The sequence below is a fragment of the Euleptes europaea genome, chromosome 4 (genome assembly GCF_029931775.1).
Source record: "Euleptes europaea isolate rEulEur1 chromosome 4, rEulEur1.hap1, whole genome shotgun sequence".
Taxonomy (NCBI): domain Eukaryota; kingdom Metazoa; phylum Chordata; class Lepidosauria; order Squamata; family Sphaerodactylidae; genus Euleptes; species Euleptes europaea.
Window position 1 is genome coordinate 23,011,120 of NC_079315.1, and position 72,089 is coordinate 23,083,208.

General features: G+C 44.7%; 1 protein-coding gene across 1 annotated transcript; it reads right to left on the minus strand.

Moving 5' to 3' along the window:
• Positions 1-5,971: 5,971 nt before the first annotated feature.
• Positions 5,972-35,909, minus strand: LPL (lipoprotein lipase). Its single transcript, XM_056848950.1, has 10 exons — positions 35,612-35,909; positions 22,867-23,042; positions 20,954-21,133; positions 20,012-20,123; positions 17,752-17,994; positions 15,292-15,534; positions 13,102-13,222; positions 10,742-10,945; positions 7,224-7,328; positions 5,972-6,038 (listed from the first exon to the last, which is right to left on the minus strand). The coding sequence occupies exons 1-10, from the start codon at positions 35,907-35,909 to the stop codon at positions 5,972-5,974; spliced, it is 1,749 nt and encodes a 582-aa protein (XP_056704928.1).
• Between the last annotated feature and the right edge of the window lie 36,180 nt (positions 35,910-72,089).

Consider the following 72,089-nt stretch of genomic DNA (forward strand, 5'->3'; position numbering starts at 1 on the left):
ATAGAAGAAGAAGAGTTGGTTTTTATATGCTGACTTTTCTCTACCACTTAAGCGAGACTCAAACCGGCTTACAATCACCTTCCCTTCCCCTCCACACAACAGACACCCTGTGAGGTAGGTGAGGCTGAGAGAATATGACTTGCCCAAGGTCACCCAGCTGGCTTTGTGTGTAGGAATGGGGAAATAAATCCAGTTCACCAGATTAGCCTCCTCCGCTCATGTGGAGAGTGGGGAATCAAACCTGATTCTCCAGATCAGAGTCCACCGCTGCAAACCACCACTCTTAACCACTACACCACGCTGGCTCTCTAGCTATGCATATTTGGTAGCAAGTGTTTTCATAGGTTACTGCTATCAACATGATAGGATTTTTTCCATCCTGGGATAAATGGCCCATGAAATGAAGCTAAGAATCTCCCTCAAAAGGGCAAAAGAACCACTGGTTGTTGAGTAAGTCACCTTTAATTTAAAATGGCCTAAAAAGTGAGGCTTTCTGCAACCTTATATTTTAAGGATTTCCACACAGAACGCTGCCAGTTTTGAATTTAGTTCCTGCCTTCTGGATAGGTCACTAAAGTCTCATGAAAAGAGTTGAAACGGTTTAATATAGATTCTTCTCCAAGGAGAACTGGAGTTTCATGATGTGGGAATAAGGATCCTTGGAATACACCTCACTGCCTTATACTGACTCAGACCGTTGGTCCATCTAGATCAGACTGGCAGCCGCTCTCCAGGATCTCAGGCAGAGGTCCTTCACATGGTCTATTGCACGGTCCCTCTAACGGTCCCATTATTGAACCAGGGACCATCCGCATGTCAAGCAGATGCTTTACCAACTGAGCCACAGCCATTCCATTTTAGGCAATGCACCAGTGGTTGATATTAATAACTTTGTTAGTATGGGACAGCTAACCTGTTGCCATTTTGAATGGACAGCTTGAAACATCTTAAGGGGGAAGGGGCTTTCCCAGTGTTCTGTTGTAGCTGACAGGTGACTAGTCCCTTTCAGAGATTTCTTCCAATATTTTCACTAGAATTTCATTTATGTGAATGAGCTGGCAGCCCAAACCACAAAATTTAACCGGCATGTTTATGGTGATATTATGTTGCTTGCTCGATGAAAGGGAAGCTCAACTTTAACACCAGACCCTGAGTTTTTCTCCGGCACCATTTGTCTTTCTAGTTCAACCAAAAATAATTACAGTGCTCTTATGCTACATTATTGTACTGGCTTTATTAAATTGGCGGATTTCAAAATCGTATAAAACAGAAGTGTCTTCAGGGAAAAACGATTATACTATTGCAGCAGATTTAATAGAATATGTAAATCATTGATAATTTCTTACTTTAAAGCTATTTACAAAAATTGTGCCACATAACTGTATAAATGTATATAACTGATAACTTTAGCAATATATAACTGATAACTTTAGCAATATATACAAACTAAGCTTTACACATATACAAAAATGTATTTTACAAGTAATAAATAGTAGTATTCAAAACCAGTTACATGTTCTCACATATTTAAAAAAAATCCATCACCATTTGGTGATCAAGTGCTGTTTATATTTGTCTCTAATAAAAATGTACCCTTTATAACACATCTTATTTTAAAATGAAAACCTCAGAAAATATAGTTCATTCTTTCAAGTGCACAGTGATCAAAGTTTAAACTAATCCCCACTTCAAAACACGGTTGGGAAAAATTTTTTAATCATTCTTAATCACTGTCCATTATTGCCACTTGAAGGATGCCCCATCCCTCGTGGTACACCGATTGTAATGTTTTGTAATTTTTGTTTTTGCATACACAATTTATTTGCAATTACTTTTTGCTAAAGCAACAAATATTGACAGACTTCAAAACAAATTAACTAAATCATTTATCAAACAGTCTAATATAATTGAAATGGATCATGGTGTGCTTGTTTTATAATCTGGATACTTTCACACAAATATACATTCCAGTCCTCATTTATGTATGTCGCTTCTATTGCGACTCGGCAACTGCAAGTTTGATTTTAATGAAGACTAGAGAATCATATTCAGAATACTAATAAGCTCTTCTAGCAAGACCAGTTTAATGCCTCTTGCTTGTGTTCATAGCTTTCTAATTCAATGGTATTATGTTTGCATATATTCTGAATACACATACTGCTAAAGGATTCTACTAACGCTTGCATTACTACAGACAATGTGATTTTGGGTTCTGCCATCTTTCTCACTGCTGGCCAATAACTATGAATTATTCTTAAAATTAGGAATGAGGGCATCAATGAGGAGCACTTCTCAATGGCAGCAGGATACAAGGAATAGCTCAGAGACTGTGTGGTATTTTTGTAACAGTTCCCACTATTTGAAACTGGTAATGGACATAGGCATTTTATGCAGGGATGTTTCCCCACGATCATCCCCGCCAACTGCTTCAGAGCTTCCTTTTGATCATGCATGTCTTTTCCGCCCGTCAGAGGTCGCCTCGCTCTCTTCGCACATTTTCCCTGTGTTTTCCAGATGCTGTTTTAGCCAGAATCTGGAAAATGTGGGCAAAATACTTGGGGAGAGTGAAGCGACCTCTGACTGGCGGAAAAGGCATGCATGATCACAAGGAAGCCCCAAAGCAGTCGGCGGGGCCGACCGTGGGGAAACGTCCCTGAATAAAAGGCCATAGTGTTCCTGTAGCCTTTACAGACTGTGACTTACTCCTTTTTAGCTGATAAAACATTGCAGTGATTGCATGTGCTGTATATATAAATGAAATATGAGTTAATAATTTATTACCGTACAAAGAGTTCAAATTTATAAGTGATGGGAGGTGTTGACCGAATTTAACCTGGAACCTTTCAGAGTTCACAAACATTCTCCCTCCATTTATGCACTTCTATTTAGATTTTTGGCAGCAGCCTCGTGCTACAGAAGCAGGATGATGACGTAGTTAGATTTCTCCATTCCTTTAATCAATTTAACAGAAGCCGTTGAACTTCAAACATCAAAGGATTTAAAAACTCAAAATCAGCAGAACAGGATGTTCCTCAACAACAGTATTGTCCAATGGTAGACTGTTTTAGAACTCTAGCCAGATTAAACACAGTCCAGACAGATGCCCAAATATGTAATTTTTAAACAAATTCTATGAGTTTTTACACACTTTATAAAAATCAAGGAACTTTTACCACCAGATAGCATTAGAAGTACAATTAATTGCCTATACCACATCTGTCTTTGTTTGGGAGAGGCCTGTTTAGTTTATAACCTTGGCCAATGAGCTCTTTTGTGTGCTGCCAAGTATACAAAAACAACCAGCACCAGATAAGGAAATCCACCTGGGTGCAGACATCAGCATGGATTTCCATTGCTGGATCAAGAAGACATCAGCTGCTCATCTGAACATGGATGTTGTCCAGCCATGCTGCAATACTTCCAATCGCATATCCAGACGGACGTGTATTGCTGTGTAACCATTCTGTGGGGTAACCAGTCATGTGAGACTTGAGTGGAAGGATGAGAGTCTCCAAGAGTAACTCGGAATGCTGAAGGTATCATACAGACTGCTGATGAATGTTTCAATACATTCTGTGTTTAACCACCACCGTGCTGAGGAGGGGGTCCCTCCCCTCCGGAAACTGATCTTCTTCATTCACTTTTTATTCTCCAGAGAACGCAAGCGCTGATTTTTCTTTCATAATATGACTGCCCTCTAGAAAGAAAAAAAACCAAACGCACACATTTAGAATCCCAGTAGCTAACAGTGCTTTGTGTAAGCTATTAGAACGATGTGACTGGCCGGTCTATGAGGAACTGCTGTTCCATGAGTGAGTTAGGTATACAGGTAGTCCCCTGTGCAAGCACCGGGTCATTACTGACCCATGGGGTGATGTCACATCCCGACGTTTACTAGGCAGACTACGTTTACGGGGTGGTTTGCCAGTGCCTTCCCCAGTCATCTACACTTTACCCCAAGCAAGCTGGGTACTCATTTTACCGACCTCGGAAGGAGCAGAGCTTTTGACTGCAGCACTGCAGCTTACCAATCTGTGCCACGAGGCTTTCTATGAGGGGGTTAGTTTTCACTGTCTTCAAAATACTACAGATCCCAACCATCTTTGGGGAAAGCACAACAGCTAGAGTGATACCATTTTGTATTATAGATCTGTTCCTAGTGTTCAGTTATCAGAGCACATATGATAAAATATAACAGCCCCCCCCCAACGCTGCCGTAAGGAATACTTTCCCTTGATTTGTTGATCTTTGTGAGCATAATGTCTGCAAGAGAAGCAAAGAATTCTGGGGACAATCAATTCCTAACTGACCTGGTGTGTGTGCGCTTTGATTCTGTGGCACAAACATAACAGCTGTACAGGCAGAATGCAAAGTACTGAAAGTGTCAGGGCAGAGCAACACGTCACACTGGCAAATGTGTGTTTGTCAGTTAATGCAAATGAGGAGGCATAGGGAGAGCATCTGTAGGGGACAGTCAGGCCATTTATGCATGGGAGGTTTTGCCTTGGATTTGCCACTCTCTAGACGCGCATTTTCCCCATCCGAATTCTCAAAACTCTGCATGGGGGCTTATTTTTGAGTTTTGAGAATACGAATAGGAAAAATGTGCATCTAGAGATCAGCAAATCCAAGGCAAAATCTCCCATGCATCAATGGCCTCCGATGGAAGGGACACTTAGGCATTCCCATGCCTACCAATTCTGTCCCACACGAACAGCAGATGTCCTCTGAAACTAAGGCATCTTTTGTCTTGGGATTTAGATTAAGTGGTTAAAAACTGGTCTACAGCTGTGGTTCTCAACTCTCCTTCCCTTCCCCCCCTTCCCTCCCCTTTCCCCTTCCCATTTTTGGGGCTGATGATCCTGTTCTAAACCTTTCCTCCCCCCATATGTCCAGGTCCATTGCCCCCCTCCCTGAGATTTGTAACATGGGCATGGCACTGTAACAAATAGCCCAACCATACCATCATCATTCCCTGCATAGGAAACTGGGCGCCAAAGTTAGATTCTTAGAATTACAGAGTGCTAAGGTTTTATTGTGTTTTTAAATAAGTGTCATTGTTTTATTGATATTTTAAGGAAATGTTATATGTATTTAACTGTGTTGGTAGCTGCCCTGAGCCCGGTTTGGCCAGGGGAGGATGGAGATAATCCAGATGGGAGACAGGGTTCTCATAGGAGTTACTAAGAATTCCCTCTCCCTCCATCCCCTCATCCACCTGCAAATGTGATGTGCCTTCTCTTGCAGCCCATACCTGCCTCAGATCATCCATGCTAGTAGAAACCTTGGACACTCGGTGTTGCTCCTAATCCCCCACCCCCCTGCCCACCAGTAGGTGTCTTCAATACACCACTTCCTGCCAGGGGTTATCCACTGAGCTTCTGAAATTTTTGATTCCCATAAAACCTATCATAAACGATAAATCTAACAACAGAATGTCTGTTAAGTCCTTCTTGGGAAACACGGAATTTTTTATTTCTGTCACAGTGGGACACAGGTTTTTTGGTGGTACATACAATTTCAAAAGCTGAAAACCACTGGTCTAGAGATAGATCACGATTGGTAATCATATTAGTCTGTCTGTAGCAGTGGGACAGAGCAAGAGTCCAGTAGCACCTTAAAGACTAACAAAATTTATGGCAGGGTATGAGCTTTCGTGAGCAGTAGCTCACTTCTTGTAAACTGTGGACTCTTGGCTCTTTTCTACCACTGCTCTAGAGGAGGGTCTGCAGGGGAGAACCGGCAAGCCCATTTATCCATCTCCCCCGCCAAAGCATCTACCACATCTGTCCATTATTAGGGAAACACAGGGTTGGGAATCAGATGCTTCCTTCCTACCATGTGACTCAGTCCTCAAATACATAATTTTAAGTGCGCAACCTCACTCTTCAAAAAAAATCCATTGACGTCAATGGGATTAGAAGAGGGTAAGTCTGTTCAGGACTGTGCTGTGAATAAGGACAGGCCAGTCTCAAATGACGGAGATGCTGGATTTTAGGGCTTCTTTTAGGTTAAGCATCTGCAGTGTTTCCTGTGGCCTTTGGAATGGACCCATAAGGACAGGGGGTATGTGGGACCAGTGTTCCCTCAGAAATATTCCTTGCCTCCTCTTTGTTGAAGATGTAGCTTTTTTTTTAAGTAAGCCTCTGACACTAAGCAAGGTATAATGCCATAGATTCCACCTTCCAAAGCAGCCATTCTCTCTAGGGGGACTAATCCCTGGAGCCTGGAGACCAGTTGGAATTCTGGGAGGTCTCCAGGCCCCATCTGGAGGTTGGCAACCCTACCTCCTGCTCCCCCCCCCAGTCCTGCAGGCAAGCTTAAACTCCAGAATCTCTTCCTACAGATAAAGAAGAACTGCATTGTACAAACTCAAAGGCCTGAAGAGACAGAAAAACCAGACAGTCTTAAAAAAGAAAAGAAAAAAGAAACACCTCACTGCGCATACAAAACTAGCTTATCAGAGAGAAGGCCAATTTCCTCTCAGGCCTTAGGGTTTTTTTTTTGCATATGTATAACTTTTTGTGAAACATCCAAGCATGTTGATTCTTGTGTCCACAGTCAGAAGAGGTACAGTCCAGCAAAAGGTACATCAAGAGATTCTACAGATCATGGAGGCTGGCCCTTAATCACTATCTGAAAACAGCAGGATTAAACCAAAGGCCTAACTACATGGTACACTGCGCCCAGGTTCCTCCCTGCTTCAAGTCAACAGATGTGGTCTGAGATTTCCATAGTTCCCAGGTACACAGGAGCCCCGATTCAGATTGGGATCACTGTACGCAGGGACAGAAGGTAGGGTTGCCAGCTCCGGGTTGGGAAATACCTGGAGATTTTTGGAACGGAGCCTGAGGAGGGTGGGGCTTGGGGAAGGGAGGGACTTCAGTGCCATAGCGTTCAATGGCCAAAGCGGCCATTTTCTCCAGGTGAACTGATCTCTGTTGGCTGGAGATCAGTTGTAATACCAGGACATCTCCAGCTAGTACCTGGAGACTGGCAACCTTAACAGAAGACTTAAAACTTAAGCCTAGCCAAGACAATAACACAAGGGGAGACATAAGCTCTCCCTCCCTGCACACCATGGTCCCAATCCAAAACAGGCCTCTGCACACCTAGGAATTAGTTGTGACCATGTCTACCAACCTGAATGAGGGAACAGAAGTTTGCATAGTTAGGCCCTCATTTCTCAGTTCCAATGTATGTGGCAGATACAAAATTCTCACCATGAATTTTCTTTGGTGGCATTTTTCCCAAGGCACCTCACAAATTCTGCCGCTCCTTGCCCTTTCCTCAGATAAGAGATTCCATCTCGGGAGCAGAAGACCAACCTACACAATACAGAAAGAATTATTATGCTGAGCTGGAAAAGTTATTAATACACAACTATAAGCATTGTGCTTTATCTCTCATTATTTACCCTCTTGAAAAGTGACATTTTAAGAATGATTCCTTGTACCAAGGCACAGCTGCATATGTAAAGTTTATTTACAGACCAGATGTTCGTTTAGTAAGTGCATTCAGGAGCCTAAGACCAAAACTTGTCCAAGTTGTCTACGGTGATAACTTTGTACAGCTCATCTTTAAATTAGCTCTCCTTTTATTCTGCTAGGATTCCTTATAATTCCAAAGTGTGCAGTCTTTTTCACCAAAAGAAGTACAACCTATAATATGTAAAAGCTCTCTATCAAACTAGCACCCAAAAAAAATGATTCAAAGCTTGGGCTATGCGAATGCAATAAAGTTCTATTAAAAATAGAGAGTAATTAAAGTGCTGAAATTTAATAAAACTATTCACAGGGACATTTCAATAACTCCAGGACATTTCCTTGCAGCCTCAATTATTTGGTGGCATCAAAAATTATCCTGGGTTATTAAGTTTTCCCAAAAAATTATAGTAAACCATTCCCTGCAATAATAAAGTTGTTTGAATCCGTGTCAGTGATGAGAGATCGATCCACATACATGGGAAGTTTTTGCATACATGGGAAATTCCCAGACATGCAGAAAAATGCGGCTTTCTTCCTTCATACCCCCAAAAGGTTTGAAAACCTAAAATACAGGCAAAATAAGGCCTGCAGGTGATCTGACCCTTCACAGGTTTACGGAGAAAGGAGCAGGTTGGTCCTTACTATCAATCAGCCTAGAAGAAGAGTTGGTTTTTATATGCCAACTTTCTCTACTACTTAAGGAAGAATCAAACCAGTTTACAATCACCTTCCCATCCCCTCCCCACAACAGACACCCTGTGAGGTAGGTGGGGCTGAGAGAGCTGTGACTAGCCCAAGGTCACCCAGCTGGCTTCATGTATAAGAGTGGGGAAACAAATCCAGGTCACCAGATTAGCTTCCGCCGCTCATGTGGACGAGTGGGGAATCAAACCCAGTTCTCCAGATCAGAGTCAACCACTCCAAACCACCGCTTTTAACCACTACACCATGCTGACTCTCCTTTTTAAAATTTAAAACTTTCAGCACAATCCTCCCTTGTCCCATTTCCAGAATCTCTGAGCATACGTAGGGCACAGGTGCTGTATTTGACGCATGACAATTGCATCCAGCTGGGCTATGACTTCACTCAGAAATTGTATGGGGTCCTTGTATCCTGATGCAATGCTTACAATTTTTTTCACAACAACATTCTGAAACTAATAGTTAGAAGGAAAATATCCCCTAAACACTGGTGAAGGTAGGTGGGTGGGAGCAAGCTACTTACCTCCTGCCATCCTCACCCAAAAGAGCTAACTACCTCATAGCTCTACAAGTAGGGTTGACAACCGCCATGTGGGGCCTGGAGATCTGGAATCACAGCTGATCTCCACGCTACCCAGATCAGTTCCCACACAGAGGAAATGGCAGCTTTGAAAGGTGGTCTATATGGCATTATACCCTGCTAAAGTCCCTTCCCACACCAAACCCCGCCCTCTCCAGGCTCTACTCCCATATCTCCAGGAATTTCCCAACCTGGTGTCGGCAGCCCTACCAGCTAAACCCAGGGCTGTGTCTTTTAGAGTCCCTGGGACCTGCATCTGAGCTTTGCATGGTTACAGGCCAGTGCTGTGCTGTGTGGGAGGGGAAAGCAGGTGAAGAACAAACTGCTTACCTCCCACCTCACCTCCCATCATTTGTAGTAGCTGCAAGTTTCCTAACAGACTTGCAAAACCCACACATGGAAGGCTCAACGCATAAAGCCTAGATCATAATGAGTAGCCGTGTTAGTCTGTCAATAGCAGTAGAAAAGAGCAAGAGTCCAGCAGCACCTTAAAGACTGACAAAATTTCTGGCAGGGTATGAGCTGCCTGAAGAAGTGAGCTGTGGCTCACGAAAGCTTATACCCTGCCAGAAATTTTGCTAGTCTTTAACGCATAAAGCCTAGGTTTTGCTACACTGTGGGGTCATTGCCCATCAAGAATGCTGGGAGTGGGCAAGAGAAGGGGGGCATCTGCTGCCACCCCATCAAGAGAGCTTGCCCACAGCCTTGAGAAGCTGCCTCCCCTCCCAGCTGTTTCCTGGCTTCCTCACTCTTAAAGCCGCAAGGCTGAGAAGTTCAGCCCTGTGGCGAAACTGCCCTAACAAAGCTGGAGTCCTGGGGGACAGTTTAGGAGCAAACTCAAAAACAGTCAACAATGTTTTGTTAGAAATCTATACATGAGCAGCACTTTCTAAAGTACTGTTGTTATGCAGAGTAGCTGACTCAGATTATGGGTTCCAATTTAATCTAATAGCCTTCCTTATGCAGGGCGTTTTAGGTTCGGCCAGCATTCTCACAAATGCCATTTGCAGATTCTTCGATTTACAGAATTAATAGAATCAAGCAGTAAAGATTTGCTTGAGTGCTCTACTGCAGCCTGCAGATGAGGGGGGATGCATGGCTGAAGGTTTTCCTATTGAAGATCCCTGGCACATGCAAAATTAGCATCTCTGAGAAGACTAAATGGAGCCTTCTCTTTCACATGCTTTCATCCCTCATGCAGGGAATTCATGTCGAAAAAATAACCAAAGGTTACTTTCTGTCCCCTTGCCCCGAATCTGAAGTGGTACAACTGTAGAAAATCGTTACTGTTTGATTCTACTAACTGTGTAAATTGGCTCTGTTTACAACTATGAGGGCAGTCAATTCCTTTCCTGAGAGAGGATCCTGCTCTTTTAACAGCTTCCTTGACTGGAAAAGAAAATTATACTATAAACTTTTCCCCATCATACAGCTGCAGTGACAGGAAATTTATTTGCGTCATGCAGCCATTAAAAGAACCCTTCTGTAAAAAGGAAATCATGAGCATGCATCTGCTTCTTTGCTGTGCCAAACACCAAACTTCTTGGTACTATACAAAACAGGAGGGCTTTTTCTAAAAACCAGCTAGGAGCATATAAGACTGTCTTGTACTGCTCTATGGGCTCAGCCTACTCGAAATATTTTAAATTAAACCAACAGAGACTCAGGTTAGAGGCCCATCTAGAGTTGTTCCTTTTGTACTGACAGCAATGCCTCTTTTAAGGTCTCAGGCAAAGGCCTTTCCCAGCTCAGCTACCTGAGATCCTTTAAAAAGAGATGCTTTAATTCATCTGGTGGCATCATCTATGGGGAAAGTGCAGCAACCCTCTTGGCTCAACAGCAACTATCGCCAAGTAAAATCAATGTTACTACACAGTAAATAATGTAAAAATGAGTACAAGCTCTGGAGAGTGATGAGGCGCAATCCAATCTCTTTCTTTTTTCCCCCTGCAGCAAAATTAAGCTTCCTTACTTTTTCTGAGTTTCTCCAGACTTGACTCTGACCCTCTGGACCGCAAACTCAGGGGTATTCCACCATTCTTTAAGGTTAAAAATCTCAGGGGTATTCCACCAATCTTTAAGATTTTCCCATTTCAGCCTGACAATGAGTAGGTCTCCAATATCCACCGCGGTATATATCAGAAAGGAAAAAGTTTTGTTTGTGGAGATCTCAGGCCTGTGAAAACAAATAAAACTTATGCTTAGGCATTACTTCTTTGAAATCATATGGAAGTTCCCTGATATTCTTTAGCATCTTCTTGTTTATTTCTTCTTTGTCGAGGGGATATGAAAAGACTAAGGCCAGAACACAGCATGTATCTTCCAAAACATGTGTAGGAGGAACGACAGGTGTCACCAATTCTACTGTTTTTTTTGTTCAGACATAACACAAACCAGTTAGTTCATGAAATCAGGACTTGGCGTGTACAGGATCATCTTTGCTTTTCGCCTTGTCTTGCCCTCAGGAATGCAGATGGTATCCTAGCCCAACAGAGGTAGGAAACACAGCCAGATGGCCAGGTTTGTACATTGAACAAAATCATAGCTACTTACTATGGTCAATAAACCACCTTCGAACCATGGCTTCAGATCATGGTCTGATGTATCCTAACTTACCGTAGTTAGTGGGGTTGCCTGGATTTAGGTGACCGTGCAAACCGTTAAAAAAGCTACAGTTTTGTGTGTGACGTCCCAACTGAGCTAATGTCTTAACCATGGTTTCACATGATGTACAAGCATAGACATCTTGGCTTGTTCCCCAGCTCTGCCCTGGCTGCAAAGTAAGTTGGGATACCAGCTTGTGGGACAAGAGTAAAGGCAATGAAACTGGAAATTATCAAGGTAAAGCAGGATTTTAATGGCTTCCTATGAACTGAATCTTGCTTTTACAAACTAATTGTAATTTAAGAAAAACCATGTTTTAACCCAAGATGGTATATAAATCCTTGTAGTAGCCACCCAGCAAGGCATATTGAAAAGATTTCAACGTGGGAAGAATTTTTATTCCTTCTGACATGTTTGTTTTCTATGTGGAGGGAGTTTGTGTGGGAAAGCGTTCAAACAGGAGAACTGATCACAGAAGAACTCTGTAGAATCCCCAACTAAGCCACAATTCCAGACAAACACCACCATCCTGTGTCTCATCATTTATTTCTAATCCATGTCTGGGCTATACAGGAGACTAAAAATTTACATATCCTTTAAACTCTCTGATGACTTAACTTTTTAAAAAAAACTCAACTGGATGATGGGGCAATTAGCTTTCCCAGGACCAAGACCCTTATGGAACACAGCAACAAAAAGTTAAAATTAATAGTGGTGTATCAGTCCTGAAAGTGTAATATGATGACTTCATAAGCTAAACTCTTCCCTCCCTCCCCCCGGAAAAGAAAGAAAGAAATTGGGGGATATTTGCCCACAAAGATAAGACCCTTGCTACTAATTAGCTATTACCCAGCCCACAATTCTCACACAAGGGCCTCCAAACAATTTTAAACTTTTGCTATTATGTCTTATTGTCTCTCTGGTGATTGCTTTTGGACCTTGTTTCTTTGTTTAATTTGAAGAGGGAGGACCACGGCTAGTGAATTTCCCCTCACTGGGAAGTGTGATAAAAAAGATGGCAGTTTGAACACCTGTTCTCCTCCTAAATTGTAAAGGCAACGGTCCCCTGAGCAAGCACCAGGTCATTACTGACCCGTAGGGTGACATCCGATTACGATGTTTACTAGGTAGACTATGTTTACGGGGTGGTTTGCCATTGCCCAATCCAGTCATCTATGCTTTACCCCCAACAAGCTGGATACTCATTTTATGACCTCGGAAGGATGGAAGGCTGAGTCAACCTTGAACCGGCTACCTGAAACCGAGTTCCGTTGGGATTTAACTCAGGTTGTGAGCAGAGCTTTTGACTGCAGTATTGCAACTTACCACTCTGTGCCTCAGGGCTCTTTACAAATTGCAATGAGGGAACCAGCTTTGCACATTATACCAAAGCACTGAAGTAAGAAGAATGTGAGAACTGCACATTTTCTGATGAAGAACATAGTAGTGGGGTCCTAATTCTGTTCCTAAAGGCCACATCTTTCCAAGAAAAGCAGCAGCTTACACACACGCACGTGTCATTGTCATTCTCAATTTTCAATCTGAAAGTAAGACAGCTACTCTAACTGCAGATAGTTTATGACTAGGATGAACCACAACTTAGAGGAAAATGCTAAAATCTTACTGACTTTTTTTGGAAGTTTATATTGGACTTATTCCTCCTAGGTTCAAGACAATTACATTTTTCTGCTAAAAAATACAAAAATATTTGCTTTTGCTGATACTCACATCGTGACTGGAATGTCCTTGCTTTCCTCCTCAGTACCATAAAGAGAGATAAGAAAGGGCTGGTTGGTCTTAGTCATGTTTTCCTTAGCAAAAAAATGAATCTTAACTTGGTAATGAAAGACTGAGAGCAGAAAAGGATGAAGAGGGAAGAGACACAAAAAGAGAGAAAGAGACAGAATTATTGGTGATGCTCACAAACAGACCCAACATTTAGCAACTTTAAAAGGTTTTGCCTCCATCTACTAGCCTTATTCAAACATAGTAATACTTTTGCATGGAACTCATCGATCAGCTTTGAAGGATTACTCTATAGAAACAAATCCATTATGCAGGTTAACCAAAGACAACAAACTTGAATGATTTATACTCTAATTCTATAATATAAGCTGATTCTCTGGATAGGCAACATATACTTTTTCTAAATACATTTTAAATAAATAAATTCTACTTTGACATGCTTAACAGTGCTTTCACTGATTTATTTATACACCATTTTCCTCCCCAATGGGGACCCCAACGGCTTAAACATCATCCTCCCCTCCTCCATTTTCTCTTCATAACAACAAACCTGTGAGGTAGGGTAGGCTAAGAAGAAGAAGAAGATTTGGTTTTTATATGCCGACTTTCTCTACCACTTAAGGCAGAATCAAACCGGCTTACAATCGCCTTCCCTCCTCCTCCCCACAACAGACACCCTGTGAGGTGGGTGAGGCTGAGAGAGCATGACTTGCCCAAGGTAACCCAGCTGGGTTCGTGTGTAGGAGTGGGGAAACAAATCTAGTTCACCAGATTAGCCTCCACCGCTCATGTGGAGGAGTGGGGAATCAAACCCAGTTCTCCAGATCAGACTCGACCACTCCAAACCACCGCTCTTAACCACTACACCACGCTAAGAGAGACTGACTGGACTATGTTGCTCCAGTAAGCTTCTATGGCAGTGGGGATTTGAACCTGAGTCTCCTAGTCCAACACTCTAACATCATGCTTGCTCTTGGACTGGGTGGATATCATACCATGGGCTGTGATGTCACAGAGGTGACAGAGTCTGAATCCCCCAGTCTAGGTACTTATTTACTAGCAAAACAAGTTTTAGGCATGCTAGATTAGTTAACAGTGTTGTATAGTAGTGGACGGTATTTGTAGTGCTCTCATAATGGTCGTCACTCATGGTGGTTTCATGCATAAACTTGGCGCAATTATGTTGGGGGATTTTTTTTGGTGGGGGGAGGTTGTCTCACCACAACTTATTACAAACACAAGACTAAAGAGGCCATTTCCTGTAACCTGCTTACTTGATCCAGTACCACCAAAGAACATCCATGCAGCTACTTTTTGGAAAGTTCTGCAATTGTGGTTCCAGAAACAACTTTCCTGCAAAGTTTCCTACACGTGCTAATCAGACCACCGCGTACATAAACAAAACTTCAGTGTGCAAGACTCATTTCCTCGGTATTGCCATCTCAAAAACAGCAGTCCAGCTTCTGAACTGCCCTGTAGGCACTTCTCTGTTCTTAATCAAGCCTTTCCTGATGCTTGTTGAGTGTCCTCATCCAAATCTCAGAGCCACACAACGCTGACTATAATGTGAAAGCACATCACAGAATGCCTTCCTCCACCAGCACTACGAATTTCTATTTCAAGTAAACATTTATCTCTTATGCATCTGACACCTAAACTGTTTCTCTAATAACACCTAGCTTTTGAAACTAAGGTTGCCAGGTTAGTTTCAAAATTCCTGGAGATCAGGGGAGGCAGTGCCTGGAGGAGATGGAGCTTAAAGAGGGAGCTCAGCAGGAATGTGATGCCATACAGGATGCCTCCCAAAGCTGCCATTTTCTCCAGGGGAACTGGCCTCTGTAGTCTGAAGATCAGTCGTAATTCCAGAAGAACTCCAGGCCACACCTGGAGGTTGGCAACCCAATTCGAAATTGAAAGCTTACTCAGGGGTGGGGTAGGAAAGGCACAATTCAGATGGAAGGCCAGCTCCTTTAATATGAATGAGATCCATGCAAAAATCCTTCCATGCTTTTCTTAAACATCCATCCATCTCACTAGTAGCTTGCACAAGAGAGTTGCCTGCTGCAATGCACCCAAGGCCAATTGTGTTCTCCATGATATAAAAACGAGATATTTTTGGTGATGTTTTTGAATACATCTCCAGCTACCGTTTTAGGAACCTAGCCGTTTTACCTTTATAGGGTGCCTTCGCTCGGGTCTTCAGGTACATTTTGATGGTCCTCTTGGTTCTCACTTTGTTGATTTTGTAGCCCAAATTGTTGCAGCGGTTCTTTCTGCAGCTCAAGCAGAGCCCCATTTCAAACGCTTCTTTGGACTTGCAGCGGTATGCCATGATTGGCTTTTCTTCATACAAGAGGGAATCGATGAAGAGGTGGATGGAGCGTTCGTGAGAGCATTTCACCAGCTGACCGGCCTCTTTGAAGAAGAGGAAACAATAAGTTACATCTCCCAATATATGGCTGCAGTTCAGAACTGGCAATGTATTCAAGGAAGAGGTGTTTTTTAGCAAGTTCTGTTTTTAAGCCAAAACGAAGCATTTTACCAGGGTACAACTGTTGCCTGAAATACACCTTGATCGGAGACTGTGGTCTCCACCATTGGGGTGGAGCCAGCTACTCCACTCAGAAACCTCTGAGGATTTCTCCAGCCTGCACAATCTTGTGGAGGAGCCACCAAAGTTGGAAGAAGTCTTAATATGAATGAGACTCATGCAAAAATCCTTCCATGCTTTTCTTAAACATCCATCCATCTTGCTAGTTGCTTGCACAAGAGAGTTGCCTGTGCAATGCACCCAAGGCCAATTGTGTTCTCCATGATATAAAAACGAGATATTTTTGGTGATGTTTTTGAATACATCTCCAGCCACCGTTTTAGGAACCTAACCATTTTACCTTTATAGGGTGCCTTCCCTCGGGTCTTCAGGTACATTTTGAAGTCTTCCAACTTTGCTCAGTATAGCAGTTGGATCCATCCCACTGTTTCCCCCTGACTGCTGGGGTTTCCCATACTCTCCCGCCTGACCCACCACTTCTTCACAGTCAGATGTCTGATCCAAGCTGACCACACAATGAATGGAATGTTGTCACCACCGTATGTAGGCCTGGCCACATGACATCACAGACGGCAAAATCACAGCCTCCACGGCGACAAAAAAAGAGAGGTTTACAAAATAAAGATACTAAAAGGGGGGGAAATGCCCCATTGAACAAAGAGAGGCTGTGCCACCAAAAAAGGTGGTGCAGCCCCGCTGCAGATCAAGGGGGCATCCCTGGGGCAAACAGGTTAGGAAGCTGCCCAAAGGGGGCTTCGTCCCCAGAAACACTTCCCCCATGCTGGTGCGGGCTTTCCCTTGAAGGAAAGCCCTGCCAGTGTGGCTGTGCTGGCGGGTGGCAGCTCCCTGACGCCAGCGTGTTTGCCCCCATGCCAGTGTAGATGCCTCCTTGCAACTACACCAGCATGGGATCACACTGGTTCCTAAGGAGCTTCCCCCCCTTCAGGAATGGGCTGCAAGAATACATGTGGCTACATTCTAGAAAGAAAAAATATATGAACTATAACTGGCATAAACATTAAAGTAAATTATCAACTTATACACAGCCCTCAGTTTGAATGACATGAGGAAGGCTGTTAACAATAGGACATTTTACAGGTCATAAATTCATAGGGTTGCCATAAGTCAGAAGAGACTTGTCAGCACTTAACAAATACACACTATATTCTACTCCAGGGCCCATAACCCATTACACATTCATAGGCGAAAAATTATTTATTCGGTTTTTGTGTGTGTGTGTGTGTGTGTTTGTGTTAAGTGCCGTCAAGTTGCTTCCAACCCTATGAATATTTGTCCTCCAAAATATCCTATTGTTAACAGCCTTCCTCATGTCATCCACACTGAGGGCCGTGGCTTCCTTTATTGAGTCAATCCATCTCTTGTTGGGTCTTCCTCTTTTCCTGCTGCCCTCAACTTTTCCTAGCCTGAATGTCTTTTCCAGTGACTCTTGTCTTCTCATAATGTGACCAAAGTACGATAGCCTCAATTTAGTCATTTTAGCTTCCAGGGTCAGTTCAGGCTTGATTTGATCTATAACCCACTGATTTGTTTTTTTGGCCTCTCCACTGTATTATTTGGTTTACGATACATAAAAGGAGTGAGGTGATGGATCCTGCATCATTGCTGATGGTCTCTTAATTGCAAAATATGGCAAGTTTGTAGCTAACGTGCTGGAGATGTGTGATTCTAATGCTCAGCACCTCCGGAAACACTGTGATGCACCTCAGTTCAAACATATTAACAGCTACATGATCTCACAGAGGACAACTATGAGTAAGGGCAAGTGAAGGCAATTAACATGAATAAGCAAACATTATGACGCAATTGTTGTGTAATCCAGTGTTCTTTCCAATGGGTTGTAAATTACCTGGGGAAAAGATATGCAGGTCAGCTTGATATAAGTGGGAACAGAAATCATTACATACAGTGGATTCAAAGCAGAAAAGGAAACAAATTGTTTTGCTTTCACAAAAGGATCTAAAATGGAGAAATAATTTTTGGTAGAGCTCATGTGATTTAGAAAACAGAAGCAGCCACCAGCTTTCAAAATATATTTATGCCATTCAGACAAGAAAAATTACCTTGAAGCCCCTGAAATCCTTTTTCTGCAATCATCCGCAATGTGTCTCCTATATTACAACCCGGTTGGAAGCTACCTCCATTAGGGTAGATGTCAACGTGCCCCACAGGCTGCTGTATCCCAATGCTGCGGTCCGGGGATCCCCTGGTGTAGGTGTGCAAGACATCTACAAAGGCAGCATCATCTGGGGAAAGGCGCCTGGTTTCACTGGCGTATTCAAAGTTAGGTCCAGCAGGATCTAAACCTTTATGGGAAGACGGGGGCAGAAAATAAAACTATGTTACCAGTACCTAGAAGCTGACTCTGTATAATATTGTTTGTTAAAATATTTGTACCACACTTTTCCTTTGTGGCTCAAAGTGGCTTAAAATTCCAAACTTAAAAACATATCAGGAACCATAAAACCCCAACAAACTCCACTCCCCCCCCCCATGGAAGCAGCCTACACCCTATTAAAGGCTTTAGTAAATGAAATGGTCTCTCAGTGCCTCCTAAGAACGTCTAATGACGATGCCCTCGTCAGGGAGCCCGTTTCATAAGGTTGTTGCTCCAACAGAAAAAAACTTAGGCTCAGATAGATGCCAGCCAGGATATCTTAAGCAGGAGAACAACCAGTAGTGGACCATCTGAGAATGACAATTGACATATGAGGACGTCTGGGGAAGGATCGCTCTTCAGATGCGTGGCTCGTAGGCCGTGAGAGGCTTTAACAGTCATAACCAGCACCCTGAACTGAATTCAGAAACAAACTGGCTGCCAATATAGTGGTTTTAAAACAAGCAAAATGACATAAGGTTGCCAACTCTGGGCGGGGAAATTCCTGAAGATTTGGGGCCAGGGCCTGAGGATGATAAGAGATTAGGGAGGAGAGGAAGTTCAGCAGGGAAGTTATGCCATAAGCTGCCATTTTCTCCAATACAACTAATCTCTGTTGTCTAGAGATCAGTGATAATTTCAGGGAAACTCCAGGCCTAACCTCAAGGCAGTCTTATATGTTCCTTCCTGTTGGCTAGCCCTTGATAATAACTGGGCTGCCATTAATCACAATTGATTATTAAAAGCACAAGCTACACTCCACTAAAGTCAATGGCAAACTTTCCCATTTACATTTATTAATTTTTAACATACCCCTTAATAGAGAATAGTGACTGAATCTTAAAGCTGGCATTTATCACATTCTTAACTCATATGGAAATCCATGGAACATTAAAACGACTTTGGTTACAAAAACTGGAAGCAAGTACAACTGGGAGTTAGTGAGATAGGTTTATCAAAGTTATATCTGCATGAAATATTCATTGAAGCAGCAGCTTAAAAAGATTTCTCAGTATTCAGGTCAATGAGAAGCAAATGGCTTAAAGCATCAAAATTAAAGTTTCTCAAACAAACTTAAAGATGTTACAAAAACAAAAATAATGGGTGAATGCATAATCACTAGAACAAAAAGCAGCCCACACACAGATAATCAAAATGGTTCATAAAGGCTTTAAAAACCTTTAATCTTTTTTCTCAAATGTCAAGTAGCTCTTAGAGTTATAAAAGATTCAATTTCTAGCATTTGTACATGCTCTGCATAATCGTTTTCTGAAGGCCCGATTCCCAAGATGTTATTAAGTTCCTAAATGACAAGCACCCATCTGAAATAAAAGCTCAGAATTGCCATCAAAGTTTCCTTTTGCATCTATTTTTGCTTATTCTGTGTACCAGAGTCTAATTTTGCTGGGATTGCAGACCTGAAGCCGCACTAAAAACAAGATGACTCAGAGCAGGGAACTCAGGAGGCTTTAAGAAAACATGCGTAGATCTTCAAATAATGGGGTGAATAATGGCCAAGGCTGGGAGGTACACTTTATCCTCTCTGCCATTATAACACAATTGCCAACACAGTTCCAAGCTAGATTCTCATTGGGGAAAAACTGCCACATAGGCCTTTTATGCAGGGATGTTTCCCTGCGGTCACCCACCGACTGCTTCGGGGCTTCCTTTCGATTAGGCATGCCTTTTCCGCCAGTCAGAGGTCACCTCGCTCTCCCTGTGTGTTTTGCCTGCATTTTCCAGATGCTGTTTTAGCCAGAATCTGAAAAACGTGGGCAAAACACACGGGGACCTCAAACTGGCGGAAAAGGCATACATAATCAAAGGGAAGCCCCTAAGCAGTCGGTGGGGGTGACCGCGGGGAAACGTCCCTGCATAAAAGGCCATAGAATCATGGCGTTATCTTCTCCTATCCCCCTGTCCCAATGACATTAGAATGTGCTCACCAGTAATTCTGCTGATCTTCTTATTGGTCAGTTTTCCAGCAATACCAGCAACATGAGCACCGAGGCTGTATCCCAGCAAGTGGACATTGTTCAGGGAGTAGCCGAACTGCTTCTGTGAGTGAGCATTTTTAACTGATTTTAATCTCTGCAAGCAGTTTCATTTTTGCATGCCATAAAACAGCAAAACCAAACAGCAAGGGAACTTACTACACATCCACTCAACTTCTATGTTTGCATACACACACACACACACACACACACACACACTATTTATTATTATTGATTTTATTACTTTAAATTTCTATCCCACCCTCCCCAGCCAAAGCCAGGCTCAGGGCGGGTAGCAACATTAAAACCATTTTATAACAAACCATACTACATATACATTAAAACCAATAAATATCAAACCATAACCGTTCAGTCATTGACTGTGTAAAGAATAATGAACCATGGTGTGCAACTACTGGAGCTAGAACAATAAAGAAATAGGTATAACAATAAAGAAATTGAATCCAAAATATAATCCAAAAATGGACAAAATAAAATTTGTGCAGATCCCTGAGACTGATAGATAATATCAAGGGACTGCTAGTAAACACACAACTGATAATACCTACCCAAATACACATCCATTGCATTGCCCCCTCCCTTTTCCTGCCCTGAAACCAGGCAAGAAGAACACAAAATGCAGAAAAGAATACCCATAGAGTTCTGATAATTGTATAAGAACAGAATATTCCTGAGGAGCTCCTACAGAAGAGAACTTTAGAACCATCCCTCATCAATATTGTGACAGAAACTTAAGAGGCAGGGTTCAACGAGAGCTATATGGTACAGTTTTGCCAATTCTCCAATATACATATTCTATTCAACAACTTTATGCATTCTACCTCTGTAACTCTCTTAACCAAGCACTGCACATTGTATCTTCATGACACTTACCTCTATCCAGTCAACAAACTTGGCAACATCCTTCCCCACCAGCTCTGTGTTACTAGCTGATATTGTATAATGTTGGCTTGCTCGATCTAGCCAGTCAACAACGATGACATTAGAGTCCGGCTCCCTCTTATACAGTGCCTTCACTAACTTGGGAACCCAGCTCTCATACATGCCCGTTACCTTTGAGAAAGGAGAACAAACCACGTTATTCTGACCATGCCAAGGATGAAAATGAGTAGGCAAGGTATATATACACAGATTGGCACCAACTTCAAAGATGTTCGCCAACAGAAACATTGCAGAATAGTGTGCTTGACTTGAGTAATAGTAGGGCTTTTAAGATTGCTACCTGCGATCCTCCTGATATGTGTGGGTTGCCATGCTGAGTGAACAATAAGCAATGTGTGGATTTACCATGTTCATACAGCTTCCGTATGCATAAACTGTCGACTGGATTTTTCAGGGTTCTCATTCATGTATATCAAGGAGGCACACACAAGGTTAGTACACATATTGCCCCATTCACACAACATGGCAACTTCACGTACTGGAAGAATTTCTGTATCAAGTGCTCCCATTACTCACAGTTGTCAAGCTCCCAGTATACATGGTTGTAATGCCTCAAAAGCCTAGCAGCGCAGCACAGGAGCAGCCAGGCAACATTCAAGTTCATAGATACAGACTTTACAATTGTTATTAGAATAATTAATTTAGGGAACTCACTGTCATAGCTTTAGGGTTGACTTCTAGCTTAGAAAGCTTTTACTAGACTACTGGAGACATATTCATGAAGGAGATAATTATGGTGACTAATGGCCATTGAAAGACCTCCATTTTATCAACAGCTTGCTCTTTGTCATTCTGCCTTTATCTCCCAATGCCCAGATAAAGGAGCCTAAAATCTGGGGCATGACACCAACTGCCAGGGACTAGGAGCATCTGGAGAAGGACCACTTTTGAAGGCCAACCCTTCAAAAGGTCTACCAATAGCTCTGTCACCTCCCGAAAAGAACCTGAAAATTGGACTGAATCATCAATTGCAAGGAGACAGGAGAGAATGATCACACAAACCACCATCTATCTCTAACATCTTATGTATGCGGGACTTTTATTGCTCTTAACCTCTTTGGGAGTCAATCTTGCCTGGAAAATAGGGTATAAGAAGAAGAAGAGTTGGTTTTTATATGCCGACTTTCTCTACCACTTAAGGAAGAATCAAATCAGCTTACAATCACCTTCCCTTCCCCTCCCCACAACAGAGACCCTGTGAGGTAGGTGAGGCTGAGAGAGCTCTAAGAGCTGGGACTAGCCTAAGATCACCCAGCTGGCTTCACGTGGAGGAGTGGGGAAACAAATCCAGTTCACCAGATTAGAATCTGCTGCTCCAAACCACCGCTCTTAACCACTACGCCATGCTGGTTTTCCACAAGCAGACCAAATGGAAATTCTACCTACAGAGCTAACATACACTGTAGACAAACAAAACGGTATTACTATTTCCCTATCTGTGAACTTTTTGGAGTATCTGGCTAATGACATTGGGCTGGACCAGATGGCCTTTTGAACTGATTCCTCAAAGCCAATTCTTGTTTTGCTGGAGGGATGGTGAAACAGTAATTTTTAAAAGAACTTTAAACCAAAGATCACAATTGTTATAAAGAGCAAAAGAGAGGGGAAAGAGAGAATTATTTCATTTAAAAAATGCCAAAAGGCATAAAACATGCAGTATAGTGCTCACCCCACCACCCAAAAACGCATCTCATCACAAAGATTCAGAGTAAGGAAAGTAAGCCAAGGTGGGTAATGTAAAGATGGCCATCATTATGCAGCAAGTTTATTGCTGGGCCACCATTCAGGTCAGCATATTCTGGGAACAACTGCTGAAGCAACCAGAGAACTGCCTTATCCCTTACCGTCCATCCATGGATCACCACAAAGGTTTTACTTGTATGGTTGAAGTTGCATTGTGTCACGCTATTTTCTTGCCCAGGAACTAAGAAGCAGGTGTCTTCATAAGGCTGTTCAGGTTTCCTTAAAGAAAATTTGCTCTCAATCCCACTGAAGTCTTTTGTTTTTCCTGCAGTACTTCCTGAAGTGAAAACAGAAGATTAACCACGAAAATTAAAATAGCTCGAGGAAGAAAGGAAATACAACATTAAGCCCACTGTTGGCTGACATTATATACACAGAATTATAGCTGAGGTCAACAATTGACTTCTTTTAGACAGGTAGTTAGAAGGGTGTGGGGCTGCCTTGGTGATGTCTTTTAGTTCTATCATTGCTGTTACGTTTTAATGAGTAGCGACACCATTAACTATAATGTTGTTTAAAATAATAAGACCCACTTATGCAGAGTTATAGCCCAGAGCCTTTTGACTGCCTGATAAAAGATAAAGAGCTAGAACATGAATTAAGCATCTTGTGTTTGTAGTGAATGAGATTAGGGTAAGCCACCTATATGAGAGCGATCTCAAATGGCATGCATTCATTTTGTGACATTTTGTGACGTATCCCATCCTCCCCCGCCCCCATGGCAGCCATTTTGTGATGATGCTCACTACCTGGTCTCAAAATCCCAAAAAGTGCCCACCGGCTCAAGAAGGTTGGGGACCACAGGGACTGAACTGGGACCAAGGAAACCAGAGTATAAATTCTCCCTCAGTCATGAAGCACTGGGGTGACTTTGGCCTAGTCACCATCTCTTAGACTAACTTACCTCCCTCCCACATTCGATACTGATTTAACCCCATGTTATTCTTTGTTAGATTGTACTTTTGCGTGCAAAGTAATAGGAATATCAAGGTGATAGGAATATCAACAAGACTCCTATTGCACCGAAGAGCGCAAGAGAAAAATCTGCCTCAAAACGTGAGGGGAAAAACTGAAGCCATGCAACCTGAAAGGCTTTTAACAAATCCGGCATTACAGAAGACCTTCAGAGGCGTCACAAGAATGCTCACGCCTAATGACAGATCCAAGTTTCTAACGGACTGTATTTTAATTCTAATGCAGGACAAATGTCCTTTCAGGGTTGTCTGCATAATAATTAGCCTTTTATGTTGCTCAGTCATACATGCTGTATTGGTTCCCTCAAGAGTAGTACTTCCCCCCACACACACACAAGTGTAAGACAGCCAGTCACCTGTAAGGGATAAAGGCATTCCCTCAGAGACACCATTGAGGTGGGTGAACCAGAACTGAGTCTGCTCCACCCCTTCATTTGTGTCTCTCCACCCCATTCCCCCCTCCCACAGTACCACCATGAGTTCTTTCTTGCCATGACGCAGAAAACTAGATTTTTTAAAATATATTTTTTATTGCATTGGAGGTCATTTTACATCTCCATACCTTTATAATTACAATTTACACTTTCTTTCTTCCAATACAAATTTTCCCCTTTCCCCCACCCCATGGACCAATCCATAATATCATATTTTCAGCCATGAGCATAGCCTTTTTAATTTTAGTAAAGTCTCTTCGTTGGCTTCTCCTCTTTTCACCCAATTAATGTATGGGTTCCACTTAGTCTTCAGTTCCATTTCTTCTGTTTCTCCCATCGTCTGTTGTTTTAAGTATCCCAATACATCTGTTTGCACATATTCAAACACATAATTATTCCACCTTTCCATAGTCCACTTTGTTTTATCTTTCCATCCAAAAGCTATAATTGTGCGAGCCGCTAATAGCATCACTTTAAACATCTAGAAAACTAGATTTTGCATACATAAAGTAAAAGTAAAATGGCCTTGTGCCTGTTTATTTTAGTAAATTACGCAGAATGGTTACATTAACAAGCGCATTTGAAGCGCTACACTTATCCTTTTTTACATACTTTGATGCAAGTACTTAGAAGTAAGTAAATGCTCTAACATAAGTGCCTGATGTGATCACATATTCAACCTTTATTCGTTGCTCAATAGGAAAGGCCATAAGCGGCTGTAGCTAACTCAGACCGTACTCTATTTCAACCTTTTAAATATTTATCCACATTTTCGTCACACTGCAAAAGTCAATACTGTTGTATTGTTTGTCTATTTGTGAACTCAGTTCTTTTCACAATTCTTTTCCATCAGGGTTTCAAAACATTCTGGGAATCTATTTGCAAACTGTTCTTCAGCATCAGCGCGGGGGGGTGGGTAGTACAAACTTTGCATGCAGTTGACTATTATTTTTTATACAAGGTTCTAAGAATATGGCATATTATTTTTGGCACCCTTCTTCCATTTAAAGGAAGATATATATGTAAAATATTGCACCAACAGAACTGCAAATCCACTGAACCTGGAAATGTTAAGCTGGTATTAAGTCAGGTTGCCAATCAAGCTAACTGATGCGAAAAAGCCACCTGGCCCACAGAGAGCTTCTATGCTTATATGCTGAGTCTTAACACCAAAGAAGCCAACTATGCATGTAAGGGGGAGAGATTTGTTTAAAAGTTAATACTGGCAATGTTTGCAAAATAAATCTAGCACCCAAGAGTATACTATCTTGTCTGAAATCAACAGAAATTTGTATCTCACTGAATTACATGCAATGCTGCCACGGTATGTGGGGAAAAGAGGATGCAGGGAAGCAATTAAACTCAATTATTTCCATGGAAAGGAGGTTCAGAAGTTGGAATCAATTTTTGCTTCCCTGCCTCTGAAGGGAAGTCTTTCAGTGGGGCCAGATTCATATGCACCATATAATGCATTTATTAGGTCTGGTAATGGTAGAAAGTGCCGTCAAGTCACATCTGATTTATGGTGAGCCCTGGTGGGGTTTTCAAGGTAAGATGTTCAGAGGTGGTTTGCCATTGCCTGCCTCCATGTTACATCCCTGGTGTTCCTTGGAGATTGCCCATCCAAATACTGACCAGTGCCAACCCTGCTTAGCTTCCGAGATCTGATGAGATCAGGCTAGCCTAGGTCCATCCAAGTCAGGGGTTATTAGGTCTAGCTCTAACTATATAATGAAGCTAATGGGCAACAGATTCAAGATGGGCAAAAAGAAGTACATCTTTACTCAACTGAGTAGTCAAAATGTGGAATTTGCTGCCAGAGGATGTAGTGTTAGCCATAAGCATAGAAGGGTTTAAATAATAAATTCATGGAGGGAAAGGTCCACCACTGGCTACTACCCACTGTAAACCTCTGAATACCAGGCAACATTGGGGGAAGGCCTGGGTCTCTATACCTTATTGTTAGCCCTCCAGAATAACTGCTTGGCCATTGTGTGCGACAGAATGTTGGACTAGATGGTTCACTGGTCTTATCCAGCAAGGCTTTTCTGATGCACATATATTCCAAGGACATGTTCCATTTGTTTATACTGTAGAATATCTTTCTCACCACTAATGTTCATTGCATACTTTATGGAACTCCCTTCCAAGAGAAATTCATTCATTCCTACACTTTGTACAACCTCAATTGTCAGCTGAAGACTTTACGTTACAGCAGACATTCCCAGGCTGATGCTGTTAAATTATGCATTGGCATATCTGCATTATGGTTTCTTTTAATTATATATTTTATTGATCTCATCTGAATTCTATGGAAACTTTTGCATATTGTTGTGGTAAATTTCAATGATGGCTCCTCAGAGTAGAGCTGAGATACAAAAATACTGCATATAAATAAAATGTTCTCAGTTCATTGCCAATTTTTAAAGATCATCATTAAAGTTATAGTCGAATCGTAAGTGATACAAATATTTATTTTACCCACCAAGCAAAGAAAAACTCTCATGACTGAATAGGTTTTAAGTTAAACATTAACTCTTTGTTGATTCATCAGTGAATGGAAAGACAAAGTTCTGAATGAAATAAAAGGAGCTTTCAACCACCACATGAAATACAGACAGGTAGCTTATAATAAAGACTTCTGGTCTTGGAAGGGGCCTCTTACAAACAGGAAAGCAAGCAAGAAAACCATGCCTGCAATTTCCTTCCCTTTACAGTATTCAGCTCCAAGGTCTTAAAATTATTTAATCAACATATAAGTGTTACTAGTCTGTGCCTAGTAATGTAACTTCTTTTTTTCACATCTTCGTATTTCCTATGAATAGCTGCTTGCTAGCTAAACATACATATTAACTTGCTCTTACGTAGAATTGTGTGGTATTCTCATTAAGAAATCCATAGCGCCTTTAGATTCATCAAATGCTTTCCAAATACCAAGCTGTTAAGATCCACAAATACATTGTGAACCAAGTGAACCAATTACTCTTTGGACAGCATCTCGTTTTGAGTCGGCCACCATTTGTAATACCCCCACACACACCTCTCTGCTGTGTATATATATCAGCCTGGTGAACTTATAGTTTGATTTATGTATCTGCAGGATCGCCTCTCCTGATATACCGCCCCCCCCCCCAAGAGCATTACACTCTGTTGGAAACAACTTCTTGGTTGTCCCTGGCCCCAAAACCATCTGGCTGTCCTCAACCAGGGCCAGGGCCTTTTCAGCTTTGGCCCCAGCCTGGTGGAACACTCTGTCTAGTGAAACCCGTGCCCTGTGGGACTTGGCCTAGATGTTCCGCCAAGCATATGGTTGATGGCAGTGTCACCAAAATAGATCAGCTGGCCCCCCTTCCCCCCTTTTCCTTTCTTCCTTCCCGTCTTTCCCTCCTTGTTCTTCCCTTCCTTTCCCTGCCTTTTTCTTGTCCTTTCTCCTTCCCTCCCTTGTTCCTTTCCCTTCTTTCCCTTGTTTTTCTTTTCCTCCTGTCTCTACCTTCTGGAGGACCCATGGGTTTTTGGGTTGTTACTGGTCTCCAGATCCACCTTAGACCACCCTCACCAATGAGAAGATTTTCCCTTTATGACATGTCAATAGGACGCCATCTTAAGTTAAATTGAAAAGAATGGATTTAAATTATACGTTTTAATCTGATATTGAAATGTATCATCATTTATTACTGTTGGAAGCCACCCTGAGCCCGGCTTGGCCAGGAAAGGGTGGGATATAAATAGAATAAAATTAAAAATGCATCCGAAGAAGTGAGCTCTGACTCACAAAAACTTACACTGGAGTAAATTTTGTTAGTCTTTAAGGTACCATCAGGTTCTTGTGTTATTTAGATAATGGATAGCAGGTCATTCCCTTACCAAATCCAATTACTTCTGGGAATGCTAGCAACTGTTTAACAATGCAAAGAAAGAGCACTGGGAAAGCACAGAAAGATACCAATTTAAATTCAGTAAAATAACAACCTATTTGCTCCCATGCAACCACTGGTCATGAGAACTGAATACTGCTCCTGGCATGTTTTTTGAATTGCATACACATGAAGTCAGTATATCATAATGTAATTTATATTTATAAAACTGCTAGCAATGAATTTAGTGCTGGGTATTCAAAGCCCTTCAGATATATGGCAAAATACAATTCAGCTGAATCACTCAGTCACAATAACGTTATAGCTATCACTGCAATAACACAAGACACTCACAGTTCAGTAGCCATTTTCTGTAGGAAATCAGCGGTCTCTGGCAGCCCTACTATGTTTTCACATATCACAAAGCAAGTCCTCCTCTGATACCCTATCACCAAGCCCAGAGCTTCACTGGACTGAGATGATAACATGGGGAATGCACTTGATCTTTGATACGCAATCCCCTGCAGATCTCATATTCAGGAGGAAGAGCTGGCAGAACCATAAGCAGCAGAGGAAGAAGAGTGACTGGGGGTGGGGGGTTCAGCACCCAAGAATGTTATCGCCCCTGAAACTGGGTCAACTTACAGGAGGCCAGGAGATAAGATGGTGAGGTCACATGCACTTTTGATCTGAGCCACTATAGCTGTACTTCTACAGACAGAGCAATACTGTCTTCTAGTTTCTTCTACTCCACAGTATTAGTTTCTAGAGCACAACAGGGGCCCAGTTACTTATTACATGCTACAGAGGAATACTGCTGAAAATGGTACCCCCCCTTGGTAATCATGGACAAATTTCACATTCTATGCCCATGACTCCCTGCTGAAGATTATCCATTTTCTTGATTTAGGTACTGTTTGAGGGCCAGAGTTATGACAGCTGAGAGGTCACAGGGTACATGTGTTACCTTGGCCAAGTTACAGATCTGTTAGAGCTCTCTCAGCCGCACCTATCTCACAGGGTGTCTGTTGTGGGAAGGGGAAGGGAAGGTGACTGTAAGCCCATTTGAGTCTCCGTTAAGTGGTAGAGAAAGTCGGCATATAAAAACCCACTCTTCTTCTTCTTATATTGCTCTCCCTTCCTCCATTTTATCCTCACAACAACAACCCTGCGAGGTAGGCTAGGCTAAGAATGTGCAACTGGCCATGGTCACCCAGCAAGCTTCCATGGTAGAGCAGTGATTTGAACCTGGACCTCCCAGATCCTAGTCCAACAACCACACCACACTGGCTCTCAACCAGTGAAACATCTGTGCTGGACATGCCGTTTTGGGGCAGGCAGGACCTGGCACATCGCTGCCAGCCACACATCTTTTAAAAGCACAGGAGCCTTTCTGCTTTACACCTGCAATCAAGGTGAATTAGGATATTGCACAAAATACACATGAAATAATTACGCTGTAAAAAATGTGGCAAAGGTGTATTTAATCCATCGTGAGTAAACCTGGCTACTACCCTTAACCTACATGAATGCTAATGATTACCATATATAAAAACATTTCGAACGCAATGGAAGAAATCTCCACCTCAGGTATTTAACTGTTAGACACCCACCAGAGAAAGGTTCACCACCCCAGCTAATTTAAAATTCAGCCAAGAGAGGCAGCGATAGTTCGCCTCCCGTCCATTGCCACACACCACAGTATTATCAATCACTGGCAGGTGTACAGTGTGAGTAAACATGCAATTGCCTGCTGTTTGAGTGTCCCTATTTGACTGAGCAACAACAGTCCCCATTTTTGCTGCATACATGTGAGTGTGTGTGTGTGTGTAAATATATATACACATACACACAGCTAGTACATGAAGGGAATGCATACTGCCATCAGTTTCATGTGCACCTTTCTGTAGCCCTTGGTGAAATTGACAGCAGTGAGTCCAGAGACCCCTCCTGAAAGTGACAGGATCTGCCTTGCGAATCCAAAGAGGGCAGGGGATAAATACTGTAAATACAACAGTTGTTATTTTTTCATCAAGATTCTCAGACTGGGCAGAGAACTTTGAAAATATATTTTAAATGCACATGGATCTACAAAGCTGTGGCCCACTCGTGGGGCCATGGCTTTTATTTCATTGCTTGAGCAAGAGTAGGAAGAAACCTGGTGAAAGAAAAGCTCGTCTGTTTCATTAGGCTTCTAGAGATTTGATTGAGACCCCAGCAATAAGGTTCATTTCACCACTCGTTTTCAGTTGAGTGCAAATGTAGGGGGCAGACAAATATAGGTAGGTGCTGGACAGACAGTCACCAACAGTGACTGTCCCAAGTGAGGAAATGGTGCTACTGTCAAGTCACAGGGTTGTGGCAAAAATGCAGTGGGTCTCTAAATCAACACTCGAAAAACATAAGGGAAGGGCCATAACTCAGTGGTAGAGCATCTGCTTGGCCTGCAGAAGGGCCCAGGTTCAATCCCAGCATCTCCAGTTAAAGGGACTAGGCGGGTAGGTGATGTGAAAGACCTCTTCCTGAGACCCTGGAGAGCCAGCACTGGTCTGAGTAGACAATACTGACTTTGATGGACCAAGGGTCTGATTCAGTATAAGGCAGCTTCATGTGCGCTCATGAGTTGAGAACAGGTCAAATATGGAAATCCAAAAGTTTACAATTAACTATGGCTGCTTCCAGATTGGGACACACAGCAGCAGCAAGCAGAATGGAAACAGTGTCCCCATACTTGTTCCAGTGCCACTTCCTCATCCGCTGTCCCTAGCCCCTACTCATCCCTGTCATGCCTGCAAACTGTACTCAACCTCCCATAGGCCCTAACCCCCTTTAAAGGGCTTTATTTTCCCTAGCTAGACTATAGTGTAGTTATACAGTGTGGCTCAGGAAAGAAATGGGGGGGGGCTTTAAAGACTGAACTGGGGTGAAGGTGCAAAGTTTAGTGCCAGCCCCTTTGAAGGTGGAGCTTAGCTCTCAGTGGGGGTTCCAGATGGATGCTCTGCCCAGTTTAAACCAGAGAAGATTGGGTTTTTATTTTCTCCTAAGAGAGGAAAAACAACAGCCAGACAGTTCATGCTCTGAACGGACAAGACATTGTCTTGATGCCCCCCTTTACTATGGTGCTTCCCACTGCGAATGGGGTGGGGGCAAGGAAATTCCCAATGTAGAAGTAAGCCGCTGTCTGGATTCTCAGAGGTGAGAACACTAATGGGGTCAAGAAGAGAAAGCGGACTGTGTGCAGATAGTCACAAGGGACTAGCTGATGGAGAGGGCTACTTCATTTTTAGCGCAAAATCAGCATAAGGGTTAAGAACACCCTTCTCTCCACACTCCCACCATTTCAGGCTCCCACTCTAGTTTCCGGCCTCCATGTCTGCATTAGCCAAACAAAAGAGTTGGGGAGACCCCTGCAACTGTTTCCAGAGAATGGCCCAGTTGGTTATAAGCAGAAGAGCCAGATTTGACTCTCTAAAGTTCATACCCAAAAACCTTGTTGATCTCTAAGGTACTACTGGTGGTGGACTCCAATCTAACTGCGCAACTGAACACCACACCTTCTGAGACTGAAGTGGGGCGGGAGGGAAATGGCAACCCTTAACAATTCAGATTAAAAGAAAAACCCTTTCTAAGAAAAATGGCCCAATCTTCGTTTTGCAAAAAAGGAATCAGGGGCACTGACCAGAAACCCAAGCCAGCAAAAAAGGGACTGTCCTTGCTAAACAGGTGCGGTCGAATAGGGACACTCAAATAGTAGGTGATTGCATATTTTCTCACATTGTACACCTGCCAGTGATAGATAATACCGTGGTGTGTGCAGGGTCTGTGCTACCATTAGGTGAACGAGGCGGTCGCCTAGGGCGCAGACCTCAGAGGGGCGCATTTTTAAACAGATTCGTTTCTTGAAAAAAATGCAACTGACCATTTATATTATTTATTTTAAGACAAGTACCACAACAGTGCTATGGAATATAATTAATTATTACGTCTTATCAAACATTCTGTGCTTTTATTTGTCTACAAGACACCTGTTTTTGAAAATTGGTTAGCAGCAGGGGTGGGGCACAAGTAGTTAGCCTTGCCTGTGTGTGTGTAAAGTGCAGTCAAGTCGCAGTCGACTTATGGCGACCCCTTATGGGGTTTTCAAGGCAAGAGACTATCAGAGGTGGTTTGCCAGTGCCTTCCTCTGCACAGCAACCCTGGACTTCCTTGGTGGTCTCCCATCCAAATACTAACCAGGGCTGACCCTGCTTAGCTTCTGAGATCTGACGAGATCAGGCCGCAAAAATGACCGGCACCAGCCTTGGGCGTGTGGCAATGGGAAAACTGGCTGGATTTTCAATTGGCTGGGGTGGTGAAACTTTCTCCGGTGGGTCTCTAACAGTTAAATCCCTGCCTCCCAAAGCGCCCCGACACGCACGCTCCAACAAGGGAGCTCTTGGCTCGCCTGGCTCCAAGACGCAGCTTTGCACGGGCCTTTTCCCTCCTCCCCTGATCGCACACGGCTTGCACCCTCCAGAGAAAGCTACAAACGCGCCCACACACAATGACTGGAGCCAAGGCGGCAGCCGCGCACTCCCCGCCCCATCTCCCCTCCCGGCTCCCCGCAGTCCCTGAACCAGGGCGACCTTGGCCTGCGTTCCAGGAATTCCTAGGCTCAGGAGCCGAGGAGTTACTAGCGGTCACTGCCGCTGCCGCCGGGCCCCTTCCCCGCCCAGTGCACTCCCCCAGCGTGCGTGCTGAAGGCGCTGCCCTGCCCATTCATTGCTCGAAGAAAACATCCGGTGAACTTTGCAGAGAAAATAAAACAGGAGTCTTGGGGAGCTGTAAAGACTGAAAGCTTTTTATTCTACGCTTTCGAGGACTGGAAGAAGAAGAGTTGGGTTTTTATATGCCGACTTTCTCTGCCACTTCAGGATGAATCAACCCTGCTTACAATCACCTTCCCTTCCCCACAACAGATACTTTGTAAGTGGGGCTGAGAGTGCTCTAAGAGAACTGTGACTGGCCCAAGGTCACCCAGCAGGCTTCACCTGTAGGAGTGGGGTAACAAATCCAGTTCACCAGATTAGCCTCCGCTGCTCATGTGGTAAAAAGGTAAAGGTCCTCTGTGCAAGAGTGGGGAATCAAACCCGGTTCTCCAGATTAGCTTCCATTAGCTATGGAGCGGATGCAATGCCCAGGTCCTTTTTTTAAAAAAGGAGTAACATTAATGAGTGTAGATAAAAGGAGTTTTAAAAAAGGAGTAACGTTAATGAGTGTAGGGGAAAGCAATGGCAACCCCCCCTCCCATAAACAAAGTCTGCCTAGTAAATGTCGGGATGTGACATCACCCCATGGGTCAGTAATGACTTGGCGCTTGCTCGGGGACAGCCTTTACCTTTAACGTAAATGATAGGGTTGAACACATGAAGCTGCCTTATACTGAAACAGACCCTTGGTCAGTATTGTTACTCAGACCGGCAGTGGCTCTCCAGGGTCTCAAGTAGAGGTCTTTCACATCACCTACTTGCCTGGTCCCTTTAACTGGAGATGCCGGGGATTGAACCTGCGACCTTCTGCATGCCAAGCAGATGCTCCACCACTGAGCCACAGCTCCTCCCCTGCATTTTCCATACTTGCTTTTCGCCCCGTGTCCTCGCCCTGCCGTCTGTATTCACGCCTCTACAATAAAAACAACTGCTTAGCATTCAACGCATCTGAAAAAATGCGCAGCAGTCACACACTTAACTCGTGTGTGTGTGTGTGTGTGTGTGTGTGTGTGTGTGTGTGTGTGTAAAGAACTCTTACGCTGGGGTAAAAGGGTCCTGGCCTTTTAAGACACCACGAGATTACCGTTTATTTCTGCAGCCCACGGGCTAACCGCAGCTTCCTTTCTAGGGTGGGGGAAAGGGAGTCTGGCGGCGTCTTAAAGACAACCGGTTTTTGTTCGAGCCAACTTTTCGCTGCCAGTCCCCCAAAGCGGGCGCCCTTCTTTTAAGCCCCCTCCAGGCTCCTCGGTGCTTTCACGGCTGCAAAGTTCCCCCTTCCAGGTTCAGACAAAACAAAAACGACCCGCGAAACCTTGGGGTGGGGATGGGAAGGGTCTTCTCTCGAGGGCACGCCGGGCTCGAGCGCTGGGTTGTCCCAGACTTTCCCACTGCAGCTTGCGCGCAGGGGGCCGGGGGCAGAGCTCGCCCCGAAATCCGCAACAGCCCACCAAACTGCTCAGAACCCACCCACCCCCGATCTCTAGCCATTTATGCACGGGGGGTTTTGCCTTGGATTTGCCACTCTCTTGAAGCACATTTTCCCCATCCGAATTCAACAATAAGCCCCTGTGCAGAGTTTTGAGAATTCGGATGGGGGAAAACGTGCATCTGGTTCCCAACCTTTTTTTGACCAGGGACCACTAGGACTTTTTTGTTCGGTGCAGGGACCCCAAGGTTCAAAATAAAAATTCCAAGAATTTGAAAATAAACTTTAATCATAACTGTTAGTGAAACATTAAACTTAGAATATTAGAATATATATTTTATAATAGAGAACTTTTAATTGAAAATATTAATTTATTATGGGTTTACAACTTTGTTTCGCGGACCTTTAGTTCTCGCGGACCCCTGGGGGTGCACGGACCCCTAATTGGGAACCAGTGATCTAGAGAGTAGCAAATCCAAGGCAACCCTTCCCGTGCATAAACGGCCACCTCTCTCCGACCCACCCGCACCATTCATGCCTGATGCCCGGGAGGCGTCGCCTCGGGTTCGCCGCTCTCCAGATGCACATTTCCCCCATCCGAAATCTCCAAACTCTCCGTGTGTGTGTGTGGGGGGGGGGTTATTGCTGAGTTGTGAGAATACGGATCGCGGGCGACGCGCACCTCGAGAGCGGCCAGGCCGAAGCGACCCCTCCCCAGCATATCCCGTCCGTCCTCCTCCGCCGAGGCCCCTCCCCCTTCGCACACGCCGCCCCCTCCTCGCCTTCGCTCCGCCCCCTTCGCCGGGACAACCTGTCTCCGCCGCGTCCCACCTGCGACCCCGAGCGCGCGCGCGCCCCCCCCCCAACCTGCAAGGGTCGCAAACCCCACTGAGTAGGGCCGGAGGGGACACACACACACATATATATATATATATATATATATATATATATATATATATATATATATATACACACACACACACACACACACACACCACTTGCTCCTGCGCGCCAAGGCGGACCCGGGGGCAGAAAGGTGACCGGGAGAGCCGCGGAGGAGCCCCACGGCCTGGACGGGGTGGGGGGCTTGTCGCCCTCCGGCCTCCTTCAGCTCAGCCCCAGGGTCGCCGCACGAGAGTCCGCTCAGGGCTGAAGAAGCACGCTGGCCGGGACCCCCTCCCCACCTCCCCACCTCCGACGGCGCCTTTTCGCCCTCCCTCGACCCGCCTCCCCAGCCGACTTTTCCCGCTTCCCTCTCCCCCCTCCCCAGCCTGTGCAGAGCCCCTCCCTCCTCCCTCCGGCAGGTCTCGCGCCCACCTGCCCCCTCCCCTCCCTCCCCAGCTCGGCGGGGCCAAGTCGCCGCTGGGCGCGTTGCCCGCGGACCCGGCGGAGGGCGCGGAGCGGACTTACTGGGGCCGGCGAGGGTGGCGGCGGAGAGGCTCTGGGCGGCGGGGCAGGCGCTCCCGAGCCACAGGGCGGCCAGCAGCGCTCGCCCGGCCATGGTGCTCCGCGGGGCCCGGCAGGGACCCAACCCAGGGCGGCGCTCAGCCACCAGCTGCCCGTCGGCGTCTCCTTTGCCGAGTGCCCACGCCGCGCTCGGGGAAGGCGCCCGGCGGACCCGCCAATTAGCGGAGGGGTCCCCCGGCCGCGTCTTATGGGAACGGCCGTATGCAAATGATCCTCTCTTCCCCGATTGGCTCGAAACCATAAGCCGGGAGGGGCCCGACCTGACTTCTTGCCTACAAGTGGATCCCCCAGGCTGGGGTGTTGCCGTGCGCGTTTCTTCCGCGCGGTCGTTTAGTTTGGAGTTAGGAAGGTTTTGCAAGCCCCTCGCTTCCCGGGGAGAGGTCTACATTTTTTAAAGGGGTCACAAGTACAAAATGATGCCCCCATATATTATATGCATATTTTATATATATTTATATATCTCTCTCCCCAGGGAGAGATCTACATTTTTTAAGGGGGTCACAAGTACAAAATGATGCCCCCATATATTATATGCATATTTTATATATATTTATATTATTTATATATCTCTCTCCCCAGGGAGAGATCTACATTTTTTAAGGGGGTCACAAGTACAAAATGATGCCCCCGTATATTATATACATATTTTATATATATTTATATTATTTATATATATCTCTCCCCAGGGAGAGATCTACATTTTTTAAAGGGGTCACAAGTACAAAATGATGCCCCCATATATTATATGCATATTTTATATATATTTATATTATTTATATATATCTCTCCCCAGGGAGAGATCTACATTTTTAAGGGGGTCACAAGTACAAAATGATGCCCCCGTATATTATATGCATATTTTATATATATTTATATTATTTATATATCTCTCTCCCCAGGGAGAGATCTACATTTTTTAAGGGGGTCACAAGTACAAAATGATGCCCCCATATATTATATGCATATTTTATATATATTTATATTATTTATATATCTCTCTCCCCAGGGAGAGATCTACATTTTTTAAGGGGGTCACAAGTACAAAATGATGCCCCCGTATATTATATACATATTTTATATATATTTATATTATTTATATATATCTCTCCCCAGGGAGAGATCTACATTTTTTAAAGGGGTCACAAGTACAAAATGATGCCCCCATATATTATATGCATATTTTATATATATTTATATTATTTATATATATCTCTCCCCAGGGAGAGATCTACATTTTTAAGGGGGTCACAAGTACAAAATGATGCCCCCGTATATTATATACATATTTTATATATATTTATTTATATGGGGAGGGGCTGTGGCTCAGTGGTAGAGCAGCTGCTTGGCATGCAGAAGGTCCCAGGTTCAGTCCCAGGCATCTCCAGTTAAAAGAACTAGGCAAGTAGGTGATGTGAAAGACTTCTGCCTGAGACCCTGGAGAGCTGCTGCCGGTCTGAGTAGACAATGCTGACTTTGGTTCTTGTAGGTTATCCGGGCTGTGTGACCGTGGTCTTGGAATTTTCTTTCCTGACGTTTCGCCAGCAGCTGTGGCAGGCATCTTCAGAGTAGTAACACTGAAGGACAGTGTCTCTCAGTGTCAAGTGTGTAGTGTCAAATGCTGACTTTGATAGACCAAGGGTCTGATTCAGTATAAGGCTGTGTACTAATCATGTGTACTAATCAGCTTATATAATATGCATATATAATCAGTAACTCTTTAAAATGATAGCACCAATTGTGTTGACTTCTATGAATGGTTAATGAATAATTTCACTTTTACAGTATCTTACCCATCTATTATCTATGAATTCCTCCTAGAATTCTTTTTGTTGTCGGGAGCCGAGGGAGTTCTTAGCCAGAGGTGTATGTTAGGTGATAGGAAGACAGACTTTAATGAACTCAGGGGCATGATGGTGGTGGCCCCCAGATGCTCTTCCTGGAACAGTGCAGAGGAGGATGCCTCGCTCACTGGGGCACGATCCAGTAAGGCTTCAGTCCTTGGTATGTTTACTTTGGAGTAAAACAGTGCACATTGTTTCCAAGCAATGCAGGACACCCCAGGAGGGAGATGTTAGTAGCTCAATGGAGCCTTCCCCTCCAGTGTCAGACAGGGGTGCAGGGCCAAATGGACCAGGGGTCAGATCCAGCCGGGCATCTCTCCTGTGCCAGTGTGGTATGTGTCAGGGCTTGTCTCTGCACCCAAAACATCTCTCTGATTTGTTTGACACCTCTTGGTCTATGTTTTTAACCAGTGCATTTTTTGGGGGGGGGGGGAGAGTCTCGCTTTCCCTGCAAGGAGTCCCAGGCGGCATGTGTGTGTCTCCCCTCCTCCATATGATCCTGGCAACAACCCTGTGATGCAGGTGAGGCGGGGGGGGGCAGGCCTCCCCGCAAGTTTGGGGACTGAATGGGGTCTGGCACGTGTCTCTGCCCCATGCTTGTTCGGGCTAACTATTTCTGCCGGAGTCATCTGGGTTTGCCCCCTCCTTTCAGTGCAGAGAGAATGGCTGGGCACACGGGAAGCTTTGCACCCCAAACATGGCCCCCGTTGGCAAGAATCGAGTTGCCCTGGAATTACCTCTCGGCACTGCAGACGCCTTTGGGGGCTAGGGGAACCGGCTTCCTCCGCAGAGCCGTGTGCACTGAAACCTTGCCTGAGTGATCGGATCCTGCATCTATCCTGAATCAAGCTGACCAGGCTTTCCTGATGCCCCAATTTGGTGCAAAGCCCTTTCACATGCACAAACATACCCCAGTTGCACACGTGGCGCTTCTGCAGAAGAAGTGTATTTTCTCCTTGATCGATTGGTTGATGTGACTGGACCTCGGGGTCCAGGGCGGTCCTGAGGTGCTCCTTTGTTTGTTGTCGTTGTCCCCCCAGCCAGTCAAGGGCTGGTTGGTTGGAGGCCTTTGCTCATGTGAAGATCCCTTAGGATCTGGCCACCCTGAGGCTGAGCCCTTTCTTAACCACAGAGCTGCAGCTCAGGCCCTTGGCGATCTGGGCCAGGGAGCTAGAAGGGCCCCTTAGCTCCTGTCTGCAGACGGGCTGCTCCAGGCCATCTCCGGTGCACAAGAGAAGCAGAAAGCCCTAGAGCCGTCCAATGCCTTGGGGGGGGGGGCAGTGGAAGAGGGTGCGCCCCTCCCTTTCACCTTCCCCTCCCCAACATACACACAGACTCCATTCTTCCCATTCTGCACCGTCTGGGCTCCTGTGCTGTGCCCCTTCCCGTGCACCCCACCTTGTCTAGCCCAGCCCTACACAGCTCTTGGGCACCCTGTCTGAAGGACTGGGGCAGCATTCTGCCCCGGGAGCCTCCCATCCCGCAGCCTGGCTCTGCTTCTCCCTCGCTGGGCATTTGCTGCCTGCGAGCCTCGGTGCTACATGGGCCGGCATGTGCAGCAGCAGAGTGGGCAGAGGCGGCCACAGTGCCTCTGATCTGGCTCAGTGGTGCCCCCTTCTGGCTGCTGCCCCGGGGCAGCCACCCCCCAGCCCCTCCACGATCTGGCCCTGCTCCTCCACCCAAAACTCCCTCTTTTGGGGTGACTCAGAAGACCCCCAGTCACAACTGTGCAAAATCTTTCTCCAGAATTCAGCCTGTGAACTGCTGAGTGTAGAACGGTTTGAAAGGTTTACAGCTTGCAAAACCTTCCAGCCTGCCAGCGTGGTGGTGTAGTGGTTAAAAGCGGTGGTTTGGAGAAGTGGACTCTGATCTGGAGAACCGGGTTTGATTCCCCACTCCTCCACATGAAACCAGCTGGGTGACTTTGGGCTAGTCACAGTTCTCTTAGAGCTCTCTCAGCCCCACCTACCTCACAGTTGTGGGGAGGGGAAGGGAAGGTGATTGTAAGCCAATTTGATTCTTTCTAAAATGGTAAGAGAAAGTTGGCATATAAAAACCAAGTCTTCTTCCTCTTCTTCCCTGAAACCCATGCAGAGGGTGTGGAGGATTCTACACGGGCTTTCTTACACAGAGATCTTCTTCTTCGCCCTGTTTGATTTAGCACATTTTTATCCCACTCTGAGTGTGAGCTTCAAGGCAGAGTAACTGTCTTTTAAAGAAATGCTCACTGTTAGGTGTTCATCTAAGTCTCTATTATCAATGTTATTTTGAACTTGTGTGTTTTTGCACTGTCTTTTGGGAGGTGTAGCCTCTTCCACATTGTTTAATTCTCTGACTCAACTGTCCATGTCCCTGGAGGGAGAATAGATTTCATCTCATGCACAGAAGTAAAAGCAGCAGCAAGATAGAAGGAAATTAAACTCCACCATCGCGACTACTGTGCAGCTGCAAAGCTGTTCGGCAGCTGCTCGAGTCAGATGATGGCAAAGTGAGGAAATCCAAGGCTCAGTTCCCAAGTAATTGCAGCTGTCAAAAACAGGATGCTCACCTGCCAAGCTTGTTTGCTGCAAAGTGGGCAGGCGGCATCTCTCGTAAAAACATGCATCATGTTTTCCACTGGTGACATGTATGGATGTGCAGATAGATGCATACATGTAACATGAGAGAAGTTTCTCATCATAGTCAAACTCTTCACTTCCTTCAGATTTCCTCGGCTGTTTCTGTCCCTTCCATTGAAACCTCCACGTTGAACTCATAACCCTGCTTTCGTTGAGCAGGACACCGTTCATCTCAATGTAAAACAAGTTTTTCTTCTGGCAAAGGTTGGGGTGAGATATGTTGCCATTTTCTCATGGGGCTCGTAAAACTGGAGCATGAAATCGTCAGAACTTTCTGGTAGAACCAGCCCTACTGAATTCAGTTGCTAATTTTGGCATTCATTCCACATGCTCAGCGTGACACCCTAAGTGTAGATTGACAGAGCCTTTTTAATAGGATCATGAGCTCACTCATGCAAGGGTAGCAATGCAAACAAACTGTGTGAAACTAGCAATTGCAGACTGGTGCACACAAATCCACTGATATATCCACGTACTACTTCTCAAATACTGAGGAAGAAACACTGCATCTCTCATTTCATCCCATCAGATATGTTGCTCCTGTTCACATAGCAGGTGGTACTCTCCAGATTCAGCGATATTGACTATTTCAAACATGCATTTCTCTAGTGTGGGGAATAACAGTATCAACCATCATTTTCTTCTGTAACCATCATGGCAGAAGAATTTATTGTTAATAATTTTAATTTCAAGCTTGCCCCCATCCCTAGGGATCAAGTAAAGTCACAATCTATACAATAAGTCAATACAAATGCAGAGGGCCAGTTAAAACCATAGTAAGATGCTGAAACAGACAGTGCACTTCCATGTATGCCGCTATTTGGCTATTTATTTCCTACTTTTCTTCCCAGTGCAGATCCAAAGCAGCTCACAGAAAATAGAACACAGCATAAAAACAAACAAAGAGCCTTTCACTTTCTATTTAGATGCCTGAAAGAAAATTAAGGGGAAAGCCATTTTAAAAACAAATTTCCATGTTTAGCCAACATAGGATTCACACATTCACAGTAAAGATCCAAGAAATACTTGTTTTTAAAAAACCACTTTAAATAGCCAGGTTAAAAATATCCTAACTCCCCATTAAAAAAAAAAAAAACAATTTAGCCATAGCCATTACAATCAAGCTGAAATAAATAGGCTTTAAAATAGGCTCCATGGCGCGGAGTGGTAAGCTGCAGTACTGCAGTCCAAGCTCTGCTCACGACCTGAGTTCGATCCCGACAGAAGTTGGTTTCAGGTAGCCGGCTCAAGGTTGACTCAGCCTTCAATCCTTCCAAGGTCAGTAAAATGAGTACCCAGCTTGCTGGGGGTAAAGGGAAGATGACTGGGGAAGGCACTGGCAAACCACCCCGTAAACAACGTCTGCCTAGAAAACGTCGGGATGTGACATCACCCCATGGGTCAGGAATGACCCGTGCTTGCACAGGGGACCTTTACCTTTTTTATTACAATCAAACTGAAATAAATAGGCTTTAAGACATTTCCAAAAGAGGCCCATATCCCCTTAGGCACATAACATGGTTGTCATGATCAAAGCATGTTACATGATAAGGGCACATCTACTTTACATTCTCAACTAGAAGCAGTTGACAAACTGATTGGTACTTGATCGTACAGTTAGCATAGCAGCTGCTTCAAAATGGGACCACTTGCGTGCCATTCTATGTGGATAGATGTTTGAAGAAGCCAATGAATAGTATTTCACACTCCCAAAACTGCAAGAAGTTCCTGAGGCAGCTGCTATAGTGTCAGTTTCTCCAGGAGAAGGGTGTCCGGGAAACTGATGATGTTTTCATAATATTTGTTTATTAATAAGTATGCAAGTAGAGCACCCCCCAAGCACCAAGAAAGTGCTAATCTTTAACACAGGCATTGATTTCTCCAAAAGCACACACCGTGCCACTGCAACCTTCTCAGTCAGCTGCAAAACCTCTGCCTTCTTTCACTTCATTGATTGTTTCTCAGGCCTCCACAGCTTTCTAGCTACACATAGCTAAGCACCACAGTGATTTCATCTCCCACTTTCCCTCATATGCATGTCCATTAACATCAGAGCCCTTGAAACAAACCTGCTAGCCATCAGAGCCAGCAATATTAGGTAAACAATAGAATAAGGGTGGCCATTACATGAGTGTCTGGACAAGTTTATGAGTCTGGCTAGACTATGGTAAGATTTTTGTTTCACACAGACACCTTCCCATGTTGTCCCATCTGAAGCAGCTACTATGTCACTGTTGTAATATATGAAATGGTAGATTTGGAGCACATAGAAAAGTAACAATCTTAGTCCTCAGTAGGCAGAATACTAATCATGAGGTCTATGCTTTCTCAGTGTCCTCAATGATCAAAGCACATGCTGGTACAGCGGTGAAGAAGTTCAGCTCCCACCATATCTGCTGGGCCAGTTAAAAGTAAAGGGTGTCCTCTAGTCATAACTCATGGAGACCGCATGAAGTTCTTCCTTATTTTTAAGGCAAGAGACGAGCAGAGGTTGTTTGCCTTTGCTTACCAGTCCCAGTTTTCCTTGTTGGTCTCCCATCCTACTCCTTACCCTGCTTAGCTTCAGAGCTGTGATGAGATTGGGCTAGTCTTGGCTAGCTAGTTAACATCCGGTAAAAAGACCTTTGGTATTCCAAAGAGTTCTTGAGTCACCTCTAAAAGCGCTGGCCTTTGTGTGTCAAGCAGAACAATAAGCTCAGATGTTCTCAATAAACATCTGGAATCAAGTAAATAAATTCAGCTAGGGAATCTATTGTGAAAGCAGCATAGGCAGTAGAACAACACAATCTATCTGGGGCCTCCAGTTCTATCAACATTGCATATTGAATATCGGGCGCTGGGTTCCTTCCATAGGCCAGGCTATCATTAGAAATCACTTCCACTTAATCCACTCATTCTGTTTTCTGGAAGCACTCTATCTAATATCGCTCTGACATCATTGGGCCAAGTGCCAGTCCCAACACTTGACCCTGCTAACTCTTAGTTATGCAGAATATACTTTCTCCATATCCGAGAAACAGTATCAGAAACTCAAGAACTATTGTGTCAGATGGGTTTTTCCTTGCTGCTTTGAAATCTGATCTCGCAACAGTATCTTTTCTCTGGTCACCTTTGTTGAGCAATTCTACCCTTCATAACACCTTGTCGGAGCATGGAATAAAAGAGAAATTGGTTTAGGTGAGGTAGAAGGATGCAGCATTTGATCTACTTACAACAGAGAGCTGGTGTAGCATAGTGAGATGAGAAGGACCTGCTTCAAATCACACCCCAGCCACAAGTTCATTAAATAGTCCATAGGCAAGGCATCATAGTGTGTTAGACTAGGATCTGGGAGACCCCGGTTCAAAATCCCCACTCTGCCATGGAACACACGAACACATGAAGCTGCCTGATACTGAATCAGACCCTCGGTCCATCAAAGTCAGTATTGTCTACTCAGACCGGCAGCGGCTCTCCAGGTCCCAGGTAGAGGTCTTTCACATCACCTACTTGCCTGGTCCCTTTAAATTGGAGATGCCGGGGATTGAACCTGGGACCTTCTGCATGCCAAGCAGGTGCTCTACCACTGAGCTTGCTGGATAACCTTGGGCCAGTCACACTCTCTCAGCCTAACCTACTTCACAAGGCAGTGGTTGTAAAAATAAAATGGAGGAAGGGAGAACTATGCTGTAAGGCACTTTGGGTCCCTATTGGGGAGAAAAAGCGGGTTACAAATATAAACAAATTCAGTCTGGGCATGAGACTGATCTACTTGACAGAAGTGCTGTAAGAGTTACTTCTAATACTGCAGGAAGAGCAGGCACTTGTTTGGTTTCTGTTCTGCTTACTGTGAATATTAATTTTTTTATATTAAAAGAAGAGAGACTCCAAACAATGAGAACTGTCCTTGGAAGGGAGTGATGGGTGTCTCAGGCCAGACGGTCTTTCTCTTCATCTCTGCAGCCCAAAGACAAATGACTATTACAGCAGGGTTGTTTTTGGAAAGGAAGGGGAAAGAGGGGTCAGCAGTTGCTTTCCTTTAACTAATGGCTAGAGCAGGTCTGATCTTCCCCTTCCTTCTTGCAATTTCCCAACATGCCTTCTTCCTCAGGCCCATTATTGAAGTGAGGAGTGTATTTCCTCTCACTTCCCTAGTCAAGAGTAACTGACCATTACAGCAGAGTTCTGTCCAAAAGAGAAGAGTAAGCTTGGTTTGTCCTCTGGTCAATAGCTGGGAACAGGGCGGTATACTGATTGCTGGTGTGAATTAAAGATAAGTATTATTTTCTCACATGATCAAATTAAGCTGTTTTATACTGAGTCAGATCCATGGTCTACCAGCTCAGTATTGTCTGCTGTGACTGGTGGCAGCTCTCTGTGATCCCAGGTAAAGTCTTTCATATCACCTATTTGTCTGAACCTTTTACCTGGAGATGCTGGAGGTCAAACCTGTAACCTTTTGAATGTAAAGCAAATGCCTTGCCACTGAACCAAGCCCCCTCCCCAACAAAAGGGTAACTCTTTCCCATTAACATCTATTCTTTTTAATTGTATAATTTTGGCTGATTTGGTCTAATTATACTCCTCTTCCATTAGGCTTTATTTTTGTTTTCAAAAATTTTACAGGACTTGGGGAAGGGAGAGTCACAACTGATCCATTTATGAACAGCCCCAAACTGTAAATGAATTCCCTGTTGGCATGACAGAGTTTAGCATTTTGAAGTCCTGTTCCTTTTGCAGGAAAGACAAGCACTTGGTTCATTCTCTCCCATGGACCAATTTCCTCCCTAGAAGTCCACTTAATTTTTCTCAGGATCAGAGGCTCAAAGTCCACCTCCATTGGACCAAATATGTTTAGGTCATGGCATGGATATTCTTCTCAATCTGACTGCAATTATCTGCAGCTGGGAGAAAATTCTTATGAATACTAGAAGCCTCACCATGCCAAGGACTGAGCTAATCTTCTGGAATAAATGATATGCATTGTGTAGCTGTATTTTCATATAAACTAGTTGGAGAAAGATTGATTTAAGCAGTTCATTTACTCAGCAAATGTGTATGTTTCCCCTCACTGTATACAAGGAATGTGTATACTTCCCCTCTCGACTCTCATACATGGATCCAGCCACACAAAGAGTACTGGACTTGGAAGAGGGTTCAAAACTCCACTCATCCATGAAACTCCCTGGGTGGTCTTGTGCAAGATCCCAGATTAACCTGTTTTATTAGATTGTGGTGTGGATAAAACATGCTGCCCCAGGATTTTTGGGAGGGAAAACAGGAAAGCATGTGGCAGATGGGACAAAGAGTCCGGTACTAATTCAGTGGGCTGGTGTACCTAAATTTTGTGCCGGACTTTATCTTGATCTCTCTTGCTAGTATATCTTTGCCATGGGCCAAGCATTTCCTCGGTGAAAAACCCAACAAAGCATAAAATTAAAATGAAGATCCCTCTCCAAAGGGGAAGGACTTCAGGGAGCTAACTCAAGTTCACATCTATCCTGTTCTATAATGTGTGAAGCCTGGATGGTTAATCTTTCCCTCAGCCCAAGCTGCAAATCCTCAACATGAGAACTAAAAACAGAGGAAATGCAAATGCCTGTAGTCACTTATTGGTAAACTGGGACTGTCCTGTGGAATTCTCCCTAGTTCTTGATGTGTGTGGGTTAAGTGCCGTGAAGTCACTTCCGACTCATGGCAACCCTATGAATCAAAGTCCTCCAAAACGTCCTACAGTGAGGGGGGAAAGTATTTGATCCCCTGCTAAATTTGCCCGTTTGGCCTCTGACGAAGAAATGACCAGTCCATAATTTTAATGGTAGGTCTATTGTAGCTGTGAGAGACAGGAAAACCCCCAGAAACCGAGAAGACAAAAGTCAGAGATTGATGTGCATTATAATGAGTGAAATAAGTATTTGATCCCTTTGCAAAAGATGACCTAGTACTTGGTGGCAAAACCCTTGTTGGCAATTACAGAGGTCAGACGTTTCTTGTAGGTGGCCACCAGATTTGCACACATCTCAGGAGGTATTTTCTCCCACTCCTCTTCGCAGATCCTCTCCAAGTCAGTAAGATTTCGAGGCTGAGGTGTAGCTACTCGAACCTTCAGCTCCCTCCACAGATTTTCGATGGGATTAAGGTCTGGAGACTGGCTAGGCCACTCCAGGACCTTAATGTTCTTCTTCTTGAGCCACTCCTTTGTTGCCTTGGCTGTGTGTTTTGGGTCATTGTCATGCTGGAATACCCATCCTCGACCCATTTTCAATGCCCTGGCTGAGGGAAGGAGGTGCTCACCCAAGATTTGATGATACATGGTCCCGTCCATCGTCCCTTCGATGCGGTGAAGGTGTCCTGTCCCCTTAGCAGAAAAACACCCCCAAAGCATAATATGTCTCCCTCCATGTCTGACGGTGGGGATGGTGTTCTTGGGGTCGTAGGCAAAATTCCTCCTCCTCCAAACACGGCAAGTTGAGTTGATGCCAAAAAGCTCGATTTTGGTCTCATCTGACCACAACACTTTCACCCAGTTCTCCTCTGGGTCATTCAGATGTGCATTGGCAAACTGCAGACGGGCCTGTACATGTGCTGTCTTGAGCAAGGGGACCTTGCGGGCTCTACAAGATCTCAGTCCTTCACGGTGTAGTGTGTTACCAACTGTTTTCATGGTGACTATGGTCCCAGCTGCCCTGAGATCATTGACAAGTTCCCCCCGTGTAGTTCTGGGCTGCTTCATCACCATTCTCATGATCATTGCAACTCCACGAGATGAGATCTTGCATGGAGCCCCAGACCGAGGGAGATTGACAGTTAGGGTTAGGGTTGTCACCTTCTCACCAAGCTGCTTGGCAATAGTCTTGTAGCCCAGTCCAGCCTTGTGCAGGTCTACAATCTTGTCCCTGACATCCTTGGACAGCTCTTTGGTCTTGGTCATGGTGGCTAGTTTGGAATCTGATGGATTGATTGCTTCTGTCTACAGCAGAACCCTAACCCTAACCCTAACCCTAACCCGGCTGGTTGATAGGGGATCAAATACTTATTTCACTCATTATAATGCACATCAATCTCTGACTTTTGTCTTCTGGGTTTCTGGGGTTTTTCCTGTTGTTATTCTGTCTCTCACAGCTACAATAAACCTACCATTAAAATTATGGACTGGTCATTTCTTCGTCAGAGGGCAAACGGGCAAATTTAGCAGGGGATCAAATACTTTTTTCCCTCACTGTATCTTTAACAACCTTGCTCAGGTCTTGCAAATTGAGGGCTGTGGCTTCCTTTGTAGAGTCAACCCATCTCTTGCTGGGTCTTCCTCTTTTCCTTCTGCCTTCAACTTTTCCTAGCATGATTCTTGATAGTGCTGGCATTTCCTTAGGGCAGCAAAAAGAGCTATGGAAGGCTTATCGCCACGCCCAGGCCTCTTTGACCTGCTTGAGAACCATATGTCATATTAAAGGGAAATATATGGGAGCTGGTGGGCTGTTGTAAGCTCCAGGCCTGGGAGCGCAGCTGCCCTCCAAGGTTGTTATGAGTGCTTGCTCTCCGTTGGTGTGATAACTGTAATCTATCATGGGAACCAGGCTTGGCTTGGTATCCAACTGTGCCTTTGGTTTTCTGTATATGTTCCATCCTGCTCGTTCCCCTCCCATTAGAGTCCTTGTACCTTTCCCTGTAAGTTCCTGCTACTCACCTTATGCTTCCCAAATAAAGCAGCTTCTTAGAATACCCTGTCTGGACGTTTGGTGATTGGGATTCAACAGGTGAACTCAGACCTTACAGCTGTACAGATGAGAAGGGAAAGAGAATGGTGATTTGATTGATTGTATTTATATCCCACCCTCTATCCTGGCCATGATGACACGTCCTTCTCTATGCAAGCAAAGTGCACAATGTTTGGTTCATCTCAGCCAACGAAGCTGAGTGTGTGGATTGGAAGCACACATGGCATTGCTATGAAAACAAGATTAGGTAAGGTAATCAAAAAGGAAGGGGGGGGCTAGTGACATCTGCTCCAATTGTCTCTACATGCCAGGGAGGCTGTCAATTTTTTTTATACCTATCCCTAATAAATTTTTATAGGGTTGGATTCAACCAGGTTTTCCATTGGTGGAAAAAGCAGGAGGTATCCCCCTTGTGACCACCCAAAAGACTATGCCAGGGATCATGGGACCACCATATGGCAAGGGGGCTGCAATAAGGAAGGGAACTGGGAGATACTGAGTGAAAAAGTTGGTGCAATCCAACCCACAGTGTGGTGTAGTGGTTAGAGTGCAGGACTAGGATCTGGGAGGCCCCTTCTGCCATGGAAGCTCACTGGGTGATCTTGAGCAAGTCACGCACTCTCAGCCTAACCTCACAGGGTTGTTATGAGGATAAAATGAATGAGAGCAAAACAATGTAAACCACATTGGGCCCTTGTTGGGGAGAAAAGTAAGGTATAATGAAGCGAATAAATGAAGGTACTTTATATATATTTGTATATAACTTTACAACACCCTAAAAGCTATGTCAGCAGACAGCCTGAGAGAGGGTAACTTGTGCGTAAGACTGTCTAGTGAATGAATGGCTGAGTTGAGATCAGACGTGTGTATGTGTATGTAAAGTGCCGCCAAGTTATGGCAATCCCGTAGGGTTTTCAAGGCAGAAGATGTTCAGAGGTGGTTTGCCATTACCTTCCTCTTCGCAACAACCCTGGCATTCCTTGGTGGTCTCCCATTCCATTACTAACCACAGCTGACCTTGCTTAGCTTCTGAAATCTGACTAGATCAGGTTAGCCTGGGCCATCCAGGTTAGGTCAGAGATCACACATCGTTCTTTTATATACTATGCTACACCAGCTGCATCATCGTTCCTATTTTGCCATTTTTAAAAGTTTGTTTCAGCCCCTTATAAGCATCTACAAGTTAAATCTTCATAAAGGAGATTGCCTGGGTGGAGGCATCTTTCTTGACTGTAGTGCACATACGTGTAAATAGGCGTGCACATGGGCACTAAGGCTTCACATAATGTTCAGCTTTCCATTTCACATGCTGTTGCTGCTGCTCATGTAAGAAAAGGAGTGTTACAAGAACACAAGAAAGCCTTTATTTTCATCCCAAAAAAATGCTATTGATATGCACAGGAGAACAGGAAATGAAGCAACCATGTTTAAATTACAGGGAAGGTACTATTAAGTTAAATAGAGGGAAACATTCCCAGCTGTAACATCTGCTCATCAATGGAGCAGTCAGCCCAGAAAAATTCTATTATCTCCTTACTTTGAGGCTACCTAGGATAGGCCAGACATGAGGAATGATTTTTATTGTTTTATTGCAGGTTTAAAAATTTATTTTACAGAAAAGTGAAACTATGGCAGGAGTGGGGGCAACTGAGTCAGGGAGCAAGGAAGAGATGGGGAGGGGCACAGAGGGCTTCATCTTATTCCAGCATAACGTTGAGGTTATGCCCTTGTGGGAAAGGAAGGTGGCATGGTATAGCCTGATCTCATCATATCTCAGAAGCTAAGCAGGGTCAGTACTTGCATGGGAGACCCCCAGAGAAGACTATGCAGAGGAAGGCAATGGCAAACCACCTCTGCTTTTCACTTGCCTTGGAAGCCCCCTTGCTGGGGTCACCATAAGTCGACTGTGCCTTGACAGCACTTTACACACCCACACAATGTCCTTGTGTTCTGTTCACCTTTGAAGGAGTCCATGTTACTTTGTGGTCAGGAATGCACGTTTTACAGCTATATCCCTTGAATACATTCCAGTGGTCATGCTCCTTTATTTCTCCAACAGTCCACATCTTAAGAGACGACATGCCGGTCAATTTGGGGCACCTTTTCAGCTTTCTTGCCTTTCCATTTCCACTAGAACGGACCTGGTGTTGTATTTTTTTTTCTGTGAAGTATGGGAGAATAAAAGCCTGATTCCAGGAAAATCCAAGCTTTGGATTTCAAACAATCCCGCCTGCGGTTTTTCTTGAGAGCTGTTCAGTTAATAACTCTGTGGAACTCACATCCCACCCGCCAAGGAGATCTGGTTCTCTTGCCAGACATTTTTCTTTTTTCTTGAAAAGCATGCAATGCACAGAGACAGATGGGTGCCAGCCCTTTCTCATGCCGGGGGTGGGTGGTGGGTGTGGAGGCCAAGTCCCTTCTCCAATTGGCTGTTTCCCTTCGCTGTGTGATCCAGGGCTTATAGCTCACATGGTTCCTTGGCTATTTCTGCCACAAGGGAAAGATCCGCTGCTTCAGTCCTTTGCCAAGCTACATAAACATCCAAGAGCAAGGGAAAGATTTTTTTTGGGGGGGGGGGTGTCTAAGCAAACCTAAACTCTTAGTTCCTGCAGGGGTTTGGCTTCCTTGAGGACAAGTAAGCTTCTCCTTGCCAACAGTCTCGAACTTTCCCACTCCTCCTCCTTTGTCTTCTTATATTTATTAAACAAATCATTTGAGCCATGGGAACGACTTCCCCTTACTCTGTTAACCACAGTCCTTCTTTCCAAACAAAATACAATTAGGAGAAGCAAAAAAAAAAAAAAAAAGCACCCACATGCAGCTGAGAATGCCCAGTGATGATAAATGCTGCTTTGGACATTCCAAGGTTTACAGTGCAGTCCTAAGCAGAGTTACACCCTTCTAAATCCAGTGAAATCAGTGGGCTTAATAAAGTATAACTCTCCTTTAGGATTGCACTATAAGTGAACCAGGCACTTTTTGCTCATCTCTGATCTGTTTAAGGAAGAGAGAATTTATTTGTTTCTGTGTACATCCCCCCCAAAGCCATTTACATAACACAAACTTTTACAGCTGATCCTATGTAGAGTAAGGCATGTTTAAGCCTGTTCAGTTAAACCAGAATTGACCTGGTAACAGTCCCATTCTGAAAGGATTAATTGCAAACTTTGGATTTTGCCACCATCCCTTGAAACAACTGGTTTTCTCACACACACACACTTGCACATTTTTTCTTTACTGAACACCCAGCCTGTTCAAGACAAGTCAAAAGCTTGCAGACTGTTTTATAGTGCACACTTTTGGGGTTAACATTTTGGCTGCTTCTAACCAAAAGTATTAATGTTGTTTTAAGAATTTGTAGACTAAGGTAACTGTTTGCGACTCTGCTGAGCCAGCATGGTGTAGCGGTTAAGGTATTGGACTAGGACCTGGGAAACCCTGGTTCAAATCCCCACTCATGCCATGGAAGCTTGCTAGGTGACCTTGGACCTCTCAGCTGGACTAGTATTTGGATGGGAGATTTCCAAGGAATACCAGGGGCATGACACGGAGGTAGGCAATGGCAAATCACCGAAAGTCTCTTGCCTTGGAAACCCTACAGGGTCATTGTAACTCAGCTATGACTTGATGGATAGACATATATTGCAACCCTAAGCCTATACTTAGCTCTTCGCAACTGAAACAGAGTGGGAAGCTCTAAACTTTGGTTGATTCAGATCTCTGTAATGGTAATTCTGTCTCCTGGTGAGTGCTTTATGCATATAGAGTGAACATAAATTTCTATTATATATAAAACCATACTTTTTCAGTTCTTGGAAACTTTATTAAATTTGAAGTTCAACCAATTCACTCCATGTTTTATGGTCCTGTTTAGTTCAGTTTGAAAACAAATTAATCCCATGCCATACAGTTTTAGCAAAATGACTGTAAAGATTTGGGGAAATACTATGTTCACATATAAAAGAGATACTTCTTGGAGGGCATGCATCAAATATGAATATTTCTGCTTTGGTTGATTTAAGGAGGGCTGCTATAGAAGCTGATGTGTTTGGGAAGTGAAACAAATGAGGTTGACTCCAACAACAATTACCTTGGCTATCAAAATTCTGCATCTTTTCCCAACAAATCCAGATTTGACATTTATTCTGCAGACAGCAGGCTGCAATTTTATGTTTGCCAGACAGGAGGCTTTTCCAGCATGGTATAGTGGTTAGGAGCAGTGGACTCTAATCTGGAGAACCAGGTTTGATTCCCCACTCCTCCACATGAATGGCTGACTGGTGAACCAGGTTGGTTTCTCCACTCCTACACATGAAGCCCAAGGTGACCTTGGGCTAGTCAGTTCTCTCCAAACTCTGTCACCCCTACCTACCTCACAAGGTGTTTGTTGTGGAGAGAGGAAGGAAAGGCAATTGTAATCTGCTTTGAGACTCCTTAAAGGTAGAGAAAAGCAGAGTATAAAAACCAACCTTCTTTCTCCTCATTTTCTAACTTGTAAATTCCTTTGGGGGGAATTCTGTTCTGCACATGTTGTGCTCCCTCTAGTGGTCAATTCGATATCGCACAGGTTTATGTCCGGTATAAAAACCTGCAGTTTAAAACTGCAGGGAGATATGCCGGACATAAACCTGTGTGATATCAAACTGACCATTAGAGGGAGCAACATTTGTGTGAATATGGGGGGGGAGAACCCTGAAGAAACAGGAACTTATGAGTGAGTGAGGAAAATGAGAATGCCAAAAAGCCCAGGGCCAGCCTGTTCAACAAACTGTGCATGTGTACAGGGAGCACTAACCATTGGATTGGCACCCAGTTTCCTCCTTCCAGTTAATGCTTCCAGGTTCAACCAATGATGTTCATGCTTATTCAGCCTCCATTAACTAAGCTTGCCAACTTTCCCACTGAAGCCATGCCTTGAAAGGCTTCTTGATGCACTGCAGTTAATAGAAGATAACATATCTTTCCATTCTACGCATCGATCCATTGTCCACAGTACAGTTGGTACATAAGCATGTGTGTGCAGAGGGGATGTTCTTTCTGATCAGGAGGCAAGCATAGACCCAAATTGATACACACATAATCCATGTTAACATTCACATAAGCAGGGGTGCCCTGGGAAATTAAAATGGTCCAGGAACAAGCCACGCCCAGTGGTGCCCACAAACCTGTCAGCCACTGGAGCCAACAAAGGACGTGGCAGCGGTGCAAGAGGAGCCAACTGGTCAGCTGGCATCAATGATCATTGCTGCTGTAGGCCACATGCAGTGCTAGAAGAGCAATCGGGACCTGGTTTTGGCTTGCTGCTGGCCACCAGTGGCATAGCCCACTGAACACTTTCCCAGTAAGTGGAAATGGCTAGTCCACCCCTGCACATAAAGCTGTTCTTAAGCTCGGTGTCTAGTAGAAGTCAGGCGGGGACTGAGGTATCTGCACTGCATTTGTAGGCCTTGTCTGCTGTTTACATAATCCCGATGCTGTCATGAAGGAATGCAGATCAAATTAAAACAGTTACTCTTGCAAACCCCTCTGCTTACTCACTGCGCGACGACCAAAGGTTCTGTGTTTGGTATACATAAAGACCCTATTCAGTGTCCTCTTAAGAGGCTTAAAGCTCTGTAAAGATCAAACTCCCCGCACAAATTAATGACAAGCTGGCGGTGGTGTGGAATCCGATGTAGATGAGCTGTCGATAGCAATATTTGTAATACACCAGCTGTCACAAATACCTGGGGGAAAGGCAAGGTAGTTCTTTTTTTGGTAGGTTGTTTCAGATCATGACAATATTTCAAGGATTTGAGATGGATTTTAACAATGTTGCATAAGAACATAAGAAAGGCCATGCTGGATCAGACCAAGGTCCATCAAGTCCAGCAGTCTGTTCACACAGAGGCCAACTAGGTGCCTCTAGGAAGCCAATAAGCAAGACAACTGCAGTAACATTGTCCTGCCTTTGTTCCAAAGCACCTAATATAATAGGCATGCTCCTCTGATCCTGGAGAGAACAGGTATGCATCATGACTAGTATCCATTTTGACTAGTAGCCATGAAACACATCTCCTCCATGAACATGTCTACTCCTCTCTTAAAGCCTTCCAAGTTGGCAGCCATCATCACATCCTGGGGCAGGGAGTTCCACAATTTAACTATGTGTTGTATGAAGAAATACTTCATTTTATCTGTTTTGAATCTCTCACCCTCTAGCTTCAGCAGATGACCCTGCGTTCTACTATTATGAGAGAGGGAGAAAAGTTTCTCCCTGTTTTTTTTTTTTTAAATAGTTTTGATATGGCACCTTTTGGGTTAATTCACTTTCCATGGAATTTGGGGAGAGATGCACATATGCAACTGCCCTTTTCAATCTGCTTTAGTAATCTTGGTGGATGATCTCCAGTTCCAATTGGACAGGAGAAAAGCTTCTAATCTCCATCCACTACATTTATGGTGGGTCATAGCATCTCACCAAACCAGCCGGATCAAGGCTTTGGAATATGTAGTTCCACCCTCTGATGGTTTCAATTGAAGGAGAAGAGTTTCTTTTAGGAAGGCGATATTAGCACCTTGGGAACAGTTCTGTAGCCTTTCCCAAGGTTTGATGCTATTGCCAGTGCTCTTTAACATCTTTTGATTAAAACATTTGGAATTTGGTGACATCAATATGCTGATGACCCACCCCCCAGGTGTGTATGTGTATCTCAAAACTCTACATGTAACTTTCTCTGGCTTTACTCAGTAGGGTTGCCAGGTCAGGGTGGGGAAATATCTGGAGATTTTGGGGGTGGAGCCTGAGAATGGCTTGTTTTGGGGAGGGGAGGGACTTCAGTGGGGCATAATGCTATAGAGTCCACCTTCCAAATTGTCAATTTTCTCCAGGTGAACTGATCTCTGTAGCCTGGAGATCAGTTGTAAAAGCAGGAGATCTCCACCTACCACCTGGAGGTTGGCAACCCTATTAATCAGTGCAGGACAGTCATGGTCAGGTGGATTAGGATACACCAGTCAAAACTGAATCCATAGAAACTGAAGTGTTGGTAGGAAAGCTGGATGTTCATAAGGGGATTGATCTCCCCAGGCTAGATGGAGTCATGTTGGGAGAAAAGCCAAGGTGTGGCTCTGGATCCAGCAATTCTTTTGGAGGAGGAGGAAGCTGATGCTGTTGCCAGGAGGCACATCTGTCCTTTGCATCTAGTCTGAAAGCTCTCCCCTGCTTGTGGGTTGCCATACCAAAAAGGTCTAAAGTGCCTTATTTTGAGATATATCTTTAATGGGGACAAAATCTACTGCCTTCCCAGTGGTTGCCCTATTCCTGTGGCATGGCTTGCTAGCTGAGATACAGAAGGTTCAGGGAACTAGGCAAAGCTATTTTGTTCCAACAGCAGACCTTTGGAATCTGGCTCCCCTGCCCCCAAATGCTTGACTTGGGAGAGCAATTTTTGCTCCTTTAATTCTCTGCTTTTGAGGGATCTGTTGGGGAGTTTAATTAACTTTAATTGGGGACTGGAAGTTTTATGGTGGAGGTTTTTGGATATTGAGTTTTACTGGAAGTTGGGTTAACAGGGAGCAGTTAGACTTGAGCATGCTACACGTTCAGTTCATCATGAGGTGCAGAGTTTCTAGAAATCTACCATTTCAGGCTGGGGGCTACAGATCACGTGTTTGGCCAAACCTTTCCCCCATATCAAAAATTCCCAGCCTACAAAAATTAGCATGTTGGGTAGGAGATAATTTTGTCATTCTCATCATAGCTTAAATTCTGCTAATCACTGACTATAGCCTAGCAATCTCCCTGTCCTGATTTCACTGTGCAAGGAGATTTTTTTAAATTACCGTATTTAATGTAAGGCTACATTCAAACATTCAGTTTGCACTTGAAGACTGAATTGGTTCAGCCTGAGGATCTCTGTGCCACATGATTTATCTGCGTGTCTAGATGGATCTAGGAGGTAGAAGGATAATATGGGATAGTGGCTGTGTCTAAAGGCACAGGACATTCTCCTGGGAAAGCTAAGCTGTGAACGATATGGCTACCTCTTCAGGGTTTCCCCTTCTCAAAGATCAATCACAGAAATAATGCTCCAACACATTTTTTGCAAGACTTTCTTTTTCCTGTTTACCTTTATTGACATTTAAAACTATATATATTGTATTAAACTTCTGCTAGTTTATCTTATGTAACCCATTGGTGTTTATACTGTTATTAGGCTGCTTGTCAAACTTTTTTGGGTACCTGTTTGTAAACCATGATGGAATAACTTCACCCAGGGCATAACAGGAGACCCAAAGGCTCATAAGGACGCCCCAGGATGTAATGATGGCTGCCAACTTGGAAGGCTTTAAGAGGAGAGTAGACATGTTCATGGAGGAGAGGGCTATTCATGGCTACTAGTTAAAATGAATGCTAGCCATGATGCATACCAAATGTCCAGGATCAGATGAGTGTGCCTTTTATATTAGGTGCGGTGGAACACAGGCAGGATGGTGCTGCTGCAGTCGTCTTGTTTGGGGGCTTCCTAGAGGCACCTGGCTGGCCACTGTGTGAACAGACTGCTGGACTTGATGGGCCTTCGTCTGATCCAGCATGGCTTTTCTTATGTTTTTAAGGGTGTGATTACAAAAGCAGACCTTGAATTTCTCCGAAACAAAGTCCATAGTAGTAATTGGTTGAAATGCTTGCAGAATCAATGTGGAGAACCATTGTGGGGTTTGAGTGCTGGACTAGGATCTAGAAGATCTGGGTTCAAATCACCACTCTGCCATGGAAGCTTTCTGGCTGACTATAGGTCAGTCACACACTCTCAACCTAACCTACCTTGCAGGGCTGTTGTGAGGGTAAAATAGAGGAGAGAAGAAGAAATATGTATGCTCCTTTGGAAGCAGAAGCCACTGATGTTAACAAAATCAGAAAATACCCTATACAGAAGTTTAAAGGTCCTGAGATATTCAGGAGAAAGCAGGCTAAGGCTTGTATATATCCTCGAGTATCAGCAAGAAAGGTGTATAAATAACATGCTTAAATAAGGTAAAGGTAAAGGTCCCCTGTGCAAGTACCGGGTCATTCCTGACCCATGCGGTGACGTCACATCCCAACGTTTACTAGGCAGACTATGTTTACGGGGTGGTTTGCCAGTGCCTTCCCCAGTCATCTTCCCTTTACCCCCAGCAAGCTGGGTACTCATTTTACCGACCTCGGAAGGATGGAAGGCTGAGTCAACCTTGAGCCGGCTACCTGAAACCAACTTCCGTTGGGATCGAACTCAGGTCGTGAGCAGAGCTTTTGACAGCAGTACTGCAGCTTACCACTCTGTGCCATGGGGCTCCTAAAACCATGCTTAAGGTGGCCAAAAATTGTGTTTTGGTTTGGATAATAAGGAAGCAGACCAATCCTTTTATTAACCATGTTGTATTATCAAAATTAGTGATTAATGAGGGTAAGAATTTTTATTTTTATATGTTTTTATTAGTATGTAGCCCATGTTCTTACATTAGTGTTGGCTTATCTTTAATTGCAGTAAATGAATGATGGCGAAACATGTTTTAAATAAATAAAGCCGTCCTGCCTTGACCTGAATGGCCCAGGCTAGCTCACTCTCATCAGATCTCAAAAGCTAAGCAGGGACAGTCCTAATTATTACTTGGATGGGAGACCAAAGTCCAGGGTTGTTCTGCAGAGGCTGACAATGACAAACCACCTCTGCTGACCTCTTACCTTGAAAACCCTACAGGGTCTCCATAAGTCAGCTGTGATTTGACAACACTTTTCCACCACAAAAGTTGTCCTAGGAGAAATATAAAAGGCTATTTTCTGGACATTTTTTCAGATGGGGCAATCAGAGCTCCGAGAGGAGCAAGAGTCGTCTCTGGGTCCTCCCCTGGCTATGGCCCCAGCTGCCCCGCTGATCCCTCACAAAATAGAATTTGGAAGAAAGCATGCAGTGGCTTTGGGCCAGGGGGGAGAGATTATGGGAGAAAGAGTGCCCTCCAATGTACAAATGCAGTTATGCAACACCTAAATGCGTCCTGCTTAGGGAAATGGTCTTCCAACAAAATGAACTGCAAAACGGCAACCACCTTACTGTTTCAAAAGAGGCAGATTCTGAGGGTAACAGCTGTAATTCAACATAATGGTTTGTTTTGAAGGGTTGAAGTGATATAAAAATATGCTAAGATGTTAATTTTTTAAAACTATCCCAGGTGAATTTTTAATGGGAATTTTTTTGTTGAATATTACACTGGTATTAGTATTATTTCCCTGACCGGAACAGCCTGGGCTTGGCCAGTCTCATTAGATCTTGTAAGCTAAGCAGGGTTGGCCCCGGCAAGTATCTGAATGGGAGACCTCCAAGGAATACGAGGGTCGTGACGCAGAGGCAGGCAATGGCAAACCACCTCTGAACATCTCTTGCCTCGAAAACCCTACAGGGGTTGCCATACGTCAGCTGTGACTTAACAGCAACAACAACAAAAATTAGTATTATTTAGTGCCATTGTTATGCTCAGTGCTTGCAGATTCTTCCAAGATGAAAAATTTGTCTCCCTAACCCACAACATTTATTACATATTTTTTAAAGGGGAAGGGGATACATGGGGAAGAACATGCATTCGTTAATATTAACATGCACTCACGTTTTGCTTCCATATGAGGGGGGCACTAAGGAGTTGTGTGAAAGACCTCATGGAAAAGGTGGGTTTTGAAGAGGGACTTAAACAAAGTGAGCGAGATATCATCATGCTGGTATTCGGAAGGCAGTTCCAGTATAAGGAGCAACGTGGCGTAAGTGGTGGAGTTATTTGAGAAACCAAGAGACATTTAGAAGCCTGAGGATGTTGGGTTAGGGGTGCTCGAGCACCCACCAGTTTAGCTTACATCCTGTTTGCCAGTTGCAAATAATAAGCCAATTTCTAATGGAAATGGTCTTCTGTTTGCTGACCTTTTTGTAGCTGTTCAGCAGCTTGCTTCATTGTATTCCTTCCTAACAGTACAGTACTGCTGCCTTGAATGAGCGACCATTTGCCTCCATCTATTTTCTATATTTGTAAATGAAGCAATTATTACAAAGACATTTTAAATCTCCAGTGATTTCTCATCCAAAGGAAACCAAGGCCTGATAGAATGCCCCTGGAACTTCTAACCCTGGAATACCCAGCCTTGTTTATTTTGTGCGCATTGTGGGAATTTTGAGAACAGGAAGTGGGTGCCACCACAAAATGGCTGCCATGGGGTACTGGGACCAATCACAAAATGTTGGGAGGTTGCAAGCCAAGCTTCCTGTTACAATGGAGGCTGCCATTTTTTGAATGGGTACACCCTGCAGACTCCAAGGTGATGCCTCCTGGGATCTTCTGAAGGACCTCCTGCTCCAATGAGGTGGAGGACAGCGAGGAATGGCTGTTTGCTTTGGGGAAGAGAGACACTGGGGGCAGATGGTTGCCAGGAAGCACTTTGGCAGGTGCCATGGTGCCCACAGGCATTCAAGGCTGCAACAATCATCACCCCATTTGTTTGCCATGTGTGGCTCACCCCTGCTTGAAAGCAAGGCCAGCAACGTTCACTGGACGTGGCATGCTCCCCAGTAAACATGCCCAGGACTGCAGCCTCTCTTTTTTCTCTGTAAAAGGCTCTGTGTCTTAATCACCGCCCAGCTGAGTTCCGGAAAGTGGGTTTTTTTTTCTAAACATGGGAAAGGGAAGCTGTCCCCATTGTGGTTATGATGGTTAAAAGCCCACAGTTTCTGTCAACAAAATTGGTGGCTGGAAAACCAATGGGGGGGGGCAGGGAGCCCTGGGTCACCAGCCCCTGCTAGCCCTGCAGCGGGATTCTTTCATTTTAACTGAACCGAGTGGCCCCAGAGACTGAAAACTCCTGCTGTGAAACTGATCAAAAGGAGGAGGGGGAACGTTTACTCTTGCGCATGTTTACTCAAAAGGAAGTCCCACTAAATCCCACCAGGATACCTGGGTGCATTACTTCTGAGAAGCCTTACACCCCGAGATTTTGAACTGGGCTTATATGCAACAGGATCCAGCCACCCTAGAGGAGAGGATCCTACTGGTGGAGGAAGTGGAAAGCCGCCGCCAGTACATTTCTCTTGCCTCACGTCGGGCCAAGGAGGGGGGAGGCCAGAAAAACCCTCCTAAGGCTGCAGCTCCAGCCCCGCAGAGACCGGCTCAACCCGCACAAGACCGAGTGTCGCAGTTTCAAAGGGGAGCCTGCCTTGTTTGCAGTGCCATGGGTCACTTCACTGCAGCCTGCCTGTTGGGTCCAGAGCGATGGGCTCCCACTCCCAAGTAAGCATGCACAGTATTGCAGGTGTCTGAAAGCACCCCCACCTTTTTTTGGTTTATATGTTTTCCAGTGGGATTTTAGTGATAAAATGCTAAAATAGTAAATATAAATGAAGAGCAGGTGAAGGAAAGAGTCGGTGCTCCCTCCCTTCCCCCCAATTGGGCAATTAACCACTGAATGCAGGGGAGGCAGGGAGTGCCGAGTCTTTTCCTCAGCTACTCTTTAGGTATATTTACTATTTTAGCATTTTTTCACTAAAATCCCACTGGCAAAAAAAAAAGCCAGGGGGGCCAGGGAGCCCTGGGTACCCAGCCTTTGCCAGCCCCGCAGGAGGATTCTTTCATTTGACTTGAACCTAGTGGCCATTTTACAGCCCAAGCAGAGAAGGAACCTTCTCCCACCAATTTGTTTCTGGCTATCTTGAAACAGGGGTCTTGTGCTGGAAAACTAAACTCTCGCTGCTGAAACTGACCAGATAGGACGCGTATGAGGCAGTGGGGATAGGGAACAGCTGGCTCTGTTCCCCAAGGTCTTAAAACACACAGCTGAAACTCACCAAAATTACTGCTAGGGGAGGGGTTGGGTGAGGGATGGACGTGAGAATGGGTGTGGGGAGAGAAACCCAAAGTTAAGACTATGCACAGAAAATGCCTCAATTAGCTTCACTTTGGGATCAAGGCAAACTTTAAACTCGTGCTAAAACAGGATCCTGAAAACGCGGGACAAGTGCGCAGCGGCCACGAAGTGATTTCTGAAAGTTGGAAAAATCATGAATAACTCCAACGAATCCCCGAAGCAGTCCAGTGGAGAATGCGAGGCAAAGCACCCAAGCATAAACGGCCTTTGCGTTTTCAGAACTGCATGGCTGGAAACAGGCCGCTGTCCTGGGATGTGTCCTCTCAAACATTTTTGCCCCAACTCTCTAAACGATCTTTGCCCCACATCTTGAAAAGCGACTGTTTATTTCACATGTGACACAACCGTCTGAAATATTGGGCCTCACAGACGCTGATGGTTGCTGAACTGAAAATAAATTCTGGGTTTTGACTTCTAACCCTAGCCCCCCGGGGGCGGGTGTCTGGGATCAGACAGTATGGCAGGGCCAGCTCAGCAAACAGACAGCACAATTGCCAAAGGAAGGAAGATAATAATGAAAGACAGTTGAGCAAAAGGCTCTTGGGATACTGTTGACTTCTTCCCACTGGCACCAGGGTATGGGCCTGGATTTCTGAAAGACAGGAGTTAGGGCTAACTCCTGTGTTGCTGCAGTTCTGTGAGTGGAATTCTCAATGTGTTATTTGGCACTACAAAGCAGCTGTGGGGACGGGGATATAAATAGGGTTGTCAACCTCCAGGTGGGCCCTGGAGATCCCCCAGAATTACAACCGATATTCAGACCGCAGAGATCAGTTCCCCTGGAGAAAGTACTTTGGAAGGTGGACTGTACGATATTGTGATCTGCTGGGATCCGTCCCCAAGCTCTACCCCTCAAAGCTGCAAGAATTTCTCAGCCAGCATTTGGCAACCCTAGATATATGGCTTTCTAGTGTTTCCAAGGCAAGGGACAAGCAGATATAGAGCAATACCACAGGACTTGCGGAGGTGGGTTCATTCTTTCTCCTGTGTCCTTTCTCAATCAACACCCCATCCACCTTGGGTGTTTTAAGCTCCATTGCTTATCCTTTTTCCTGCTGGGGCTTAAAGTGGCCTGGAGCAGCCGTTTTCAACCGGGGAATCAATTCACGGGGGGAGAGTTAAGCCCCACTCCCCAGCACAACAGCTCCAATTAGGGCTGCCAGCTCTGGGTAGGGAGATTCCTGGAGATTTGGCGGCAGAGCCTGTTGGAGGGTGGAATTTGGAGAGGGGGAGGAGCTCTGCAGGGCTGTGATGCCATAGAGTCCATCCTCTGAAGCAGCCATTTTCTCTAGGGGAACTGCTCTGTGGTCTGGAGATCAGTTATAATTCTGTGAAAACTCCAGCCCCCATCTGGAGGTTGGCAACCCTAGCTCCAATCCACATTGCCCTCCCTGAGGACTGCTTTTAGGGCCAAAAAGGTGTTACTCCAGCCTTATATATTGTTTGGCTCTCTTTTTATATCAGAGCAGCCCTGACGTAGATAGTCCAAGCTAGCCTGATCTCAGAAGCTAAGCAGGATCAGCCCCGGGTCATACTTGGATGGGAGATAACCATGGATGAGAGACCACCAAGGATGAAAGATCACCCCTTAAGAGGGGGGTTTCCATATAATCACTAAGTCCAAAGTCTAAGGCCTTTTATGCATGGCTGTTTCCTTCACGGTCACACACACACACACACACACGACTACTTTGGGGCTTTGTTTTGATCATGCATGCATTTTCCAATCTTCAGAGGTTGCCTTGCTCTCCCCACACGTTTCCACATGTTTTCCCCATGCAAAGAAAATGTGCAGAGAACATGGCACCCACTGAAGTTTGGGAAATGCATGCATAATCAAAACAAAGCCCTGAATTAGGGGGTTGACCCCAAGGGATATAGTCATGCATAACAGGACTAACATTACATCATGGAATGACTGCAGAGAACATCAAGTTCAAGTTTGGTTTATAAGCAAATATAAGGTCATAAGCAAATACATATAAATGTGTAAAATACCTAAAATACCTAAATAGATAAAGTACATAAAATGTACTATAAAATTGTACAAATTCAGCAATATCTCTTGAATGCAGAGAACATAGCCAAGTACTGCAGCTCTCAGAGGTCTTTGCAGCATACATTTAGCTAGTCTTGAGTGCCAAAAAGGGGCCCCTGGAAACTGTGACTTGTCATTCAGGGGGTTTATGGAAGCTGAAATTCCCTAAACTCATTCATCACTAGCAAACTTAGCCTGGATGACACACAGACAGAATTAGTTTTTCACGTTGATGCATGCAGCAATGAGACGAGACACCCCTTGAATGTCCTAGTAGTTGTTAGTTAATTGGTTAATTGGGGCATGGTTATGGTTCATTGATTATTCAGTCCCATTGACTTTCTTGGCTTTCTTCTTGTTTTCGCCACAAGTGATGATTTTGTCACATTGTTAAAGGGCGTTATGACCCTCCAGTGCAAGACCTTGGGGCGAATGATAAGAGAGAAAACTATCCCCATTGACCCCATTCCATAGATTTGCAGTACTGTATGCTCAGATCTCTTGATAATTTAAGAAGCCTCATTCATTTTGATGAAGGGATCCAGTCTGCCTACAGAAACTCTTCTACTAGGATATTAATTCCCAACAAGGGATGATACTTAATCCAGCGTTACTGCTAGAGAAGAAAGTTGATGCAACTGCAAAAAGGGGGCATTCTACAAACTCCCCTTAGTCCAGAAGATGGCCCCTCCCTTGACTCTGCTGACCTGGCCATGTGGAACCATGCTATATTTATAGAATCATAGAATTGGAAGGGACCACCAAGGTCATCTAGTCCAACCCCCTGCACAATGCAGGAAATTCACAACTACCTCCCCCCACACCCCCAGTGACCCCTACTCCATGCCCAGAGGAGGGCCAAGATGCCCTCCCTCTCATGATCTGCCTAAGGTCATACAATCAGCATTGCTGACAGATGGCCATCTAGCCTCTGCTTAAAAACCTCCAGGGAAGGAGAGCTCACCACCTCCCGAAGAAGCCTGTTCCACTGAGGAACCGCTCTAACTGTTAGAAAGTTCTTACTAATGTCTTGATGGAATCTCTTTTGATTTATCTCGAGGCTAGACTATTGTAATGCACTCTATATGGGTGTGCCCTTAAAGACAACTTAGATACCACCATTGGTACAGAATGCCACAGCCCAGCTACTACTGGCCACCAAGCAGAATCTGCATCCCTTTCCACAGACCCACCGCAGGCTACTGATCGGTTACCCGGTTCAGTTCACCTACAAAGCCCTTAAAGGCACTAGACCAGCATACCTACGGGGCTTCCTCTCCTGCTATATTCTGCTGTGACAGCTCTACTTACCTGAGCAAAGCCTTCTGAAGGTGCCACCCTGCAAACAGGTAATATTGGCAACTGCCCATTTGTGCACATTCTTTGTGGTGATTCCTGCATCATGCCACAGCACCCAACCAGAGACCTGAGATTTCAGTGTGATTTTTGGGACAAGGTTTGAGATCTGTAAGAAGCAACGATCAAACCATTTCAGTTCCCAGCATTTCTTTGTGTTCTTGTTGTTTGGGGAGTGTGAGAAGCCAAGACAGAGAAACTGGAGTCAATGTGAAGTATAGGCCTGTCCCTAAATGGTCCCCAGAGCTTCATATTCAGAAAGCAGTTCCCCTACCAGCAAGACACTGCTGAATGACAGCAATGCTCCGAAATGGAGGAAGACCATTAAGTAATTCAGTCCTACGGGGTTGGGGAAAGAAGGATAACTGTATGAAAGTTAAGCTCATCCTTAATTATGGAAACTGATTATGAATAGAAAATGATCACATATTTTAAACATGACAGAGAGAGAAGAGAGCGAGTGTACACTTACTTTGACCATACTGCACACTGGTATAGTGGTTTAAGAGCAGTGGTTTGGAGAGGTAGAGTCTGATCTGGAGAGCGGTGGAGGCTCATCTGGTGAACTGGATTTGTTTCCCCACTCCTACACATGAAGCCAGCTGAGTGGCCTTGGGTTAGTCACACTCTCTCAGCCCCACCTACCTCCCAGGGTGTCTGTTGTGGGGAGGGGAAGGTGAGTGTGAGCCAGTTTGATTCTTCCTTAAGTGGGAGAGAAAGTTGGCTTATAAAAACCAACTCTCAGGGCCGGTGCCAGGCATTTTTGCACCCTAGGCAAGGCTAACTAGTTGCACCCCACCCCCCATTGCTGACCAATTTTCAAAAACAGGTGCCTTGTAGAAAAAATAAAAGCACAACATTTTTTATATAAAGACATGATAATTAATTATATTCCATAGCACTGTTGTGGTGCTTATCTTAAAATAAAAAATATATAAATTGTCAGTTGCATTTTCCCACAAGAAACTAATCTGTTTAAAAGCTGTCCCCCTCCGGCCAGTTCTGCACCCCTCTGAGGCTTGCGCCCTGCTGCCAACTCTTCTTCTGTTCACTTTTCCTTTCCCCCCCTCTTTCCTCCACGATAACCCCTTGTCTGAGACAGCGGTGGGCTTTTGCATAGCCCTCTCTCAGCCTTGCAACTGCAAGCCCACGTGGGGAAGGGGAGGGAGTGGCGTGGGAGAGATGGACGCCCGCCAGGGCTGATGCCGCCGGTGATCGCCAGCCGCTGAACTCCGTGGGAGGCAGAATTGGTTGTTTCCCGGGGAGGACACAAAGGGTCTAATGGAGGGCCTTGGAGGGAAGACAATGGGCGAGCTGTGGTTCTAATTTCGAGGCCCTCCATGATGTTTTAGCGCTGCATCTGTCAAGAGGGATTCACCAGCCTCCTCAGTTTCCAAAGACCAGCCAGGCATTCCTGTTTATTTGTCAGGGATTCAAAGCGTGGGTCCTTGGAAGTACATTCCCTTTGTCTTGGGTTGGTGTATTGGTGGGCACTAGGGTTGCCAACCTCCAGGTACTGGCTGGAGATCTCCTGCTATTACAGCCGATCTCCAGCCGATAGGGATCCGTTCTTTATGTAAGAAGCCGCTTTGAAATCTATGAGGTCAGCGGCTCGTGCAAAGTCCGCTGGCTCACAGGTTCATTTCTTACATTTTCCTAAATGTAAACATACCACATATGTGAAAGAAAACTCACCTTGTCTGTGTTGTAGAGATGACAAGAGTGTTTACCCCCCCCCCCCGTAGGGTTGCCAGCCTCCTGGTACTAGCTGGAGATCTGCTATTACAACTGAACTCCAGCCGATAGAGATCAGTTCCCCTGGAGAAAATGGCCACTTTGGCAATTGGACTCTATGGCATTGAAGTCCCTCCCCTCCCCAAACCCCACCCTCCTCAGGCTCCGCCCCAAAAACCTCCCACCGATGGCAAAGAGGGACCTGGAAACCTTAGTGGGCACGTAATCAGGGGTGTTGTTTAATGATTGGGAGGCCTATTTACTACCTAGGCACCTGAATTTCAGATGGCAGGATCCAGTGGTTTGGAAGCACCTCTTTCTCTGACCAGCTCACACACTGAACAACTGTTTTATATACAACCAAATAGCCTAAATCTCTGGGACAAAAAAAAGAGTGACTGACAAAGCCAATGAGGATCACATTAAAGCCATATATTTTAAAAAAAAGAACTGAAACACTGCAAACACGAAGTATAGTCTCATGTTCTCTTTTTGTGATTCAAACTTCAACATATCCCAAAACAGACAACCAGACCTTGCTGTGAGTCTTGCCCTCTACTGAAATCTGAAATATCCTCTCTGACAGTGGAGGTGGAGGTGGAGTGCCCAGCTGTTTTTCAGCCCCTGTGGCTTTATCTCCATCTGCAGGCCTGAACAGGAATCGCACCTTGCCAAAAAAAGCTTCACTTGCGGATTTCCACTGAGATGATTTCCACAAATCACTGGCTGCTCCGGCCTCTGCTGCCTCCCCTTCGCATTTATGTATTCATTTAAAACAGTTATATCCCACTTTTCTCCCAATCAATGGAACTCAAATTGGCTTAGACTGAATTTAAAAAACCAACACAGCATCTCACTGGCAGAAAGATGAATAAAAGGAAGAGAGCGACAGCCCTCACTCATGGCCTGCTAAAGAGCTCTGCTCTGGAGAGTCAACAAACTATAGTCAAAGTCTGGGCTTTCCTCCGATAGGGATGCCAGCAGCCTCCAGGTGGGATCTGGGGATCCCCCAGAATTACACCGTATCTCCAGAGTACAGAGATTAGTTCCCCTAGATAAAATGGATGCTTTGGAGGGTGGACTCTATGGCACTGCACCCCAGTGAGGTCCATGTCCTCCCCAGGCTTCATCAGAGGAGAAGGCCTATTACATTAGGTGATGTGGAACACAGGCAGGACGGTGCTGCTGCAGTCGTCTTGTTTGGGGGCTTCCTAGAGGCACCCGGTTGGCCACTGTGTGAACAGACTGCTGGAGTTGATGGGCCTTAGTCTGATCCAGCAGGGCTTTTCTTATGTTCTTATGCCAAGTTATATAATCTATTAACAGTTCACTACCACATCCTTCCCAATCTCAACCCCTGAGTCAAGCCCTTCAAGTTCATTTCCCCTCTAAACGTCATAGGTTCATGCTGACAAAATGCTTGTGTGTTGTTCTTTTAATTTAGGTTTGCATGTAATCCTAAATTGTTGTGTTTGTGCAATTTAATTTGTTGCGACCTATGGTCAAGATGATAAAAAGGCGGAACGCTTATCTGACTTAAGCAAGAACTACGTGTTGTTTCCATGCGCTCGGCAAGAGGCCCAGAGGCAACTGTGGGGAACTGGGTAAGGCTTATGTGAATCCTAAAAGAAGGAAGAAAGGAATTTTATTATTGCAGAAAGGTGGGTGCCTTTTATATATACAGCAGGAATAATACTGTGCAGTAACTCAAGAACATTGGATTCTAAAGAAACTCAGGGCACTGTGAGAACAAACTCATGACTAACCATTGGCTATAATGAGCCCCTCCGTTAATGGCATAATTGAGATGTAAGAGGACAGAATCTGGCATAATTTATTTACTTTATTTATACCCCACTTTCCTCCCAAATGGGGACTCAGAATAGCTCCTTCCCTTCTCCACTGTATCCTCACAACAACCCTGTGAGGGAGGCTAGGCTGAGAGTGTGTGATTGGCCCAAGGTCACCCAGAGAGCTTCCTTGGTGCAGTGGCGATTTGACTCTGGGTCTCCCTCTTCTTAGTCCAATGCCCTCAGTGATACCAGATGCTGGCTCTCATGAAGTGAAGCCAGGAGGACTCAATGGGTTTGGGCATCTAATTTCCCATTGGATTGTAATCAACTTGGTGGAGTGGTTAAGAGCGGTGGTTTGGAGTGGTGGGCTCTAATCTGGAGAACACAATAGCGATGCAGATTAGCTTTGGATTTCACACATTAACAGAGCACTTCAGGATACAATGGTTCCATATTAACATACCACACCCTCATTAGCACATTATCTTGATACTTACAGGACAATGATTAGCACATTACCTTTGATACTTTTTGCAGGACAATGATTCAGCTCAAACCCAACCCTTTTCTGACTATATATTACTGTTCCTAAACACTTGACACTGAGAGACACTGTCCTTCAGTGTTACTCCTCTGAAGATGCCTGCCACAGCTGCTGGCGAAACGTCAGGAAAGAAAATACCAAGACCACGGTCACACAGCCCGGATAACCTACAAGAACCAATGAACTCGGACCGTGAAAGCCTTCGACAATATCTGGAGAACGGGTTTGATTCCCCGCTCCTCCACATGAGCAGCAGATGCTAATCTGGTGAGCTGGATTGTTTCCCCAGTCCTACACATAAGGCCAGCTGGGTGACCTTGGGCTAGTCACAGATCTCTCAGCCCCACCTACCTCACAGGGTGTCTGTTGTGGGGAGGGGGAGGGAAGGTGATTGTAAGCCAGTTTGAATGTCCCTTAAGTGGTAGAGAAAGTCGGCATATAAAAACCAACTCTTCTTCTTCATAATCCAGTTTGAATTGTCAGGAACCTGTTGTTTGCTGCATTATTCTGTGAAGAAGCACATACACTATTATAAAAATAATCATACAATAGATCTCAGTCATAAATTTAATGAATCCCTTGTGCCTGATGGCAATCTGCTGGTTTATTGAAACACCTGGGATTTTATCCTCAGGGCCAGGGCGAGCAGTGTAAAACAATGCTTTGTTACTTGCTGGCAGAAGACATTGCAGGTGGGAAAATGGGGTTGTCTAAAATCCCAAATGTCCACCATTGGTTCCCAAATGTTCTGAATATTCCCCCCCCCCTAGGATTTGCAGAGCACCCCGGGGGGGGGGGGAGGCTAAAGAGTTCCCATTAAAATCACTGCTCTAAACATTACACCACACTATGAAGATTATCCACTTACCCAAAATAATTAAACCCTATTTAAAAGAGGAAGACCCAACAAGAGATGGATTGACTCAATAAAGGAAGCCACAGCCTTCAATTTGCAAGATCTGAGCAAGGCTGTCAAAGATAGGACATTTTGGAGGACTTTCATTCATAGGGTCACCATGAGTCGGAAGCGACTTGACGGCACTTAACACACAACACAACACACTGAACTTTCTTTTTCCCTTGCCTGACGTCTGAATGGGTGACCCCTCAGTCTCTAATTAAAAAAAAAAAAAAAAAAAAGGAAAAGAGAGATGTAGTTCAAGTTGGGAACCACTCGTTCTGATCTAGAATCCCTTCTCCCCAATCCTTTATCTCCAAGGACTCTCTGAAATTACTCAGTGGGAAGAAGATGCACTCTTCCATCTGCTCAGAGGCTCTTTAATGTATTCAGCATATATTTTAGGACTCGGTGCTGGCTTTGAAAGTAGGGTGCTAGGGTTCCGGGGTAAACCCTGACCCAAACTAAGCTTTGGCATCCCCTCTGTAACCTACTGTCCAGGTTTGTTTACTCTGCAAGGATGAGCAGAAAGACAATACCATCCTAAACAGCAACACTGTTCTAAGCCCACAGATTTCAACGGATTTAGATGGATGAACTCTTCTTAGGATTGCACAATGAGTCCCTTAAAATTGTCAGAAATGAACTGAAGGCAATCTCAGGCACAGTAGAATTGAAGGGGGGTGGCATTTGTCACAGCATGTACCATGTGCATGATTCCATACGGGATTTGAGCAGAAGCCAAAAGACTCAGAAAAATATATATCTTTTAGAAACAATCCCCCCCCCCCGGGCCCGTCTAGGAGAGATACAGCATGTTTCTTTCGGAAGGTTCAGCAAATGACTCACTGAGCCCTGCAGCAGCTTTTCACAGGGTCCCAGCGTGAAGCAGCACAGACCCTTCTGCCACAATTACCATCTCTGCTTGCCTTACGGAAGCCCTGAATAAGTCCCTGCAGAGAGATCAGGGAACTTCACGCTTTGAATAGCCATGGCCTCGCCCAGACCTCATACAATCCAATATTGAGAATGGCAAAAGTGTTTTTAAACCATGACAAAAAACTAAGGGCCTATTAATTATAATAGGGGACGGTAGTCGTGAGGCAGTCAGGAACATGGCTCTGACCAGCGAGGATTTGAACAATGCTGGTGCCATAGAAATCGTGGCCTTCCTCCAGGACTGGATGGTAGGGGAGCTTCTTGTACAATCCCATTACTCCATCATAATCTTTAGTTCAAGGATTAATTATAAAAGCCAATGGCAGTTGGGGTGCAATCAAGAATCTTTGCTCCACCAGGAAGGCAAGCGTGCACAGGGTACAGGCTGTAACAAATACAGACCCCGCAGTCCTCTCTGCTAGTGACTCCTATGGTTACCAATTTCAAGGCTGGACCTGACGTTCTTCTGGAATTACAACTGGTTTCCAGACTACAGAGATTGGTTCCCAGGGAAGAAATGGCAGCTTCGGAGGGTGGACACTATGGAATATCATAGAGTCTAGGAAAAATTGAAGCCCTGGAGTGACATTGGGAGGGAAGATGGCATGACATAGCTTAATCTTGCCAGATCTTGGAATCTAAGCAGGTTCAGTACTTGGAAGGGAGACCACCAAGGAAGGCACTGCAGAGGAACGCAACGGCAAGCCACCTCTGCTTAATCACTTGCCATGAAAGCCTCTTGCTGGGGTCACCAAAAGTAGGCTGAGACTTGATGGCACTTTACACACACACACACACACACACACACACACACAGAGAGAGAGAGAGAGAGAGAGAGAGAGAGAGAGAGAGAGAGAGAGAGAGAGAGAGAGAGAGAGACATCATATCTTAGCTGAGCTCCCCCCGCCACCTTTTCCAAACTCCATCCTTCCCAGGGACTGTTCCCAAATCTCCAGGAGTTTCTCAAGCCAGAGATTATAACCCAATTCCTCCAATGATATTGAGCCAGGATCAGCTGCCTCAGAGGGCTCACAGCCATCAAGTCCACCTGGTCTAGAGTCCAAGCCCCCTTGTAAAGAACTGCCTATTAGAATAAATGTGCTCAGCATGAACTGGCAGCCACTGACAGTCTAACTGCACAATACATTGTTCTTGGGTCCATCCTTGGGTCCGCCTCAGGTCCTGTCAAGTAGATGTGCCCTGGGAGTTCCCAGGCGCATGGAAGCCCAATTTCAATCAGGACCATGGTGCATTGGGTGAGAGAGCTTAAGACGCCTCACCTCTGCATGCTACTTTCCTAACCTGAAATGCCCAGGGAACCACTGTTTGGCCCTTTGGGGATAATTACATCTAACCATCAGTTCACACAAGTTTCCCCAGTGGGGAAAATAATGGCTCCCTAGATCGATTTCAGGCCAGTAAAACGGCTTACACTCTTTCCCTGCATACCCCAGTCCTGATCTAAATCAGGCCCTCATGATCTTGGGAACTGAGCACTGAGCACAGAATGCATGTGTGATAAACAGAACCTGGAGCAGACCCAAGGAAGACGTGAGGAGAATGTAATATATAGTTAGGTCTAAAGAAGAAAAGAGATCTTGGGGTTACAGTGGAACACTCAATGAAAACATGGACTTTGCATGCATCAGCAGTGGAAAAAACAAATGCCAGGCTAGGGATAACTGGGAGAGAGACTGAAAATAAAACCTCCAATATTGTAAAGTCCTTGTGTTGCCACATTAGGGCTACCATGTACAGTTGTGGTTCACATGCCTAAAAGAGATACTATAGAGCTGGCAAAAAATGCAGAAGAGGACAACCAAGATGATTAAGAGGTTGGAGCATCTTTCCTATGAGGAAAGGCTAAAGAGTTGGGGACTTTTCAGTTTAGAAAACAGACTAGGGTGGGAGATGTTTATAAAATTATGCATGGGGTGGAGAAAGTGGATGTGCTAGTGGAAAGTGTGGTCAAGTCACAGCTGACTTATGGTGACCCTGTAAGGTTTTCAGGGCAAAAGACGCTCAGAGGTGGTTTGCCATTGCTTCTTGC

Excerpts from the sequence above, each read along its gene's own strand:
- LPL (XM_056848950.1), bottom strand. The coding sequence starts at position 35,909 with ATGGTTTCGAGCCAATCGGGGAAGAGAGGATCATTTGCATACGGCCGT. Across the intron at positions 23,043-35,611 it reads CGCCACCCTCGCCGGCCCCA|GAAGTACTGCAGGAAAAACA; the intron begins GTAAGTCCGCTC and ends TTTTCACTTCAG. Across the intron at positions 20,124-20,953 it reads AGTTTGTTGACTGGATAGAG|AAGCAGTTCGGCTACTCCCT; the intron begins GTAAGTGTCATG and ends GCTCACTCACAG.